This window comes from Rhinopithecus roxellana, chromosome 21 (assembly GCF_007565055.1).
Source record: "Rhinopithecus roxellana isolate Shanxi Qingling chromosome 21, ASM756505v1, whole genome shotgun sequence".
NCBI classification, from domain to species: domain Eukaryota; kingdom Metazoa; phylum Chordata; class Mammalia; order Primates; family Cercopithecidae; genus Rhinopithecus; species Rhinopithecus roxellana.
The window spans coordinates 72713736-72774155 of NC_044569.1; the positions used below are offsets into that span (position 1 = coordinate 72713736).

The 60420-nt window shown below is 38.1% G+C and overlaps 1 protein-coding gene across 2 annotated transcripts; it reads left to right on the forward strand.

Annotated features, from left to right (window-relative positions):
- The first annotated feature begins 4120 nt into the window (after positions 1-4120).
- Positions 4121-59625, forward strand: PSMA8 (proteasome 20S subunit alpha 8). 2 transcript variants are annotated; one of them, XM_010380749.2, is made up of 7 exons: positions 4121-4341; positions 15185-15311; positions 20898-21022; positions 27366-27488; positions 44820-44939; positions 45057-45119; positions 58635-59625. In XM_010380749.2, the coding sequence occupies exons 1-7, from the start codon at positions 4240-4242 to the stop codon at positions 58725-58727; spliced, it is 753 nt and encodes a 250-aa protein (XP_010379051.1). In that variant the 5' UTR covers positions 4121-4239; the 3' UTR covers positions 58728-59625. The 2 variants fall into 2 exon arrangements, with proteins under 2 accessions (XP_010379051.1, XP_030781869.1); XM_030926009.1 differs by lacking the exon at positions 44820-44939 and having other exon boundaries at positions 4128-4341.
- Positions 59626-60420: the final 795 nt, after the last annotated feature.

The following is a 60420-nucleotide window of genomic DNA, read 5'->3' on the forward strand; positions in this document are numbered from 1 at the left end:
AAAAAAAAAAAAAAAGAAAAAAAAAAGTCAGGGTTGCAATCCTAGTTTCGGACAAAAGAGACTTTAAAGATCAAACAAGATAAAGGAGGGCATTACATAATGATAAATGGTTCAATTCAACAAGAAGACCTAACCAGCCTAAATATATATATATATACCTAATACAAGAGCACCCAGATTCATAAAGCAAGTTCTTAGGGACCTTCAGAGACTTTATCTCCCATGCAATAATAGTGGGACAGTTTAACACCTCACTGACAATATTAGATCAGCAATACAGAAAATTTACAAAGATATTCAGTTCCAAAAAATATGGAAAAAATCCAAAATCTGAAACATTTCTGGTCCCAAGCATTTTGGATGAGGAATACTCAACCCATAGAATAAGTTTAATGCTACTGCCTTGATTTATATTAAGGTTTCAGTAGTTTCACCCACCATTGCTTTTGCACTGTCAATGCAAATATCTGCACAGTGAAAAGGGCAAGGACTGTCTTAATATTTTTACTATAGTTTTGTCATTGTGAACCCCTTGAAAGGTTTTTGAGTACCTCCAAAAATGTGTGGGCCACAGTTTGCAAACTATGGCTTTATTCCAATTATGGATTGAGATTATTTAAAACTGGGTATTAGTCCCTGTGAGAATAGGTCTATTTTTTTTGAAGAGGCTAAATTTTATTTAAGAAATTGTGTATACCAATAACTAAAATCATTTTTTAAAGGCACTCTGATGAAACTGCATTTTTCAGCCTTACAGGACACCTGGGACAGTTTTTACTCTAGATTTCAATGTCATCCCACCCTGCTTCTTCCTTCACCAATACTGAAGGAAGTTCATTTTGCTCCCTGCCAGTCACATAGGCAGATAGGAGAGGCAGGTATGGCCTTTGTTTTCAATAGTTCTTGATTCTTTGATGTGAAGTGCAGTAGCACAGTCATTTAAACTCAATCCCACTTCTCTGCATCTTATAAAGTAAAACAGCTAAAAGGAGTAAAATAAGAAGGCAATGCTTGTGGGATGTAGTGTATATTGGCAGCACAGTCCTCATTACTATTTGCATAATTGTTTCTCCTGTTTAATCATTTCTTTTGAAGGCAGTGGATTTTAGTGTTGTTTTTGTTCTCTTCGATTTTTACTTACTGAATTTATCAATCTCAGACATAATGGGTTTGTCACACATGGTTAGAGAAGAAGCAGAGTAAATTGCATGAGTGAGTAGAGGCTGGTCTGTGCAGTGACCACAGGCAAGTGTAGAATAGGTCTATTTTTGGTTCAATCCTGCTTCTGAGCTGTGGCTCTTTGGGTTCTAAACAAAAACTCAGACATTTACCATCACCCCTACACCTTGATAGGCTTTGAACTCCAAACGTCTGTGAAAGGTCTGCTTTACTTCTCACTTAACCTTCTGGATTTACCTACTTTTCTTTATCTTGGTATCACAAACTCTCATTCCTTGTTAGCTCTTTAGAGTCAGCATATACATCAAAAAAAATTTTTTAGACTAGTATTTCTAGTTGTTTTCAATGGGAGATTTGGTCCAAACTATCAAAACTGCAATCACTTGCAGCTTCTAGGCATTAAACTGTTTCTTATGGTTTTTGTTGACTATAAAAATAAACAATGCTTGTGGTAAAAAAAATAATAATAATACAGATATACAGTTTAAAATGGTAACTTCTCTGTCCCTACCATGTCGTCCCATTTTCTAATTCCTGGCCTCCTGCAAAGAAATGCACTTTCATAAATTTGGGGTAAGTACTTTCACTCTTTTCTCTATACATTTATATATATATATATATATATATTTACAAATACACATTTTTTAAAGTATAAATGAGTTCATGCTACCTTTTTACTTTTCCTAATTTCTCTCTTACAGAGTAATCTTTACTTTTCAGTTAACTCAATGATAAATAACAATAATTAACATTTTTTAAGTGGTTACTCTGTGTTAGGCACAGTCATGGGTGCATTAATGGATTATTTCATTTGTTCTTCACTACAGTCTTGTGAAGATAAGTGTTGTCACCATTTTACAGGTCAGAAAACTGAGTTTTAGTGAAGTGAAATATACCTACTCAAAGGTACACAGCTGATATATTTTAGCATGGATGTTAAACCTGAATGTTTTAATTAAACTTTGTCAACATTTTAATGCTATCATATTTCTGAAGTGTATACTATCATGCAGTGTAACATTTACAAAATATCTTCTAATGGTATAAACATGCTCTATACCAAGGTCAGTTTCCTGGTTTTGACATTTTACTGTATCAGATGTAACAAACTGCAGAAACTAAGTGTAGGGTATAAGGGGCCATTCTGTACTGTCCTGTCAAATTTCTGTGAGTCTATAATTACTTAGAAAATAAAAAGTCACTAAAAACTTACATAGGGTATGATTCCATTTAGCTAAAATTTTTGAAATGGCAAAATTATAGAGAGGGACAATAGATTAGTGGTTGCCAGGGATGGTAGAGGGGGAGAGAGATGGGTATGTCTTGTAAGTCAACACCACAGATCTTTGTGGTTGTGAGACAGCTCTGTATCTTGATTATGATAGTCATTATACCAATCTATACATGATAAATTGCATAGGCCTCCCCACCACACACACACAGGTGTGTATATAAAATGGGCAAAATCTGAAAAAACTCTGTGCATTACACTAATGTCAGTTTCCTGATTTTGTTACCATATTATATGTATGTAAAATATTACCATTGGAGGAAATGGGGTGAAGGGTATAGGGGACCTCTTCTTACTATATTTGAAACTTCCTGTCAATTTATAACTATTTCAAAATAAAAAGGAAACATAATTTAACAAGTACACCAAAACACTCCTCAAAAAACCACTTCGGACAAATGTTGGTTTATCATAATAGTATAAAGTAACCAGTTAGAGTGAATTGTTTTCATTAGGAATTACTGGTTTTTTGCACTCAAACCAAACTTGTCAAGACTGTAATACTGAAGAAAAGCAATGGAGGGGCAATAAGCACAAATTGCTTCAAGAGTCAACTAAAGGCCAGGTGTGGTGGCTCACACCTGTAATCCCAGTACTTTGGGAAGCCAAGGCAGGAGGATTGCTTGAGACCAGGAGTTTGAGACCAGCCTGGGCAACATAGGGAAACCACATCTCTATGTGGAAAAAAAAAAAAAAATTAAGTCAATTAAAGTTCTGATTTAAGTATTTGGAATTCAGGTAATCAAATTTTCCTCTTTGGAGGAAATTATTCTTTTTTTGGTTAGGGTTCATTTCACCAACTTTAAGATCCTCCGCAATGGAAAACTGCATATATTAAACAACACATGGAAAGCAATAATAGCTAAACTTACCTGTCTATTACTACCCACCAGGCACCATTTTATGTAATTATGCCCATAAACACATATTAAGCTCAGAATACTCTGCTGCAGATGTTTCAATATTCCCATTTTATTGATAAGGAGAAAGCAAAAGAGTTGCTTCACAGTTAGGAATGTAGCAAGTTGTAAAGAGTTTCTGCTATAGCTCAATTTCCAGACATCTTTTAAGTCTCATACTTTGGGTTTTTACAAAATTTCTCCAATGAAAAGAATATTATCTTAATTATTGTCATTAGCATTAGTTTGATGGACTGCTTACTTCATTTAATGGACCATTTGCTCATCTGCTCTATTTTGCTCACAAGGCAGAAAATATAAGAAGCAACAATATTTTGAAAAGTGTGCTTTCTTTCCTTGGTTCAAATAACAAGGGTTAACCTGAGAGAGAGAAAGAATAGGAAATTTAGAATTTGAAACCAAAGGGAAGGAACTGATATTTAACTTACCACAGTTTCTCCAACATGTTTGCGATAACAAAAATAGCTGATCTTTGAAGTTCTCATCTTTAAGCCCTAATCTTTGATATTATTTTTGTAACTCGAGTGCCATGACACCATCCCTGGGGCAACACGGTAGTGGGGAAACAGAGATATGCGTCAGACATGAAGGGCAGGGGAAGAATGCCGTCAACTCATAGGCACTGCTGGGGTAACACACGCTGGCAAGCGCGAGGACATCCGGAGGCCGCCAAAGGCTCAAGGACTTCCGGGAAGTAGCCGAAGCGTGGGCGCGGGGACTTCTGGGAGGCAGCTAGTGGCGCGTGTGCTAGCGCTTCTGGGCGGTAGCACGCTGTGTCGTTGGCGGCTCCCCGCCTGCCTCAGCAGCAGCAGCGGGAAGCTCAGCGTCAAGCCCTTGTAGTCCTGTGCGATGGCATCTCGATACGACAGGGCGATCACTGTCTTCTCCCCAGACGGACACCTTTTTCAAGTTGAATATGCCCAGGAAGCGGTGAAGAAAGGATCCACCGCGGTGAGGAAGCGACTCCCGGACTATTCCTCCCTCTGACCAGTCAGGCTGTCGTTACTCCACTGCCCCAGCCCACCCCTCCATCCTAGGAGCTCGAGAGAGGAGATTCCCACACTTGTGAAAATTACTTTGTTCTTTTTATTTAGGGAGACAGACTTTTGAGATTTGGGCCAGAAGTGGCAGAGTAAAAGTTGGTAGATTTCCCCGATCTCTGCTGTTCAACTTCCCCTGTTTAATGGTAGCTATAGACGCAAAACTAGGGTGTGTGTGTGTGTGTGTATGGACGTTAATGCTGTGACTGACAATAGGGAAAGAAAAAGCTTCTAATCTGTAACAGCCTATCTGAATGCTCGTGGTCCAGTTCCTCGGTAGTTCAGAGATCCCTGAACTGTTAAAAGTTAACAGTTGCTTCATGTTGGGAACTATTTTTTAATAACAATTAAGATAAAAATAAAAATTGGCCACACCTGCCCCCAAATACGGACTAAATCAATATAAAATTAAAACTCTTGTTGATGAAGAAATGATTAAAAACACAGTTCAAATACACGCGTTAAAAATATCCCAAAATTGCCAGGCGCGGTGGCTCAAGCCTGTAATCCCAGCACTTTGGGAGGCCGAGGAGGGCGGATGACCTGAGGTCGGGAGTTTGAGACCAGCCTGACCTACATGGAGAAACCCCGTCCTCACAAAATTGTCCCAATATTTTGCAGCCTTTTAGAAGCTCAAAAGCCCAAAAACTTCCACTTTTTTGTCCACTTAAAAAAAATGCTGAAGTTCCTTGAGAGATTATACCCTACCTTAGGCTTAGATTTATGTATCCACATTACTGAAAAACTTAACAAATACTCAGGGTAGGAGTAATACTGCTGCCAAGTTTTAACTACATTCAATAATTTTAGTGATTTATAAAAATTAAAGGGGACAAAAGTGCCCTAGTGACACAAGATCTATTATCCCAAATCTTCTAAGTCCTCGCCTATGAATTAAAAGGATCGGATATTTTTATTCTATTTCATGAGCATGTTTGTTGTGTACTTTGGAAATTGAGCCAGTAGCTATGAGAATACACAGTACGTTTCTAAGTCTAGCAGTGTCTGTATTTTCTGACTTTCTTTGTTAAAGAAGGAAATAATTCACTTTCATTATAAATCTAACAGATGTAAGTGGTAAAAAAAAAACAACAACTCTAGAAGAAGAATCGTTTTAAAAGTATTTTTCTATTTAATTGGGCCCACTAGTTTTGCTTCTGTTTTACAAGTAATTTTTTTAGAATTATAAATTTAAGGAAAGCCTGATGTAGCTTAAACCAAAAGGGTACCATTTTGATAAAAACAAAAAGTTATATAATCCCCAGCATAGCATGTAGCATATGGTTAGAAAATAATGCCCAAGTTTTAGAACCTAAAATAAAGGGAGTAATAGGAGAAGACTGGGGTGTAATAAGAAACCACATTGGCTCATTTAACATGTTTTAAGAGTGCTGTAGAACTGATTGATGGTTCCTTTGTAATGAGCGGTAAAAGGGTAAGGATATAAAAATACCTATAGTGGGCATTTTTAAAGATACATTGGAAGAATGAGACACTTTTGTCTCAGAATTCTGAAATTATAATTTGCATGTTTGCATGGAGTTATTCATTGTGTTTCCTTGAGAGTGCTATGACCTTTTACATAGGGTAAAGTTTTTTAATGGCACCTAATTATTAAAACATGTCACAAAATATTCTATCTAGAAGTACAGATTGATATTATGAGTTATAAATAAGCCAAGGTTGACTAGCTTTGACCAGTATGTAGATGTGATATTATTTAGTAATGTAGGAGTTATATGGGCCACAGTAAAGGCTTTGTGTTCTACTTCCTTGTTGATGATTATCTGATAGCAAGAAAGGAGACAAGAGGCTTGTTTTCTTTTTGCTTTAGTTCCCTTTTCTGTAAATGCAAATTTGTTTGAATAACATTTTGGAGAAGTAATACCCTTCTTCTTAGGGAAAAGAAATGAATCCTTCACAATATTCCCATGAAAACGATAAGATTTATTATCATTCCTCATTTTGTCCTTTCTGTGACCCCAAACTGTTACTAGCTCTGTATTTCCTACTTTATCTAATCTCAGCTCCACAATCTAGCCATCAAAGTCTTCCATAATCCTATCCACCCTCTTCATTTAGGAGGCAGCTTCTTGGCTTCACTAATATGTGTTGCTGCCTACAGAAAGGGGAGAGAGGAAAGGGGAAAACACCTTTCTTTCTGCTGCTCTGCATCGTATTTATCCTTTAATAATCTCTGCACATTTGTCCTCTATAATGAAGCCTTCTCTGATCCACTCCAGTCATCTTGGATCTTTGTCTTTTCTGAATTTATAATCTGTACCACAGAATATTGTACAGTATTTACTATTTGACCTGATATTTTCTTTAATTTCAGGTATATTTAATAATCTCACACCAACTGGATAGTAAGATCTCTGAAGATCTAGATAGTATAATTCCTTTTTCTATTTCTACTACACAATATACAGTACAGGGGCTAGGAAGGCAGTAACTAACATTTAAGAAATACTTTCACCAGGCATTTTGTGTATATTATCTAACATTAGGGACAGTGTTTAATCTCCTTTTATTATATGTGAAACTATGATTCAGAAGCATAAATATAGCTTGCTGAAAGTATCCAGCTGGAGAGCGATGGAACCCATATTTATAATTATTTTGTTCTAGTTCCAAAGCCCCTGCTCCTTGCACTGTAGCATGAAATTTGTTCAATAAATGTTTATATATTAATTAGCTTCCATTATCATGAATGTAGAAATCAGATATGTATCATCTAAGGCAATTAACCTCACAAAGCTTCAGTTTCTGTAATAGTAAAATAGGCATCAAAATAGCACTTGCGGCTGGGCGTGGTGGCTGATGACTGTAATCCTAGCACTTTGGGAGGCTGAGGCAAGTGGATCACTGGAGTTCAGGAGTTGGAGACCAGCCTGGCCAACATGGTGAAATCCCATCTCTACTAAAAATACAAAAAATTGGCTGTGCATGGAGGCACGTGCCTGTATTCCCAGCTACTTAGGAGACTGAGGCAGGACTATTACTTGAACCCAGGAAGCGGAGGTTGCATGAGCCGAGATTGTGCCAGTGTACTCCAGCCTGAGTGACAGAGTGAGAATCTGTCTCAAAAACAAACCAAAAAAAAAAATTGCACTTGCTTCATAGAGTTGATGTGAGAGTTGAATGAGGTAATAATGCATGTGAAGCATCTTAAACAGAATCTGGTTCACAGAAAGTACTTAATAAATTGTAGCTATTATTATTTACTATTATTTGTTTTCTCTTTTTTTTTCCGTTTTGTCTGTGGTGCTTCTCACACATTCATTTATTATTTCAAAACATTTTGTGTTGAATACTTACATATGCTAAATGTGATGCTAGGTCACGTACAAGATAGATAGCATCACATATAAGATAGATTCAATCCCTCTCCTCAGAGAGCCTACTGTCTATCAGGAAAGTTAGATAATTACATAAATAGTCCTAACAAAACCTGAATGAGTATTAGTGTATGAGGCATTATGGTGTATGAACCCCAGGTGTTGGAGAGGCCCCTCTGAAGAAATAATACTTAAGTGGACGTCTGAAAGATGAGAGGTTTTCAAGTGAAGAAGTGGAAGGGGAAAGAATGAAGAGTATTTTTGACAAAGGAAATAGCTTGTGGGAAGGCAAGTAGAAAAAGACAACAATATTCTATGAACTGAAAGGCATTCAGAATTGTTGGAGCAATGGAAAAATAGAAATAGATGAAGCTAGAACCTGGTGCCAGATCATGGAATGCCTTTAAACCATGTAAGTGAGGATACACTGAATGAGAGACCTTGAAATGTTCTGATGTGGCTATTGTCAGTTTCCAGATTATTGCTCTTCTGTTATTCTATTAAGAGACTACATTTGTCCAACAACAGAGATACTCACATGACCTAGGTAGAATCATTCATAATTTCTATCTTCCTGGCCACAGTGATGAGCATGTCACTCAAATCTAGCCAATGATAAGTTCACCCTTAACAACTCTTCTGACTAGAGACAGTAGTAGCTTTTATTCTCTAGGAGAACTGATGGGATGTGAGTCCAAGGTTCCTGGTGGCCATGTTTTTACTATACAGAGAAACGCTTTCCACATTAGGAAAGCAAAAAGCCAATATGCAAAGAGTACATATTAAAGTCCCTAGATCCTTTTGTCTCACGTCTAGCTCTGTGCTATGTTGATTTGCTTAGTGACAAATGGTCCCTATATAAGCTTTAAGTAAAGGAATGCCACGTTCAGACTTTTTCTTCTCCTCCTCCTCCCTCCTCCTCCTCCTCCCTCCTCCTCCTCCTCCCTCCTCCTCCTCCTCTTCTTCTTCTTCCTCTTCTTCCTCTTCGTCTTCCTCATTTTATTTTCCAAATATTTCTCAGGCTACCTATGCTATGGTCAGTGAATTGGATGAAATCAAGACTAGAGACAGGGAGACCAGTTAGGATTCTATGGAAATAGTCTAGATGAAAGATAATAACTAACTTTTACTAGACTTGGGGAGAAAGTGAAAATAAGGCAGATTCCAGAAAAACATTAAGCAGTATACTTATTACAATTTGATGGTTATATGGATGGTGTTGACAGAGGTATAGGAGAAGGAGGAATAAAAGTTGATGTCCCTGTTTCTGGAGTTATAAATTGTTGTCTTGTGACCAATAAATTTAATTTGATTTATTTCAATTGTGAGAATATTTTTGTTTTAGTCCTAATACATATTAAATTGTTACAATATCCCATGGCTTGTTAAGAAGGCATATTCCCTATAAAGTTTAACATTTGTTCAGTTTGATGAGGATAGGATATGGAAGGAGGATGGCTGATTTTAAATATAATGGTTAAGATAATATAATGACATTATATTATACATTATATTTATTATACATTATATTTATAATATAATAAATTATATATTATAATATAATAAATGTATTATAAATAATAATAAATAAATTATATATAATATATAATATAATAAATTATATATTATAACATAATAAATTTATTATAATATAATAAATATAATGGATAAATTGATAAGAAATTCGAGAACAATAAAAATGGTACTGCCATTTACTTAGAGAATGTAAAGCACTAAGTTTTGGGGGAAGATAACTGTTTTGGACTTGCTGAGGTTAGGTGCTTATGGAAACTGTAGCAGACAGACTTTAAAATGGCCTCCAGTGATCCCCACCTTCTGGTGCTCATGCCCTTGTATCCTTGTATAACCTTCCTCCCTTAGATGTGGGCTGAACTTAGTGACTTGCTTTTAAGAATGGAATAGGTGAAAGTGACAAATGTCACATCAAGGATTAGGTTGCAAAGAAACGGTGACTTCATTTTATTCATCCTTACTTGCTGTTTTCCTTGCTTACTCTGGTGAAACCCAGTGCCATGTTGAGTTGCCCTCTGCAGGGCCCAATGAGGCAAGGAACTGAAGGAAACATTTGTTCAAAATCTGGTACAGAACTGAGGTCCTTAGTCCAACAGCCCAGGGGAACTGAATCACATGGCCAACAACCATGTGAGTGAGCCTGGAAATGGATCCTTCCCCAGTCAAGCCTAGAGGTGTGTGCAGCACTGGTAGACAACTTGATTGCAGCCTTATGAGAGATCCTGAGCCAGAGGACTTTGCTAAACTGTGTCCTGATTCCTGAACAGAGACTGTGAGGCAGCTGAAAAGTACATGTTTGAAATTTGAGAGGTTGATCTTAGCTGGAAATAATAATTTTGAAGTTCATTTTTTCTCTCACCTATTAAAAACCTATATTGAAGGTCAAGTAAATGCATACTCTTGAGTACCCTTCTGTGTTCAATAAGACTATAGACTATGCAGAGGATAGTCTGCGACTGAACCTTGAGGGACCTTAATGTCCTGTGTAATTACCTTGACTAAACTCTGAGAGAAGAGGGATAGAAACCAGGCTGTTATGGGCTGAGGGATGATGACAATATTTGGCTTAAAGGGCTTGAAAGAAAAAAGGTGGGATTAAAGAGGAATGGTCTTAAAATTTTAAGATAAAAGAGATTAACATAGGTTTCTGTTTGTTGAACTTCTCACTTTCTTCGCATGGTGTTTTCCTGATCTCGCTTGTTTATCTCTGTACTCTTCTAGCTTACTGAGCTTTTAAAAGATTGTTACTTTTTAATTCTTTGTCAAGAAACTCATAGATCTCCAAACTTTGTTTTGTTCCTTTGATAGTATCATGTTTCTCTGATTGTTCATGATTCTTGTGGCCTGGCATGGATGTCTGCACATTTGAAAATGTAAGTTCCTCTTCAGATTAGCTTCAGCAGGAAAAGTTCTTCACCATTTGGCCCATCCAGAGATTTGGGGTGGGCCTGCCACTAGAGTCCTTTGGCAGGCTGGCCTGATGCCTAGGTCAGCAGGCAGGCTGACTTGGCACCACAGGTGTGAGTCTTGTACCAGGGCTCACTGGGGTGGGCCTGGAACCTGAGTCCACAGTAGCAGACCTAGAGCTTGGATCCATGGGGTCCATGGTAAAGTCAGATACTCATGTTACTCTCCTTACCACATGTGGACGGTGTCTCTCTCTGCACTGTGTTGCTGGGCCTTGAAGGACAGGTGATGTGGATAATGTGAAATTGTCTTTCCCACTCCCTTCAAAGTGTCTTTTTATATTTCTGTACTTTGGTCACTCACCTGGATTCTTTTGTTCTTAGGAAGTATTTTCACACATAGTAGTACAAATTGGTATTTCTGCTGGGAGATGGGCATGGGACACTCCTATTCTGCCATCTTGCTGATGTCACTCCCCTAATTTTTGTGATGAATATATTGTTTTGAGATTTTGGCATCAGCTTTCATAAATGAGGAATTATTGATATTTTTATTTATTTAGAAAATGTTGTATTTGCCAGATTTTAACATTGTTAAATAGTTTTACTAAAGAGTTAGGAACATCCCTGCTTTCATCTGCATCATAGAAAAATTTAAATAGCACAGGAATTACTCATAACAAAATTAGCAAGAATTCATCCATGAACTCTCTAGGTCTGACACTTGATTTGAAGACTAGTTCTTTTCTGAAATTAATCACGTTTGTTAGTGAAACAGATTTTTCTGTCTTTTCTTGAATCAATATGGTCAGTTTAAAATTTTTCTACTCTGTAATTTCTTTCAATCAGATTTTCAAATTTATTAACTTAAGGTTATAAATTTTAAATTGTCACTTTTGCACACTTGTATGTGTTTCTTTCACTCTATTCCCTTCCTGATGAGATTAATTGAGAGATATATTTTAATTATTTGTTTAAAATAACCAACTCTTCGTATTATCAGTTTTATTGTTTTCTCCGTAACCATTAATTTTTGCTTTTTTCTTATTTTTCCCCTTAAGCTTAGCTGCAGTATTTTTATCCCTTTTTGTACTTATTGATTTAATTCATTTTAATATTTTTTCTTACTTGATTAAAAAAACAAAATTATAAATTCTCTCCTGAACATAATTTTGACCACACTCAAAATACTTTGATATTAACATATTCATTATCAACATTTTCTAGTCTGTATTGGTACTTTTAATTTCTTTACTAAGTCAAAAATTATTTATGAGAGTTAGAAATTGTTGTCTTGTGACCAATAAATTTAATTTTATTTATTTCAATTGTAAGAATATTTTGAGATTTTTATTTTAGTCCTAATATATATTAAATTGTTACAATATCCCGTGGCTTGTTAAGAAGGCATATTCCCTATAAAGTTTAACACTTACTCATTTGATAAGGATAGGACACGGAGGGAGGATAGCTGATTTGAAATATGATGGTTAAGAAAGTGTTCTTGGATAAATCGGTAAGAAATGAGAGAGAACAATAAGAACAAAAGCCTAGTTCTTTTTTTTTCCTTTTTTCTGTTTCTTTTTTTTTTTTTTCTTTTTGAGAAAGAGGCAGTGGCGTGGTCACGGTTCACTGCCTTGAACTCCTAGGCTCAAGCTATTCTCCCACCTCAGCCTGCTGAGTAGCTGGAACTACAGGTGCACATCACCATGCTCGCCTAATTTTTTTATATTTTGTAGAGATGGAATCCCACTATGTTGTCCAGACTGGTCTGAAACTCCTGGGCTCAAGCAATCCTCCCACCTCAGCCTTCCAAAATGCTGGGATTAGAGGCATGAGCCACCACACTCAGCCAGGCCTAGTGCTATATTTAATCTATTCTGTATTTTCACTTCAATAATGCTAATTTATAACACATTTTATATAGTGATAGTGTATAAAACAGTATTAATATCACACTTGACTACAAAGCAATTATAAACACCAATACCTATGTCAAAATTTTTAGATTACCTCTATAATACAGGACCAAAATTCTAAGCTCTCCTCTAAAAAAAGAGGAGAGAAAAAGGAGCAATAGTCATCCTACTTGTTTTCTTCTTGTTTGAATAGAGGCTTTCTAGGCCGGGTGCAGTGGCTCACACCTGTAATCCCAGCACTTTGGGAGGCTGAGGCGGGTGGATCATGAGGTCAGGAGATGGAGACCATCCTGGCTAACACAGTGAAACCCCGTCTCTACTAAAAATACAAAAAACTAGCCGGGCGTGGCGGCGGGCGCCTGTAGTCCCAGCTACTCGGGAGGCTGGGGCAGCAGAATGGCGTGAACCCAGGAGGCGGAGCTTGCAGTGAGCCCAGATCGTGCCACTGCACTCCAGCCTGGGCGACAGAGTGAGACTCCATCTCAAAAAAAAGAATAGAAGCTTTCTTTATCAGTAGTGAGTAATGTAGGGTAAGGAATTTAGTCTTTCTCTTGGCTGCTTGTGGCCCCTGTCTTAACTTAGATTATTTGGGCAGCTAAAACAAAAGACAATAGGCAGCGTACTTTATAAACAACAGACATTTATTTCTCACAGTTCTAAAGACTGGGAAATCCAAGATCAAGGCTGATTCAGTGTCTGGAGAGTACCCATTTCCTAGTTCATAGTTAGAACTTTCTTGCTGTGCTCTCACATGGTGCAAAGGGCAAACAAGCTCTCTTGGGCCTCTTTAATAAGGGCACGAATCCCAGTCCACTGTCGTGATCTAATCACCTCCCAAAGGCCCTACCTCCTGATAATATCACCTTAGGGGTTAGGATTTCAACATATGAATTTGGGGGGAATATAAGCATTCTAGTAGACTATAGCAACTCAATCCCTATCCCTCCAAACTGTGAAATACATGGGAAAACTTTTACAGAATTTTATCTATTTAACTTCCTTTGCTACTATTAATACTGCCAGCACTGGTACTGCCGCCTTTATAAAGAATCGACATGGATTCCCGGCATCTTCTTTCATTTAGCTTAATTTTGCACTATATAGCTGATCCTCAAATAACATTGCTTTGTTCAACATTCTTTTGTTATAACATTGGTGAGAAAAAAAAATGGATTCCCACCGAAGGCCACTCTGTATGAAGTTTGTTAGTTTTCCCCATGTCTGCATGGGTTTTCTCCATGTACTCCAATTTCCTCCAACATCCCAAAGATGTGTGTGTTAGGTTAATTGATGTGTCTAAATTGTCCCAGTCTGAGTGAGTGTGTGTATGAGCACAGCCGATGATGGAATGGCATCCTGTCTGTGGTTGGTTCCTGCCTTGTACCCTGAACTGCTGCGATAGGCTGCAGCCACCTGTGATCCTGAACTGGGATAAGCAGATTGGAAAATGAATGAATGAATACAAATTATTATAAAATAAAAATTTATAAAGTATATAATAATCATACAGATGCACTACAGTAAACAATGAGGTATGAAAGCACTTAGTGAGCTTGTCATAGACCTTATTGTTTGTTTTTAAACTGAATGGTGGTAGGAGATGCTCCTTAAAATTTTTGCTTTGCAAACGTTTATTCTTTGATTTAACCCACCACCACTGTGACTGCTGTCACTCATGGATTCACCAAAACTTGGATAAATTATTATCATTTTTTTTTCTTTTTTTTGAGCTTGAGTCTCACTCTGTTGCCCAGGCTGGAGTGCAGTGGTGCAATCTCTGCTCACTGCAAGCTCCGCTTCCTGGGTTCAAGCGATTGTTCTGCCTCAGCTTCCCGAGTTGCTGGGACTACAGGCAGCTGCCGCCATGCCCGGCTAATTTTTGTATTTTTAATAGAGACAGGGTTTCACCATGTTGGCCAGGCTGGTCTCAAACTCCAGACCTCAAGTCGTCCCCCTGCCTCAGCCTCCCAAAGTGCTAGGATTATAGGTGTGAGCCACCGCACCCAGCCTTGTCATATTTGTTTTTATTAGTGTTTCTTAAATGTATATACAGCTCACAGTTATTTCAGTGTTTAATATTAGAGGTGTTGTAGGTCTTTGTTTAGAAGTTTGGTGATGTTTTTGTGACCAGAAATATTTCATATGACTCTAACTCCTGTTTATATTAATTAGGCTGTGATAAAATTGGTTTCATTATACATCATTTCCTTATAGTTGCAATTTTCAAGAACCTGTCAAGGACATTAAGTGAGGACTTACTGTATTTAGATAGCACTTTTTCAGGTGTATTGCATGAGATTAGGACACTCATAATTTCGGCATTGGTGGTATTTCCTTTGCAATTTCTACCTATTTGTCTTCTTTGCTTTGAGTCTGGGGAATGGATCTCCAGTAAGCCTATACCTATGCAGCTGTTTTCTAGAAGGTTACTTTTCTTGTTTTTATTGAATACTTAAGGAGAAGTCATTTCCCCTAAGTCATATGTTAGAATAACTTGGTTTTATATTTAAAACTGACATCTGAATATACATATATGCATTTTAATGACTTGACAGGTCGGAATTCGAGGTACCAACATAGTTGTTCTTGGTGTAGAAAAAAAATCTGTTGCCAAGCTTCAAGATGAAAGAACTGTGAGGAAAATTTGTGCCCTTGATGACCATGTCTGCATGGCTTTTGCAGGTACTTATGGACCTACAATAATGATGCATAGTGTCTTACTGTAGTAGGGCAACACAGTTAACCTCAGTGCTGCAGTTGTGCTATATTTATAAAACATGTGGAGCTGTTCTACAAACAATATATCCTATGTTTTAAAGCAAATACTAACTTTGTAAACCAGGATTTTTGGTAAAGTACAAATGTTAAAAGATATATATTACTTTACTTCAAAATTTAGGTAGCTAGTTTTCTTTTCAAAACTTTTTATTTTGAAATAATTACAGATTTAGAAGAAGCTATCCAAAACAAGAAAGTCACCTTTACACAGTTTCCCTAAATGGTAACATCTTTAAAAACAGCAAATTGAGATTTGGTGAGAGTGTATTCAGATTTTGCCAGTTTTACATGCATTCACTTCCATGTTCATGTACACGTGTGCAGTTTTTTTGTATTTGTTTTTGTTTTTGAGGCAGAGTTTCACTCTGATTGCCCAGGCTGGAGTGCAACGGCACGATATCAGCTCACTGCATCCTCCGCCTCCCTTGTTCAAGCGATTCTCCTGCCTCAGGCTCCCAAGTAGCTGGGATTACAGGCATGCATCACCACACCCGGCTAATTTTGTATTTTTAGTGGAGATGGGATTTCTCCAAGTTGGTCAGGCAGGTCTCGAACTCCCAACCTCAGGTGATCCACCTGCCACAGTCTCCCAAAGTGCTGAGATTACAGGCGTGAGCCTGTGTGTGCAGTTTTATTACAGTAACCACATATGTAGATTCATGTAGTCATCACCACAGTCAAGATACATAACTCTTCCATCACCACAAGGCTACCTCATGCTATTTCTTCTCACCATCTCTACTTTCTGGAAACTACTATCTATTCTGTATCTCTATAATTTTGTCATTTTGAGAATGTTATATGGATAAAGTCATATATTATATAACCCTTTCAGATTAATCTTTTTTATTCAGCATAATTCCCTTGCAGTTCATACAAGTTGTTGCATATATCCATTCCGTTTTATTACTGAGTAGTATTCCATAGAATAAAGGCACCAGTGGGTTTGTTAACTCTTCTATTGAGGGAATTTGAGTTATTTCCAATTTTTGACTATTATAAATAAAGCCTCTATGAATATTTGTGTACAGATTTTTGAGTGAGAGTAGGATTTTATTTCTCTGGGACAAATTCCTAAGAGTATAGTTGCTGGATTATATGATAATCCATGCTTAGTTTTATGAAACACTGCCAGTCCAGAGTGGTTATACTATTTTAAATTCCAACTAGCAATGTATGAGTGATTCATTTGCTCTGTGTTATCAGCGTTTGATATTGTTGCTTTTCTTCATTTTTTTATATTCTTATACATGTGTAGTGATATCTAATTGCAAGTTTAATTTTTATTTCCCTCATGGCTAATAATTTTGAACTTACTTTTATGTGCTTATTTGCCTCTATACAGCAAATAAGACATGCCTCTTGACTTTTTTTTTTTTTTTTTTTTTTTTGCTCATTTTCTAATTGGGTTTTTTTTAACTGTAATTTTATATTGAAGTTTAACAACCTCATTCAAGCCATGCATGATGGGGCACATCTGTAATTGCACCTACTTAGGAGGTCAAGGCAGGAGAATTACTTGAGCTTAGAAGTTTGAGTTCAGCCTGGGCAACAGAGCAAGATAATCTCTCTTAAAAAATAAATAAATAAAAATTTCATTCAGAAAAACAAAAATGCCTTTATTGTACTGTCTTTAAAAAGGAGTTATCTTTTGACAAAACAAGTCTTAATAAATATAAAAACACTGAAACATCCAGACATGGTGACTCACGCCTATAATCCCAAGATTTTGGAAGGCTGAGGCAAGCAGATCATTTGAGCCAAAAAGTTCGAGCCAGTCTGAGCAACATGGTGAAACCTCATCTCTAAAAAAATACAAAAATTAGCTGGGCATAGTGGCATGTGCCTATAGTCCCAGCTATTTTGGAGACTGAGCTGGGAAGATCCATTGAACCCAGCAGATTGAGGCTGCAGTGAGCTGTGATCACACCACTGTATTCCAGTCCAGGCAACAGAGTGAGACCCTGTGTATTGGTCCATTCTTGCATTGCTGTAAAGAAACACCTGAAAAACAACAACAACAAAAAAGAAATACCTGAGACTGGGTAACTTATAGAGAAAAGATATTTAATTGACTCACAGTTCCGCAGGCTGTACAGGAAGTATAGCAGCTTCTGCTTCTGGGGAGCCTCAGGAAGCTTTCAATTATGGTAGAAGGCAAAAGGGGAGTGAGACATCTCACATGGCCAGACCAGGAAGAAGAGAGAGAGAAGGGAGAGGTGCCAAATACTTGTAAATGATCAGATCTCGTTAGAACTCTATCACAAGAAGAGCACTGGGGGATAGTGCTAAGCTAGTCATGAGAAACCACCCCCATGAGCCAATCACTTTACACCAGGCCCCATCTCCAACACTGGGGATTACAGTTGAACATGAGATTTCGGTGGGTACAAAGATATAAACCATATCACTCTGTCTCAAAAAAAAAAAAAGATTGAAACCATACAGAGTATTTTTTCTGATCAAAATGGAATGGAACTAGAAATTAATAGCAGAAGGAAGACTTGCAAATCCACAAACAAGTGGAAGTTAAGCAATATATTCCTAAATCACCCATGGAGCAGTGAAAAAAAAATCACAAGGGAAATTAACAGATACCTTGAGAGAAAGGCAAATAAAAGCACAACATATCAAAACTTGTGGAATGTATTGAATGTAGTGCTAATAGAAAAATTTATAGCCATAAACACTTATATTAAAAAAGAAAGATCTCAATTCAACAGCCTGCTTTTATACCTTAAAACTAGGAAAATATAGGGACGGGCGCGGTGGCTCAAGCCTGTAATCCCAGCACTTTGGGAGGCCGAGACGGGCGGATCACGAGGTCAGGAGATGGAGACCATCCTGGCTAACACGGTGAAACCCCGTCTCTACTAAAAAATACAAAAAACTAGCCGGGTGAGGTGGCAGGCACCTGTAGTCCCAGCTACTCGGGAGGCTGAGGCAGGAGAATGGTGTGAACCTGGGAGGCGGAGCTTGCAGTGAGCTGAGATCTGGCCACTGCACTCCAGCCTGGGCGACAGAGAGAGACTCCGTCTCAAAAAAAAAAAAAAAAAAAAAAAAAAAAAAAAAAAAACTAGGAAAATAAGAATAAACTAAGTTTAAAGCTAGTAGAAAGAAGTAATAAATCCCTGATGACTCCTTCCCATAGATTGTATATCATATTGTCTGTTAGCATGTAGTGTTTTCAGTTACTTTCTACTGTTATAAAATACTGTGGTACTAAATTTGAGAAAAAGAAGTATAAGACCAGAACATAGATAAATAACAGAATAGAAAAACAAAAGAGAGAAATAACAAAATCAAGAGTTTGTTCTTTGAAAAGATACACAAAACTGACAACTCTTTAGCTCAACGGTCTAAGAAAAAAAGGGAGAAGACTCAAGTAAAATGAGAAATGAGGGAGGGGACATTAGTGCCAGTTTTACAGTTTTAATTCTTAAAAACAATTTTAAGAGAGTACTGTGAACAATTGTACATGGACAGAATTCCTTGAAACACACAAATTACCTTGCTCAATAAGATGTATTAGTAGAAAATCTGAGCAGACACAATAAGACATTGAATCAGTTATCAAAAACCTCCCAACAAAGAAAAGTCTGGGATCTAACGACTTCACCAGTGAATTCTACCAAACATTTTGATGAAGAATTAATAGCAGTTCTTCTCAAGCTCTTCCAAAAAATTAAGAAGGAAACACTTCAAAGTTTATTCTATGAGGTAAGTATTAACATGATGCCAAAGCCAAAGACATTACAAGAAAAGAAAACTGTAGACAAATATCCCTTATGAGCAGTGAGCAAAGATCCTCAATAAACTACTAGCAAACCAAATTCAGAACAATAAAATAATAATACATCATGACCAATTTGGATCTATTCCTGGAGTGCAAGGATGGTTCAACATACGAAGATCAATGAATGTAATATACCACATTAGCAGAAGGAAAGAAAAAAACTATATAATTATATCAATAACATAGAAAATACATTTGACAAAATTTAACATTCTTTCTTGGTAATGGTGCCCAACAAGCTAGAAATAAAAGGAAGTCACCACAACGTAATTCAGGCTATCTATGTAAAAAATTCACAGCTGACATCATACTCAGTTGTGAAAGATTGAAAGCTTTCCTTCTAGAAACAGAAAGAAGATAAGGATGCCCACTTTTACCACTGCTATTCAACATAGTAATGAAAGTCTTAGCCAGAGCAGTTAGGAAAGAAAAATAAATAAAGGTATCCAAATTGGGAGGGAAGAAAAATCATCTCTATTCACAGAAGACATGATCTTATATAGAAAACTAAAGATTCCACCAAAAATGTTGCAAATAATAAAGAAATTGAGCAAATTTGTAGGACACAAAATCAACACCCCAGAGTAATTTCTTTCTTTTTCTTTTTAATTTGAGATAGGGTATCACTCTGTCACCCAGCCTGAAGCACAGTGGCATCATCATAGCTCACTGCAGCCTTGAACTCCTGGGCTCAAGCAACCCTCCCACCTCAGCTTCCTGAATAGTTGGGACTGCAGGTGTGTGCCATTGCACCTGGCAATTTTTTAATTTTTATTTTTGTAGAGGCAGGATCTCACTATGTTGCCCAGGCTGGTCTCAAACTCTTGGCTTCAAGTGATCCTCCCAGCTCAGCCTCCCAAAGTGTTACAATAAAGGTGGGAGTCACCACACCAAGCCCCAAATCATTTCTATGTACTGACAATGAACTGTCAGGAAAGGAAATTAAAAAAAAAAAATTCCATTTACAATAGTATCAGAAAGAATAAAATACTTATTGGGAATGAATTTAAGGAGGTAAAAGATTTGTACTCTGAAAAATGCAAAACATTGCTGAAAGAAATTGAAAAAGACACAAATGGAAAGATATCCCCCATTAATGGATTGGAAGACTCAGGATTATTAACATGTCAATACTATCCAAAGCAGTTTAGATTCAATGTCATCCCTAACAAGGTTCCAATAATTTTTTTAAATAAAAAAGAATTATAACATTCATATGGAATGACAAAACAATTTTGAAAGAGAAGAGCAAACTTGGAGGTCTCACATGTCTCGTTTTTGAAACCTACTACAAAGATACAGTAGGCAAAACAGTTTCATGACTGGCTTAATGAAAGACATGTAACTAATGGAATTGAATAAGAGAGCGTAGTAATAAATCCTTGCATATATGATACGGTCAAATGACTTTTATCAAGGATACCAAGACTGCTCAGTGGGGAAAAAGACAATCTTTTAAACAAATGGTGTCTTTAAAACATCTTATATAAAAAACAAATAAGAATGGATCAACTTAAATCTTGAAATAAATCAGAATGTAGTACAAATGACACTTTATCTTACAAATGTTTTTAAATGGGCATGTATTGAGAAAAGGATAAGAAAGATTTCATTGTGGCTAAAATCCATTTGACAAGGAAAAATGTAAAAAATATGTTTTTGTAGTTTTTGTGAAGTTTTGACAATTTTTATAGGACTTACTGCTGATGCTAGAGTAGTAATAAACAGAGCCCGTGTGGAGTGCCAGAGCCATAAGCTTACAGTTGAGGACCCAGTCACTGTAGAATATATAACTCGCTTCATAGCAACTTTAAAGCAGGTAAGCTAATATTCTAACATACTTTGTCAAGCTTTCTCCTTTTTCGTCATTATAAGTCCTATCATAGAAGTACTACAGTTATTCCAACCACATGGTCTATTAAATCTATTAAATTTCTTATTTCTCACAATTACTTTATATTCATATTTTTATTCCAGTAAAATTGATTGATTTAATCACTAGAAATCTTGATCAGTATTAATTCTGGGAATTATATTCAAATTTAAAAAAAACAGTAAGTCTGATCTTTTAAGGAGATTTCTACACTTCTAGAGATTAATACAAAGCGTTCTTTAAAGTTTTCCAGAGAAGTACCCTTTTTCTTTCTTTTCTTTTCTTTTCTTTTCTTTCTTTCTTTCTTTTTTTTTTTTTTTTTGAGACAGGGTCTCACTTTGTTACCCAGGCTGGAGTGCAGTGGTGTGATCTTGGCCCACTGCAGCCTCGACCTTTTGGGCTTAAGCAATCCTCCTACCTCAGCCTCCTGAGTAGCTGGGACCGTAGGCATACGCCACCATGCCCAGCTATTTTTGTAGTTATTGTACAGATGGGGTTTTGCTATATTGCCCGGATTGGTCTTGAATTCCTGAGCTCAAGCAGTCCACTCACCTTGACCTCCCAAAGTGCTGGGATTATAGGTACAAGCCATGGTGTCTGGCTTCACCTACAACTTTACTGTGGTTTGAATGTGTCTCCAAAAAAGTTTGGGTTAGAAACTTAATTCCTGATGTCACAATGTTGAGAGGTGGGGACTAATGGGAGGAGTTTAGGGTTTCACCATCATAAATGGATTAATACCAGTTACAAAAGAGCTTAAGGCTGCAAGTTCAAACTCTCTCTCTCTCTCTCATCTCTCTTGCCCTTTCACCTTCCGTGATGGGATGACATGGCATGGCATGAAAGCCCTGGCTAGATGTAGCCTTGTCAGTCTTGGACTACTCAACTTCCAGAACTGTAGGAAGCAATGTCTATTCTTTATGAATTACCTAGTCTCAGGTGTTCTGGAATGCAGCACAAAATGGACTAAAGCAAAACCTAAGCATAACTGATATGATTTCTCCTCAATCCATGCATAAATACATAGCTTAACATTAAGTATAATCATGATGTCTACAACTGTTTTTAATAATTTTAAATATATTTTATATATGAAACATTGTCTTTTTAGTTATTATTCTAACTATGTAATACTGTTTCTAGTTGCTATGTCATAATTTAGTTACATTGTTCCTGGTTTCTTTCATTTTTCTTTTCTCTCTTATTCTCTCTCTGCTACTGTAATGATAATACTCTTTCCCACAGCTTTTGTTTTTATTTTTGAAATTATGTTGTTAAATTTATTTTTTAGTATGGGATTACTAGATTAAAAATTGTAATTGGTTTTAAGATTCTTTTTATATGTAGCTAAATTGCTTCTTATAAAGATTGAAACTATTTTCATTGTGCAGCTAGCAATGCATAAATGTATCCTTGAAGAATCATGAACATTAAATTTTTCATTGTTCTTTTATTTTGCAAATAAGTATCACATAGTACTAACAGTTATTTTAATTTGTGTCTTATAATTAGTGATGAGGTTAAACTTTTTTTCCACCTGTTGGTTTGCTGATTTCATTTCTCCTTTTGTAAGCTATCTTTTGATATGTACTCAAGTGGTTAAGAGTATGCCTTCAGGAGCCAGAATTTTGGAGTTTACATCCTGGATTTGCTACTTTTTAGTTAATGCCTTGGGCAAACTATTTTCCTACTTTACCTTTAATTTTTTTTTATTTGTAAAATGAGCATTACAATAATATGAACTTTGTTGACTTGCATTATGGAGTAAATGATTTAAGACATTTTAGGTATTTAGAACACTTCTTGGCATGAATTTTACCATTTTTATTTTATTTTATTTTTAGTTTTTGAGACAAACTCCTGCTCTGTCGCCCAGGCTGGACTGCAGTGGCCTGATTTCGGCTCCCTGCAACCTCTGCCTCCCAGGTTCAAGCAATGCTCATGCCTCAGCCTCCTGAGTAGCTGGGATTACTGGCACATGCTACCACAACTGCCTAACTTTTGTTTTTTTTGTAGAGACAGGGTTTCACATGTTGGCCAGGCTGGTCTCGAACTCCTGAGCTCAAGTGATCTGCCTGCCTCAGCCTCCCAAAGTTCTGGGATTACAGGCGTGAGCTACAGCGCCCGGCCAAATTTTACTGTTTGTTTTTATAGAGATTTTTAATAAACTCATTATGTATCCTATATATGTAAGTTTTAACTGATTAGCTTATTAAAAAATTGCCCTGTTTTGGTTTCTTGAAATTTGTTAATGCAGGTTGCAAGAAAGTCCAATATTACATTATTCTACTTATTTTATTTGCTTTGATTTTCCTAACCATTAAAAAGACATTCACCAAATACAAGGAACGGAACATTGTATACACAAAATTCCCGATTGTAGTTTTTAGGTTTTCTTCCAGAAATATCAAGGCTGTGCAGAGTGTATTTACGGAAACATAGTCATATGAATGGAATTACCACCAAGAAGGCCTGGGGCTCTCCAGCAGAAGATCGATATATCATATGCACCTTTTGTAGTTTTGGGTTTTTTGTTTGTTTATTTGTTTTTTGTTTGTTTTGAGATGGAGTCTCACTCTGTCACCAGGCTGGAGTGCAGTGGTGCAGTCTTCTCAGCTCACTGCAACCTCCGACTCCCTGGTTCAAGCAATTCTCCTGCCTCAGCCTCCTGAGTAGCTGGGATTACAGGCACGTGCCACTATGCCAAGCTAATTTTTGTATTTTCAGTAGACACGGGGTTTCACCATGTTGGCCAGGATAGTCTCGTTCTCCTGACCTTGTGATCCACCCGCCTCAGCCTCCTGAAGTGTTGGGAATACAGGTGTGAGCCACCGTGCCCGGCCTACTTTTTCATCTTAAGAAAATGATTCATTAGGCTAGGCATGGTGGCTTATGCCTGTAATCCCAGCACTTTAGGAGGCCGAGGTGGGCAGATCACTTGAGCCCAGAGCCCAGGAGTTCAAGACCAGCCTGGGCAACATGGTGAAACCTCATCGCTACAAAAAATAGCTCTATAAAAAATAGCTGGATGTGGTAGTGCACACCTGTAACCCCAGCTACTTGGGAGGCTGAGGCAGGAGAATCGCTTGAACCCAGGAGGCAGAGGTTGCAGTGAGCCAAGATCATACCACTGTACTCCAGCCCGGGTGACAGAGTGAGACTCTGTCAAAAGAAAAGAAAAGAAAAGGGTTCATTAAGGAAATAAAAGAGTCTTCCCTCTAAGGTATATTTACAACAGCTACTTTATACCTAGGTGTGAACTAGGACATTAGGAGGTAGTCAAAGCAATTTTGGGCAAAAAGAATAAAACTGGTGGCATCACACTACCTGAAATCAAAATATATTCAGAGATACAGTAACCAACATAGCATGGTGCTTTTGTAAAAAGCAGATACATCAGCCAATGAAACAGAATAGAGAACCCAGAAATAAATCTACATACATTCAACTGATTTTTCGGTAGAGATGCCAGAAACGTACATTGGAGAATGGACAACCGCTTCAATAAACGGAGCTGGGAAAACTGGATGTGCAGAAAAAATGAAATGAAACCTCTGTCTCTCTCTCACCATATACCAAAGTCTACTTAAAATGGACTAAAGACTTTAATGTGTGATCCAAAACTACAAATCTATTAGAAGAAAATATAGAGGAAATGCTTTAGGACCTTGGGCTAGGCAAAGATTTTTATGGATAAGACTTTAAAAGCACAGGCACCAAAGACAAAATTATTTGCAAAATATTCATTTGACAAGGGATTAATATCTAGAATGTACAAGGAACTAAAAACAACCAAACAAACCCAAATAATCTTCCTGAAAAAAAATGGGCAAATGAACTGAATAGACGTTTCTCAGAAGAAGAAATACAAATGGCCAACATGTATATGAAAGAATATTCAACATCACTAATCATCAGATAAATGCTCATCAAAACCACAGTGATGCCATCTCACCTCAGTTAGAATGGCTATTACCAAAAAGACAAAAAATAAATGCTGGCAAGAATACAGAGAAAGGGGAACTCCTATACACTGTTGGTAGAAATGTAAATTAATACAGACATTATGGAAAATAGTATGGAGGCTCCTCAGAAAACTATTAGTAGAAGTAGAACTATCCTATAATCCCACAATCCCACTACTGGGTATTCATCCAAAGGTAAAGGAATCAGTATATCCAAGAGATGTACACACCTCTGTGTTTATCACAGCAGTATTCACAACAGACAAGATATAGAACCAGCCTAAACATTCATCAACAGATAAATGGATAAAGAAAATGTGGTATAGAAACACAATTGAATACTACTTAGCCATAAAAAAGAATGAAATTCTGTATTCATTATAATGTGAATGAGCCTAGAGGACATTGTGTTATGTAAAATAAGTCATGCAGAGGGAGACAAATACTGCATGTCCTTATTCATATGTGGACACTAAAAAAGTTGTGTTTGTAGAAATAGAGAATAGCATACTGTGTGTGTGTATATATATAAATATATATAAAATATATACATCTATAACATATAATATATAAATAAAATATACACACACAGTATGCTATATAGAGTGTATATATATATCTATATATATATTTAAAATATACACACACACAGAGTATGCTACTCTATGTAGATTTTGTTTTTGTTTTTTTGAGACAGGATCTCACTCTGTCGCCCAGGCTGGAGTGCAGTGGCATGATCTCGTCTCACTGAAGCCTCAACCTCCCAGGCTCAAGTGATCCTCCCACCTCAGCCTCCTGAGTAGCTGGTATCACAGATACACACTACCATGCCTGGCTAATTTTTTATTTTTGTAGAGACAGGGTTTCCCTATGTTGCCCAGGCTAGTCACGAACTGTTAGGCCCAAGCGATCTGCCTACCTTGGCCTCCCAAAGTGCTGCAGGCGTAAGCCACTGCATCCAACCTAAAAATAAATATATATATTGTAAAATACATATAATAAAATTGGAAAATAAGAAAATAGATATGATACATAGGCAAGACCACGAAGAAGGCTGATGTTAAGCTATTTCAAGCCACAGTTACATACAGTTATATACAGCCACAGAATTATTTATAGTTATGTAAAGTTGCCTAAAAATTTAATCCTTAGACCAGGCGCGGTGGCTCATACCTGTAATCCCAGCACTTTGGGAGGCCAAGGCAGGCGGATCCCCCGAGGTTAGGAGTTCGAGACCAGCCTGGCCAACATGGTGAAACCCTGTCTCTAAAAAAAAAAAAAAAAAAAAAATTAGTCCTTAGCTTTCTGTCAGGAATGCTTCTTTGCATGACTTTTGGAGCACAAGTCTCAGTGTGAATTCTACTCCTTAGAGCACAAATTCCAGGAAGTTCCCTGCCACTAAAGTGAAAAGACATACAATTGGTTTCCAGTGACCCATTGTCTGTAAGGAAATAGCATGCTCTTCTTCAGGATAAACAAAGGTTTTCTTGTCTTGGGAATAAAAGAAATGTTTTACTTGGGTTTTTAATTAGAGATAACCTAGGATATAATGAACAGAATGTCCTTGATAAAAATAGTGTCAAGTAAGAATACTTGATTATAATAGTAACATTTATAGTGTCCCTCAAGGTAAGCCGAGGACATGTTTCCACAGCACAGCTTATTGAAATCAACTTTACTAAGAACCAAAATGTATGGCACAGGTCTCTGCTATATTAGAGATTACAGTCTAGTGATGTTACCAAATATATACAAAGCAACAAGAAAGTGATTTTAAGAATATATATAGGCCGGGCCTGGTGGCTCATGTCTGTAATCCCAGCACTTTGGGAGACCAAGGCGGGTGGATCACGACGTCAGGAGATCAAGACCATCCTGGCTAACATGGTGAAACCCCATCTCTACTAAAAATACAAAAAAAAATTACCCTGGTGTGGTGGCGGGAGCCTGTAGTCCCAGCTACTCAGGAGACTGAGGCAGGAGAATGGCGTGAACCTGGGAGCGGAGGTTGCAGTGAGCTGAGATCACGCCACTGCACTCCAGCCTGGGGAACAGAGCAAGACTCCGTCTCAAAAAAAAAAAAAAAAAAAAAAAAAAGAATATATGTAAATAAACTTATGATTTTCTTGTGTAGACTGTATAGCATAATTTTTTAAAATTTCATCATGAATTAAGATTGCTCCAGAAAGGGTCAGGAAAAAGATCATTAGTATATGTAGAATAAGAATTAGGGAAGTGGATCATTTGGGCAGCAATGCTTTATTATTAGAATTTTTATTTTATAAGTAATAGTTTTATTCTAAAACTACATTTTATTTTTCTAGAAATATACCCAAAGCAATGGACGAAGACCTTTTGGTATTTCTGCCTTAATTGTAGGTTTTGATGATGATGGTATCCCAAGATTATATCAAACAGATCCTTCTGGTACTTATCATGCTTGGAAGGTGAGTCATGAATTTATTAATACTTTTTTTAGAAGTTTAGTAAATACTCAATGTAAATGCTTTATTGCTTTGAGAGACATGACAAAATTATTTTGCATTAAATATTGATGTTGGTACAAACTTTATAAATGTAACTATTCAGCTCATCAGAAACTACAATGATTTTGGTTGGATAAAGAAACACGTTAATTTTGTGAGCGCAAGGTCTTTTGAAAAGATGTGACCAAAGTAAGTGTTTATAAGTGGTCAAGTAAGAGAAATATCCAGTTCCTATTTATTATTATTCCAAATTAATGTTGTACCATATAGATGCTTGCTTCAAGCAGAAATAATCTTTCTGCTTTTAACAAATAATTAGATGGACATTTAAATTCCTACTGAAATATTTAATGCATCTTCTCCATTCTAGGAGAGTCAGAGCACCTAAACTATGAATCTATACTCATGTGCTAGTATGTAGCAATGATCTCTGCATAATTCCTAGCATATAGTTTGTTTTCTGGATAAGTTGTTATTCTTGTTTTGACACACAACTACAGTAATGACTTTGTTTAATGGTGCACTCAAATCTAATACAAAAGTATAGGGCTCAGCCAGGCATGGTAGTACACACCCATGGTTCCAGAAACTTGGGAGGCTGACACAGCGGGATTGCTTGAGTCCAGAATTTTGAGGTTACAGTGCGCTATAATTGTGTCTCTGCACTCCAGCCCGGGCAGCAGAGCAAGACCCTGTCTGAAAAACACCAAACAAACAAACCGCCGTCCCGCCCCCGGCAAAAAACACTGCTAGAGACCAGAGAAACCTAGCTTCCAGGAGTGAATTTTTGTACATTCCTATATATAAGAATAAGACTATACTACAGAATCCAATATAACTGATTTTGACTTTATTAAAAATTAAATACCCATATTTTAAATAATTTTCTACAAAGTTGATTTTACTCATATTAAGAGCCAAATAAATTAGTGGAGAAATATTGCCATGGTCTTTATGCTTATGTTAAATAAAGAATTTGATTTGTGCTGACCATACTAATAAAATACTATTTTATAAACTGTTAACCAGGAAGTAAAGCAGTGAATTATTCTTACAACAAATATCAGAATACTTATGTCAGTGGCACATATCCTTTTAATCTGCCTGAGTAATCTAATTAGTAATCAGAAGGTATAGATTTACATGATGCAAATATCCTGTCAACTAGAGATCTCTTACCTATACTAGATTTCTTGTCTCCTAAATGTGTGCCCTAAACAAACCAAGTTACTACACTCAATCTTTAAATATTTTGAAGCCTGCCATCTTCTGTTTGCATTTATCATTACATCATTACCCTTTATTTCTGTAACATAACACAACATTTTCCAGGTTTACATAATTTTTCTGTTTTAATTTGATTGCTTCTTGGGGACGTACAGAGAAGAATTTTATTTTATCTCAATCAGTTAGGAAAATTATGGAATTTTTTAGTTGTTGAGAATTTTGTTGATCATCTTGGTCTGAAACTCTGCTCTGCTCTGGTGTCTTCAGTTCTCATGGTGGGACAGGAGAATATGAGCACTGTGCACTCGCTCGCATACATGTGGATACCCCACTGTCTACATTTTATGAAGTGTACTTTCTTATGGGATTTTGGTTGAAGGAAATATTATGCAGCTTTTAAAAAAATCATCTTTAACAAAAAACATTTGAAAACCTTTTTTATTTTATGTATTTGGCAACTGAGATTTAGGGGTTACGTGATTTTTGTTGCTGTTGTTAAGTTTACCTTCCCAGCCTGGTGTGGTAGCTCACTTCTGTAATCCCAGCACTTTGGGCGACCAAGGCGAAAGGATTACTTGAATGCAGGAGTTTGAGACCACCCTGGACAATGTAATAAGACCCCACTTCTATGAAAACAATTTTAAAAATTAGCCAGGCATTGGTGGTGCACACCTGTGGTCCCAACTACTTTGGAGGCTAACGTGGAAAGATCACTTCAGTCCAGGAGTTTGAAGCTCCAGTGAGCTAGGATCATACCACTGCATTCCAACCTGAGTGGCAGAGCGAGACCCTGTCTCAAAACAAAAAAGTTCACATTCCTAGTTAATAGCAATATTGAATTAGAACTCAGGGTGTTCTATTTATTTCATTCTATGTTGTTTACGTTACATCATGCTACTTCTGATTTAGCATTTTTAGGCCAAATTTTTTAGGTCAAATTATTTTCTGTGCATGTTACATAAATTCTAATATCTGTTCTTGGAAGGTAGAATACAATCTTCTGACTTGATTCCACTTCTGGGAACAGTGACATTTTAACTATGAGATCAAGTTTTTCTTTTTTTGTTTTGTTTGTGTCTATGTTTTATTTTTTATGTCTGTTTGTTTTTTACTCTGACATACTATACCAAGTAACCTGATAAAATGTTGCAATAGACTGTTGAGAACTATGGTACTGACAGTATTTTGCAATGCTATTTTGTAGGCTTATGAGGTACAGGTAGAGAAAAAGATAGAATGGGTAGGAGAAATAGGAAGTTATGGCCGGGCATGGTGGCTCAAGCCTGTAATCCCAGCGCTTTGGGAGGCCGAGACGGGCGGATCACGAGGTCAGGAGATCGAGACCATCCTGGCTAACACGGTGAAACCCCGTCTCTACTAAAAAATACAAAAAACTAGCCGGGCGAGGTGGCGGGCGCCTGTAGTCCCAGCTACTCGGGAGGCTGAGGCAGGAGAATGGCGTAAACCTGGGAGGCGGAGCTTGCAGTGAGCTGAGCTCCGGCCACTGCACTCCAGCCTGGGCGACAGAGTGAGACTCCGTCTCAAAAAAAAAAAAGAAATAGGAAGTTATAAATGTAAACTGTGCCCACATGACCTGTTGCAGAAATGAGAATAGAAATAGCCAATACCAGCACTTGGGTTTTTTGAGGTTCTGTACCTGGCATGTAACACAAATTTTATTTATGAAGACTGGGCCTTTAATGATCCTGCCCTAATGGGTAATAGTGCCTTCCATTAACTTTTTTCACTTTACAGGGGAATGCTAAGAGAAGCCTCCAGAAAATCCTTTGAATTTTAGATACCTCCTCCCTGGTCTTATTGTATAATGGTAACTTTATTCCCATTGATAATGAAAACAAATTATACTGTCGTTACAGTAACCCCTTATTTGCCTGTTGGTTCAATAACATGAGGAGTCCAAAACGGCCAAGTGGCAATCTTAGCTCATAGTTCAGTGAAATTATTATGTCCTCTGATAGAAACATCCCCCCCCACTTATCTCCCTTTCTTTTCCTTGGGAACTAGAACCTTGAAATTAGGAGAACCAAGTGGGGACAAAAGACAAAGACTTACAAGTGGGCCATTAAGGGTATTCATGAGGGCCGGGCGCAGTGGCGCACGCCTCTAATCCCAGCACTTTGGGAGGCCGAGGCGGGCGGATCACGAGGTCAGGAGATCGAGACCATCCTGGCTAACACGGTGAAACCCTGTCTGTACTAAAAATACAAAAAATTAGCTGGGTGTGGTGGCGGGCGCCTGTAGTCCCAGCTACTTGGGAGGCTGAGGCAGGAGAATGGCGTGAACCCAGGAGGCAGAGCTTGCAGTGAGTCGAGATCATGCCACTGCACTCCAGCCTGGGCAACAGAGCGAGACTCTGTCTCAAAAAAAAGAAAAAAATAAAAAAAAGTATTCATGAGACACATCTATTCCTTAGTTCCTAGATTTGTGGGCATGTGAAAAATGAATTACTAGTTTATGGCTCAGGGTACATATAGGATCTTATAGAACAGAACCCTTGCCCTGTAAGATAAGATGTCGCACAGCTGCTGCTGTAACTGAGTCTTCATAGCCTATTCTAGAATTCTATCAGGCTGGCTAATTCAAGGTGATGAGAGAACATAGTAAACCAATGAATCTCATGAACATAAGCCAATTCCCCTACTTCCTCACAATCAGTTCCTTGCTCAGAGGCTGTATTTTCTAGGATACTGTGATGGTGGAGAAAGCTATTCAGGTCAGCTAAAGTGGTGCATGGCAGTAGTCCTAGCTACTTGAGAAGCTGAGGCAGGATAATAGCTTGAGCCCAGGAGTTCCAGGCTGTAGTACACTATGATCATGCCAGCGAATAGCCACTGCACTGCAGCCTGGACAACATAGACTATTTCTAAAAAAATGAAAGGAAGTATTCAGTTAAGTCCACAGGTGGGAGAGCTGACAGAAGCACTTGGCACAAGGAGGGGAAACATATCCTGAGTAAGTTTCTCTTTCATTGAGGGCAAGCTGCTGCCCTTTCCCTGGCAGAAAAGTCCAACAAACTCAGTCAGCTCTGTTGACAGGTTGCCATGAAGCTCCTCCAGTATCCAGATAAAAAAACAAGGGTACAGTAAGGAAACACTCATTTTTAGATTTTTTTGTTTATACATTTTTATATTGAAGAAGATATTTTAAAATTGTTGACAGATAAAAATTGTATATATTTATGGTTGTAAATGTGATGCCTCGATATGTGTATACATTGTGGCATGATTTCAACCAAGGTAATGAGTATACCCATCATCTCACATACTTATTTTTGTGATGAGAATATTTAAAATCTAGTCTCTTTAAGCAATTTTCAATATACAGTCCATTATTACTAACTATAATCACCCTGCTGTGCAGTAGATCTCCAGAATATATTTCTCCTAACTGAAACTTTGTACCCTTGAACTAACAACTTCCTATCCCCTTTCCCTCCTCCACCCTCCCCTGTTAACCACCATTCTATTCTCTGCTTCTATGAGTTCAGTTTTTTTAGGTTCTACATATAAGTGAGATCATAAAGTATTTGTCTTTCTGTGCTTGGCTTAAAAGAAATTTTTTAAATGGAGTAACAGCTTCTGGTGCTTGGCCAATTACATTAAATTAAATTAATTAAAAACTGTCCTACTGTAAGCATCTGCAATGCTAGAATGATTACTAACATTTTTAATGCATAGCTAAAGACAAAAACAAAATCCTAAAGGTCCAGAAATAAGGAACTGAATACCAGAGTAATAAGCATGTGAGTTGATAACTCTGTACACAGGGATATTATAGTGCAGGATTCCCAAAGATTATTCATCATCAAAAGTACAAAATATATAAACAGCCCATCATTTAACAAGTATTCAGTCTATAAACACTGAATTTTTGTTACATATTAAATACTGTTCTAGGTTATGGGAATATAGAGGTGAACTCAACAGATGAAAATTCCTGCCCCTATGAAAAAGGGAGGAGGACAGACACTATAAAAATCTGACAATATAAAAGGTGGTGTATATATATATGCTGTGAGTAAAATAAGACAACAAGTTTAGGAGGATAGAGAGTGACTGGTATGTACAAGGTGGTCAGGGAAGGTCCCTTTGCAAACGAGACATTTTGAACAGAGACCTAAAGAAAGTGAAGGAGCAAGCCAGCCAGTTATTTGCTTTAGTGTTCCAAACACAGAAACAAAAGGGCAAAATCCCAAGGCAGTAGCATGTTCCGTATTTATACAAAATAGCAACTAGGCTACTATAGCGAGATTTCTATGCTAGAGCATGCAGGCTGAGCATCTATAATCCAAAAATTAGAAATCTGAAATGCTTCAAAATCTCGAACTTTTTGAGCACCAACGTGACGATGCTACAGCAAGTCAACAACAAATACAGTGGTAAGAAATGAAGTATTCAGAGGTAGGGGGCTAGATCTTATAGGACTAGAAAGCCCTGGATAGGTCTCACAATATTAAAAAAAAAAAGTGATGTAGAAAGCCATTTGAAGTTTTTACATATTGGAATAACACAATCTGATTTATATTTTTAATGTGTCTCTCTAGCTGCTATATTGAGAATAGATGTAGGGAACTTAGGGTAGAAGCAGGGAGATAAGTTATAGGCTATGTTCAATAATCCCAGGCAAGAACTGATTTAGTTTAGAGGCATTGGGCCAGGGAAAGGTTGGGAAGGACCAAGCATAGTCTACAAAGGAGAAGAACTCAGAGACCAGTGTTCTGGATCCCAAGTGAAAACAGTATTTGAAGAAAGAGTTATCAATTTACTCAATTCCATCAAGTAAAAAGAGGACTGTGAATTGAATGAATTTAGCAATGTGCAGGTCATTGGTGACCTTGACAAGAACAGCTTGGATGGAGTGATGGTGATGAAAGCATGACTGGAGTGGATTTGGAAGAAAAAGGCTCATACCTGTAATTCCAGCACTTTGGGAGGCCAAGGTGGGAGGATAACTTGAGGCCAGGAGCTCAAGACCAGCCTGGGCAACATAGTGAGAGCTCGTCTCTACAAAATTAAAAATAAATAAATAATAAAAGAAAAGGGGAGAGGGAAGATCAAGAATCATTAAGGAGTGCTAAAACCATCAAGTGAAAGATGGCTGGGAAAAGGATATTCACGTGGTGCCACATATTACTTGTTGATCACAAAGTTGTGGCAGATACCACCATCACCATCAAACTTAGCATCTCCTATAATAGGATAAACTGGCATTGTATGCCTCCTGCTCTGATGCAATGGAAAAGAAATAACATGACCTTAATAGTATTATCGCCATTGGATTTAACCTAAACCTATTGAGGGAACAGTCTGCTAAATCTCAGTTGTAAAGCATTCTACAAGATATTTCAAAAATGTTAATGTTAATGAAAAACAAAATAAAGGCATGGAAACTTTTCTAGTTTAAAGGACACTAAAGAATTAATGCAATCCATGATTTTTGACTGTATACTGGATGTGGGAAAAACAGATGCAAAGGACATTTTGAGGACAACCAGAGACACTTAAATATGGACTGTACATCAGATAATGTTGTGTCTGTTTTAAATTTTTGGGGTGTAATGATTATAATGTAATTATATAAGAGAACAACTTTGTGGGGTTTTGTGGCAGGGGGGAGTTGTTGGGGTTTTTTTTTTTTTGGAGATGGAATCTCTCTGTCACCCAGGCTGGAGTGCAATGGTACCATCTCAGCTCACTGCACCCTCCACCTCCCAGGTTCAAGCGATTCTCCTGCCTCAGCCTCCCAAGTAGCTGGGATTACAGGTGCCTGCCACCATGCCGAGTTAATTTTTAGGAGAGACAGGGTTTCACGCTGTTGGCCAGGCTGGTCTGGAACTCCTGACCTCAAGCAATCCACCCACCTTGGCCTCCCAAAGTGCTGGAATTACAAGGGTGAGCCACCGTGCCTGACCAAGAACAACCTTGTTTTAATGAGATAGATGCTGAAATATTTAAGGATGAAATATAATGACATCTGCAACTTCAGCATTGAAGTGTGTGTGTGTGCATGTGCACGCATGCACGCATGCACTCATGCCTGTATCTGAATTGAGAGAAGTAAAGCAAATATCTCAAAATGTTAATAGTTCATGAATCCAAGCAAAGAGTGTGGTGTTAGTTGTTTGTTGTACTTTACATTTTTTGTAAGTTTAAATTTTTCCAAAATAAAAAATTGAAGAAAAGGAAATAGGAAGTAAAAATAGTGCTTTTAAGAAGTTTGGCTATAAAGGGGAGCAGACAAACGAACAGTAGCTAGAGGAGAATATAGGTTCAAGGGAAGCTTTTTCCCCCAACATTGACAGAGCTATAGGATTCCTTCATTCAACAACAGTATTAAGCTCTTACTGTGTACTAGGCACTCTTCTGGACACTGGGGATAGCGGTGATAAAAAAAATTCTCTACATTTTAGAGATTAGAGAAAGATAAGCAAAACATATGGTTTTTAGATGGAATTAGAATCTACCCAGATGATTCATTTGACCTGCCTGATTTGGTACCCATTGTTTAAATCTGAAAAACTACAGCCAGGTGTGTGGCTCACCCCTGTAATCCCAGCACTTTTGGAGGCCGGGGGCGGGGGGTGTGGATCATCTGAGGTCAGGAGTTCGAGACCAGCCTGGCCAACATGGTGAAACCCCATCTCTACTAAAAAAAAAAAAAAAATACAAAAAATTAACCGGGCCTGGTGGTGCATGCGTGTAATCCCAGCTACTTGGGAGGCTGAGACAGGAGAATTGCTTGAACTCGGGAGGCAGAGGTTGCAGTAAGCCAAATTCGTGCCTTTGCACTCCAGCCTGGGCAACAGAGTAAGACTCTGTCTCAAAAAAAAAGAAAAGAAAAAAGAAAAGAAAAGAAAAACTGCAATGTTATGAACTTTCAAGCAGGTCTGTGTGGAATCCTTATTGTGTATGAGTTGCTTGGCTTTATACGCTTAAAGGATTTGGCCAAATATGATATAAAGTAAAAACTGGCGATTTCAAAATGTGATCTGCAAACCCCTGACCCATTAGGTAAAAACTATTTTCCTAATTATACTGAGACAGTATTTTCCATGTTCACTGCATGGACACATACCCTGATGACATAAAAGTCATCATGGATAAAATTGCTGGTATCTTGGTACCCAACTGTGTTAGCTCTCATTTTTTTCTTTACCACCATACATTTGCAGTTAAAAACTCAATAAATTTGACTTTCACATGAATTCTATTTGATGAAACCGTAAGGATTGTTAGTTTTATCAAATCTTGACTCAGGTGTGTATCTTTTAACATTCTGTGTGATGAAATGGAAGTACTCATAAACATGTTTGCGGCAGGTACAGTAAATGTCTTGAGGAAAAGCAGTTTTGTGATTGTTTGAATTGCAAGCTAAAACAGCCCATCTTTTATGGAACTTTATTTTTACTTGACAAAACAATAAATAACCATGGTTATTAGGACTTGGAGATTTGGCAGGACATGTTCTCAAGGATGAGCAAACTGAGCCTGTTACTTTAAGGAAACAACTACCAGTTGTTGCCAATGATAAAATTCAAGTTTTCAAACAAAAATTATAATTTTGGAAAACATGTATTTGCCACAATGAGTCTGACAGTTTCTTTGTGAAAAATTAATAAGCATGATTATTTAATGTTTTAGAAATCACATGGGTCAACATTGAGAAGATCTGCATAATTCAGTAAACTAGTTTTCCAAATGAGCAAGCATGATATTACAAAATCTTGCAAGATAAAATACCTATTCAAAGCAAACATTATGTAGGTTTTACCAGTCCCTATTGACTATTAGAAGTTAAAACTGAGAAATTTTAAAATACTAATTTATTGTAAAATAATAAAAAACCAAGAGACTTTAATAAAACAGTAAAAAAGTTTATGTGGTTGCAGATTTTAATTTGCAATTAACTACCACCTGTTGCATGGAATATCCACACTTTTCTGAGAAGGGCATTACAATATTCCTCCCTTTTCTAACTACATATTTGTATAAGGTTATACTTCAGCCATAATAACATATTGTAATATGTTGAATGCAAAACAGATAAAAGAATTCAGCTTTCGTGAAGCCAGAGAGTAAATATATTTACAAGACAAATATATTGTAGACAGTAAGTATATTTGTACCACTCTTCTCAAAAAAATAGTTTTGTTTTAGGAAATATGATTTTTTCATAAAAACATGTTTATATTAACATGTGTTGTAGATGGAATTGGGTCCCCCAAAATGCATACATTGAACCCCTAACCCCAAAAAATTGGGCCTTCAGGGAGATAATTAAAGTTAAATGAGGTCGTAAGGATAGGACCCTAATCCCATGGAATTGATGTCCTTATAAGAAGAGACAGAGACAACAGAGAGCTCTCTCTTTTGCATGAACATGTATGTGTGTACACAAGAAGAAAGGCCTTGTGAGGACACAATGAGGAAGCAGCCATCTGCAAGCTAGGAAGAGAGCCCTCACCACAAACCAAAATTGCTAGCACCTTGACCTTGGACTTCTAGCCTCTAGAACTTTGAGAAGGTAAATTTCTGTGGTTTAAGCCACCTGGTCTGTGGTATTTTGTTGTGACATACCAAGCAGACTAATATAACGTGTAATGGGCTTATTTTTAAATGAATTAATTTGGCCGGGCGCGGTGGCTCAAGCCTGTAATCCCAGCACTTTGGGAGGCCGAGATGGGCGGATCACAAGGTCAGGAGATCGAGACCATCCTGGCTAACCCGGTGAAACCCCATCTCTACTAAAAAATACAAAAAAAAAAAAACAAAACCTAGCCAGGCAAGGTGGCAGGCGCTTGTAGTCCCAGCTACTCAGGAGGCTGAGGCAGGAGAATGGCGTAAACCCGGGAGGCAGAGCTTGCAGTGAGCTGAGATCCGGCCACTGCACTCCAGCCTGGGCGACAGAGCGAGACTCCGTCTCAAAAAAAAAAAAAAAAAAAAAAAGAATTAATTTTTTAAAAATTTTTCTTAGTTTTAGTTGCTAATTATTGGGTCTGGGATCTGATTTTATACTACTTACACACTGATAAAATTAGCCTGCTGCTGTTTCATGGATACTGGCAGAAGACAGAAGACCCTCTGGGTCAGAAACAAGAGACCTTATTACTCATGGCACATCAAACAGCATGAGTATCAGCATATTTGCATAGATTCCCTTTATCCCCAAGACCCACAGAGTTGATGTAATATGGCCTGGTTGAATGCTGTGCACAAAGTTGGTCTGCTTCATAGCTAAGGAACATCAAGCATGGAGAGTCTCCTGGTTTTATAACAAGCAATAAGCTAGCCTGCCCTTTATCTGAGGAAAGACATCTTTGTCTCAAGATTACCAGCTGCATAGACAACCCTGAAAAACAGAGCCTTGTCTGGGAGCCCAAGGCACATGATATCTCTCAACAATAATACAGTAAATACCAAGAAGTATAACACAAACAAAAGCACTTTGGAGTTCCCAATAATTTTTAAGAGTATAAATTGCTAATCTGTAGCAGGGATCAGAAAATTTCTTATGGGGCCAGATGGTAAATATTTTAGCCATGTAGGCATTGCAATCTCTGTTGCAACTACTAAACTTTCCCATAGTAGCATAAACTAGAAATAGACCAGAAATAGATTTACATAAATAAATGGGCATTGTGATATACAAATAATGCTTCGTTTACAAAACCAGGGAACTGACTTGCAGGCTATAATTTTCTGACCCCTAGACTATATATAGCGTTGGTTTATATGTATGTAGCAATGTGATACAAACCTTATAGAGGAGGTTTCCTGACACAGGGTTAAGCTGCGTATGGAAATAATTGATCTTAGAGACCAGTTGAGAAGCCATAAGCCACTTGCGATAGCCAATCCATTATTATGTAATAATACATCAATTTTAAAAGTACTCTTACATTCTCTTAAAAAAGAAAAGCCTCTGTTGGTCACACTTTGCTTCCAACTACCACCCCATTTTGCAGCAAATAGCATGCGTTTCATGATGATGCCAGTTTCTCATGCCTGCGAAGTGCCATTGGTGGCACAGAGGAAGCAGATGGATATGATGGGTCTTCTTAGTGATAGCTAAGAAACCCTGAACTTGGGGTATCTACCGCTTTTGTAATAGGCAGTGAACAAACCTCTTTTTCTGCAGAAAGACGTGACCTTATTCCTCAAGGTTGTTGGCTACTAATACAGTCCTGAGGAATAGCGCTGTCAAGAGTGGTCAAGGCCAAGTGTTCTTGGCACAGCCAGAAAGAATGTGCGCTCTAATTGTCAACAGTGTGATTCTGTTACAATTTAAGTCAGATCAGGTCACCCCTCTGTTCAAAATCCCCTCTTGCCTCCCAAGTAAGTCAGAGTAAAAACCAAAGCCCTTACAGTGGTCTAACCTTATCTGGCCCCCACCTTAACGCTCCAACCCAAAGCTTATTAACTCCTCCATTGCTTTCCTACTCAGTCACACTGGCCTCTTTACTGTTCTTCAAAGGCCAGACGTGAACCTTCCTCAGGGCTTTTATCTTTTGTTCTTCTTATTGTTTCCTCTGCCCAGAGCTTGCATGATATCTGCATGGCTACCATCCTCACCCTCTGAGTGAAGCCCCTCCTAACTGGCCTTTCTTCCTATCTTGGCTTTACTTCTCTCCTAACAACTAACGTACTGTTTATTTTACATATTTCCTTGTTTACCTTGTTTATTATCTATCGCTCCCCCTCTAAGCTTTAAGGTCTATGAGTGCGGGGATTTTTGTCTACTTTTTTTTTTTTTGAGACAGAGTTTCGCTCTTCTTGCCCAGACTGGAGTGCAATGGCATGATCTGGGCTCACCGCAACCTCCACCTCCCGGGTTCAAGTGATTCCCCTGCCTCAGCCTCCCGAGTAGCTGGGATTACAGGCATACACCACCACGCCCAGCTAATTTTGTATTTTTAGTAGAGATGGAGTTTCTTCATGTTGGTCAGGCTGGTCTCAAACTCCTGACCTCAGGTGATACACCCGCCTTGGCCTCCCAAAGTGCTGGGATTACAAGTGTGAGCCACCGTGCCCGGCCTTTTGTCCACTTTTTATACTGTTGACACACAAGTGCTTAGAATTGAACCTTGTATACAAGGTGGCCATACGTATGTAACAAATAAATGAATACTAGATAATAACATAATGCTGTCTACTTGATTCTCAGCTAGAAATGTTCTGTTCGTTTGAACTTTTGAGGCATTAGTAATTCTTATAGCTTTTTAGAATTGTTTCATTTCTTCTGTTGACAAACAGTTTAGTAAGAGAAGTGTGTGTTTTAAGCATTCAAGGTTCATTTTACAGCAAACACTAATCCTATATTTTAGAGTGAAAACATAATATTTATAGCATTCAGATCATGAAATGGTGCCTCTAAATGCCTACTTTGACTATAATCCTATTTTACTGATTTTTCAAAATAATATTTTATGGACATTTAGTGGCAGGAATTGAATATGTTCTTGCTTATTAGTTCTAAGATACTGGTATTTAAGTGTGTATCTAAGAAGTTGTACACATTTTTAAAAACATTCTTCCATTCACTTACAATATAGCTTGTAGATTTGTAGGAATGCCAGCCTGGCCATTAGCACTCATACTTTATATTTAAAACTTTGTTTCAGTTTACTATGTATTTCTTGAAAAGCTTGCATTTTTTAAGTTTTTAAATAAAATTAGCTCTTAAAGAACATTGATGAAAGCTGGCATCTAATATGCTGTGCATTGAAGTGGTTACTTAATTTAAAAGCTATTCTATACTATTTTAAGAAGACCCACATGCATAGACTTAAGCCCCACCCTGACTAATGATGTTGATGATTAAGGGGCATGTTTTGCTCTTGTCAGTATGGGCCATAATGTTTCAAAATGGCAAGAATGTTAACTATGTTGTATACTTCCAAGCAATGTTTCTCAAAGTGCATTTCTTTTAATGTCAACTGGTATTAGGTAAACAAGCTCTCTAGCTAAGTAATTTTTTTAGCTATTTAAAGAAATTCAGTAAGTTTTGTTACCAAAGTACATCTGGATCTGCTAAAAAGCATTTAAATATTCTAGAAGCAGGTAAAATAGTAGTCCCCAAGATTACTTGAATGTAGAGCCCTGTGATCATAGATCCTTTCTCTACTCTGATGTTTTGTGGGATTCACTTTGGAAAATGCTGCCATAAAAACTTAGAACCTCAGGGTTGAAAAGACTTTAAAGACTGTTTAATATAATCCTCCAATTTATTGTTTCTGACAACACTTGACCAGTTTTGCCTTCTGTTTATATTTCAAAAATAATGGAAATTGTGATGTATTTATTGTTAGTAGAGTTTTTTGTTCATTTCCCCATCTCTTTTTCTTAAGTGTGGGAGAGCGCACTGAAGATTTACTCTGGAAGTTAGCAAGCCTTCAGATGAGAAAAGCTGATTTGCACTTGTCAGCAGAGACCTTGTCCTTCCTTAGGGTCACATAGCCTCATGGGAAGATTATTATTTTTTAGGATGTATATTAGGAAGTGCCATTTTTATAAGCATTTGTTGAAGGGAAGGGATCAGGATTGGACAGAGGGAGACATTGGACTGCATTGTAGTCGCAGTAAAGGCTTCAGTTGACACCGTGGAGTGCTCTGGATCTGTAGTGGCTCATCAGAGCTGTTCTAAGTTGGGGTGAAGGGACTGCACATTGATACTCTTCATCACTCAGTCAGTGTAGGCTGGCCCTGTAAGAGCACATGACCTTCCCTGAGGGAGCTCTTGTTAACCAGGGAACCTTCCCAAGAGAGGAAAGAGCTGAGGGCTGTCTGCCATTACCACTTCCAGTAGCCACAGGAATAAGGTTTTTGTTTCTGGAGGTGTATGGGGCAGTGTGTCACAGGATGCACTTCCGAGATCTGTCAGTGAGATTGTTTTTGTCTCCTAACAACAAAGACCTGATGATTCTTAACATATAGGATTGATTTTTCTCACATAATGAAAAGTCTGAAAGTAGGCAGATGCTGGTATTTGTCTCTTTTAGTCTTAGTCTTTTTCCATGCTCTCAGGATGGCGGCTAGACCTCTAGCCAATATGTCTGCATTCTAGGCAGCAAAGGTTCCTAGGAGCTTCACCCAGTGACTTCCACTTCTGTATACCTATTTGTAAGAGAAGCTAGGAAGTGACATATTTCAGCAGTCACATTGCCTAGAGTTCTGTCACAAAGGAAGAATGGATATTAGGTTGTCAGCTAATAGTCTTTGCTGTAGAAAATCATCATTAATCTGAGGAGGCAGGTAGGAAAAGCATTGCAAAACTACCAGAGTCATTATTGAAGTGGATTGGGGTGGGTGATGGGGCAAGGGAGGGTGGGGATCTGAGTGTGGCAAGAACAGGCTAGATTTTAGAAAACAAGTCAGGTGGGTAAGAGTTAAAGATTTTGACATTAAGAATTGGAAAAAGTGGATAGGAAAGTCGCCAGAAATGTGCAGGGTAACCTTAAAGGCCCAATGAAGTTTTTGGATAAACCACTACCTGAAGCCACTAACTGTGTACTTCCTCTCTGGGTGGTAACTAGTTACCAAAAAACAAACAAAAAAACCTAGTAGCAAATAGACTTCAAAGTCACACCAGGCTGAAGGCTTTACCTTTGATCTTGGTGAAATTTCAAGGCCACAAAATTTAATTTAGAAGTTTCAACAACTACTTATATTAATCCTCTGAAATATAACGGCATAGAGAAAGTTATATGAAGTAAAAAGAATCTTTTGCTAACCAGAATAGTATATTGTTATATAATGTAATATAAATGGTGGGTTTTCATATTTATGTCCTAAAATCTCCTTTGAGATTTCTTTCCCATAATCATAATACTAAACAGTTGGCCAGGCACGGTGGCTCACACCTGTAATCTCAGCACTTTGGGAGGCTGAAGCAGGCAGATCACCTGAAGTTGGGAGTTCGAGACCGGCTGGCCAACATGGTGAAATCCCATCTCTACTAAAAATTAAAAAATTAGCCAGGCATGGTGGCAGACACCTATAATCCCAGCTACTTGAGAGGCTGAGGCAGGAGAATTGCTTGAGCCCAGGAGGCAGAGGTTGCAGTGAACCAAGATCACGCCATTGCACTCCAGCCTGGGTGACAGAGCGAGACTCTGTCTCAAAAAAGAAAACAATAATAATAATAATAATAATAATAATAATAATAATAACACTAAACAGTTGTAACTGAGACATTCCCCTATTTAATGCCAGTGAAAGGATAGGCCTTTCTGTTTGTTCCTTTTACTCTGTAATCATCCTAGGAAAGAGGCATGTGGCAGCATAGTGTATCAAGTTAAAAGCTTGGCTTGTTGATTCAGACCACAGTTTGAAAGCTTAGCTCTTCTGCTTACTCTCTGTATGATCTTGGTCAAGATTACTTGAGTCAGTAATTCACAAACAGCTGATTTTGTCCACCTAAGAGACATTTGACAATGTCTTTGACAAGAGATATGTTTGGTTGTCACAACTGGGGTGGGAGTTGCTGCTGGCATTTAGTTTGTGGAGCCAGCTAAAAATCTCACAATACACAGGACAGTCCTCACAACAGAGAATTAACTGGCCCAAAATGTGAACAGTGCTGATATTGAGAAACCGTATTTTAACCTTTCCAAGCCTCCATTTCTACATCCAAGAATTGGGGTTAGTAACAGTACCTATTTAATCATTTTCGTGATGGTTAAATGAGATAATCCATGTAAAGTGCCTGACTTAGTGCCTGACACATAAGTGTTCTGTTAATATAAAATTTAAAATCTTATTATCATCATTATTATCACGAGTACTAATCTGGATATTTAGGCTGAATTAAAACAATATGCAGCCTTCTACCTATAGCCATGCAGCCAGGAAAATCCATTTGCATTTTTCCTTCATCTGATGAAAATGTGTAAAGGACAAAGAAAAGAGGAATAGAATAGATACCCTTCTTGCTTAAGAGTCAAAGAAGATAATGAATCAATTAGGTTACCACTATACTTATTCTAAAATCTACAAAAATGGTGCTCAGCCCAACTTAGGTAAATAGCTTTCTTCGTGTTGATGTCATTTTTTTCCCTCTCTTTGCTTTCTTCTTTTTGTACCATGTTGTAAAGTTATAGCTCCTTGCCTCTCCACATCTTTTCAAGTTTCTACTTTTTAAAATCCTTTCTGAGCCAGGCACAGTGGCTCATGCCTGTAATCCCAGCACTTTGGGAGGCCAAACTGGGAGGATCACATGAGTCCAGGAGTTTGAGACCAGCCTGGTCTACATAGTGAGACCCTGTCTCTAAAAAAAATTCTTTTTTAAATTAGCCAAGTGTGGTGCCACATACCAATAGTCCCAGTTACTTGAGAGTCTGAGGTAGGAAGATACCTTGAGCCCAGAAGGCCAAGGCTACAGTGAGCAGTGATCATATCACTGTACTCCAGCCTGGGCCACAAAGTGAGACCCTGTTTCAAAAAAATATATAAATAAAATAATTTCTGGTTATGAAGGATTTGGGAGACATTATATTGATAGAAAGCATTAGCCAAGACAAAGCACTGGTATATTTAAAAGAAAAAGTTGGTCAGATATTGTGGCTCACGCCTGTAATCCCAACACTTTGGGAGGCTGAGACAGGAGGCTCACTTGAGGCCAGGAGTTTGAGAACAGCCTGGGCAACATAGCAAGACTACCAAAAAAAATAATCAGCTGAATGTGGTGATGCATACCTATAGTTCCAGTTGCTCAGGAGGTTCAGGTGGGAAAATCACTTAAGCCCAGAAGATCAAAGCTGCAGTGAGCTATAATTATGCAACTACTACACTCCGGCCTGGGCAACAGAGTGAGATCCCATCTCTAAAACAAACCAAAAAAAGGAAAATAAAAACCATGCTGCCATTACAGACTATTCTGATAATAACCAAAGGAACTACTGAAATGTTTGCTATGTTTTCAGATCTATAATTTTCATTTGGTAATTTTATTAAGGTATACTGGAGTAAACTCTAAACCTCTAAACTTAGTAACCATAAATTCATTCATACTGCAATGATATTTATAAATTAACTTTTATTTTTCAAGGCTAATGCAATAGGCCGAAGTGCTAAAACTGTTCGAGAATTTCTAGAAAAGAATTACACAGAAGATGCCATAGCAAGTGACAATGAAGCTATCAAGTTAGCAATAAAAGCTTTGCTAGAAGTAAGTGATCTAATAAAGCATATTCAGGAAATCATGAGTTTTTTTTCTCATCCATTTTTGTTTATTAAACACAAAATTTGCTGAAATAATTCTAATAGCATACTTGTTCTACATTAGGTTGTACAGTCTGGTGGAAAAAACATTGAACTTGCTATAATAAGAAGAAATCAACCTTTGAAGGTAAGTCATTAACCAAAGAGGAAAAAGTGTCTCTAGTATAAAGTATTTTGACAAAAGTTAAAAGGTAGTTGGCCTCTAGGCTTCCGATATAATGTTGTCCTTCATTAATGTCAAATAACCTCCACTCATTTCTGACTGTCTACTGGTTTTCTGTTTGTTTGTTTTTCTGTGGTTTTTTTTTTTTTTTTTTTAATGGAGACAAGGTTTCGCCACATTGCCCAGGCCGGTCTCTAACTCCTAGAATCAAGTGATCAGCACGCCTTGGCCTCCCAAAGTGCTGGGATTACAAGTGTGAGCCACTGCACTCGTCCTGTCTACTGATTTTTATGTATTTCCATTACTTTACATTTGAAAGTGCCTTGAGCGTCTTGTGAGACTTAAACTTTAATACCTAGCATGATAACCTTTCCATATTTCTTTGTGCCAAGTCTAATGTTATCGTATGTATAATATCTGTCAGCCATTGTGGGTGAAAACTGCTGGACTACAAAATAAAATGCTCAGGATATTGTGATAGAGGACCCACTGGCTAAAGAGCATTTGAAATGTAGTTCACTATTGTTCATTAGGTAGAACCAACCATGCAATATAGTTTGCCAACTAGCTCTCTTTAGCTGAGATTGTACAAAAGCACTCAAAATTTGGGAAACTATATTAGAAATATACTTAAAGGGGCCAGGCGCGGTGGCTCAAACCTGTAATCCCAGCGCTTTGGGAGGCTGAGACGGGCAGATCACGAGGTCAGGAGTTCGAGACCATCCTGGCTAACACGGTGAAACCCCGTCTCTACTAAAAAATACAAAAAGCTAGCTGGGCGAGGTGGCTGGCGCCTGTAGTCCCAGCTACTTGGGAGGCTGAGGCAGGAGAATGGCGTAAACCCGGGAGGCAGAGCTTGCAGTGAGCTGAGATCCAGCCACTGCACTCCAGCCCTGGCGACAGAGCAAGACTCCGTCTCAAAAAAAAAAAAAAAAAAAAAAGAAATATACTTAAAGGATTGGTTTATACTCAGACATGGCAGTGTGGCAGTGTATGCCTGTAATCCCACTACTTGGGAGACTGAGGTGGGAGGATCACTTGAAGTCAGGAGTTCAAGACCAGCCTTGGCAACATAACAAGACCCCCATCTCTATGGGAAAAAAATAATAATAATAATTATATTAAAAAAAAAAAGGATTGTTGCCGGACGCAGTGGCTCACACCTGTAATCCCAGCATTTTGGGAGGCTGAGGTGGATGGATCACTTGAGGTCGGGAGTTCAAAACTAACCTGACAAACATGGTGAAACCCCGTCTCTACTAAAAATACAAAAAATTAGCTAGGCGTGGTGACAGACGCCTGTAATCCCAGCTGCTTGGGAGGCTGAGGTGGGAAAATCACTTGAACTCAGGAGGCAGAAGTTGCAGTGAGCTGAGATTATACCAGTGATCTGGGCAACAGACTGAGATTCCATCACAAAAAAAAATTTTTTTAAAGATTGTTTTGCATGTATCTTTTCTTTGGTTTTAAGGAAAATATTTCAAGTAGTATTAAAATTAGTACCATCTGGAGCAGTGGGTTTTTTGTTTGTTTCTGTTTTTGTTTTTGTCATCATGGTTGCTTTGACATCAATTTCCTACCCTTTATTATTCAGCTAACAGATGGGATATGAGGATAAGACAACAGCAAAGTTTCAATAAATAAGAGAAATGGGGACAGGATGGTGGAGCATGCCCCTGCAGAGCCCCACATGAATCACAGGGTGCTGAGCACAGAGTGTGGAAATGGGTATTATCCAGGTTTTTGTCACCCCTGCTGCTAAGAGCCCAGGGACAGATGCAGCAACACCATAGGGGCACAGAAACCACTGAGGCCAGAGTTTGCCTGTTCCGCTCCATAATATACCTATGTGTGTACACATAGACATACACACACACACACACACACACACACACACAGAGTTATACACGTATTGTTGCTTATGAGCGGTAGAATGGTATGCTGACAGCAGCGTTATACTGTCTTCCACATGATACTTTAGGATAGGCTATTAGGGAACAGAACACATGCTTTGGAGTTGGTAGACTAGGATTAAGTTCTAGCAGATACATTTGTTTAACAATATGACCTTGAGCAAGTTGCTCTGATCTTCAGCTTTCAGTTTTCTTCCCTATAAAATCAGTCTAATGATAACTTCATCAAAGGGCTGTTGTCATAAGTAAATGAAATGGTGTGAAATAGTAGTACCCTTTATAGTAGGTGCTCATTAAATGGTGTTTTACAGATTGGAGGTTTGTGGCAACCCTGTGTTGAACAAGTCTGTCAATGCCATTTGTCCAACAGCATGTGCTTACTTTGTGTCTCTGTCACATTTCTGGTAATTCTCAGAATGTCTCAGACTTTTTAATTATTACTATTATATATATAATGTAGTAACAATGTAATTATTATATAATGGTGATCCATGATCACTGATCTTTGATATTACTGTGTTAATTGTTTTGCAGTAACATGAACTGCACCCACGTAAAACAGTGAGTGAACTTAATCAATAAATATTGCATGTGTTCTGACTGCTCCACTGACCAGCCATTTACCCGTGTCTCTCCCTCTCCTCAGCCCTCCTATTAACTGAGGCATAACAATGTTGAAAATAGACCAGTTAATAACCCTATAAGGGCCTCTAAGTGTTCAACTGAAAGGAAGAGTCTCATGTCTGTCATATGAGTTTTAAATTAAAAAACTAGACTTGTTAAGCTTAGTGAGGAAGGCATGTCGAAAGCCAAGACAGGTAGAAAGCTAGGCCTCTTGTGCAAGTTATTCAAATTGTGAATGCAAATGAAAAGTACTTAAGAAAATTAAAAGTACTTAAAGAAAATTTAAAGTGCTACTGCAAGTGAACACATGAATGATAAGAAACTGAAACAACCAGGCCAGGCGTGGTGGCACACACCTGGTCAACATGGCAAAACCTGTCTCTACTAAAAATACAAAATTTAACCATGTGTAGTGGCACGCACCTGTAATCCCAGCTACTCTGCAGGCTGAGGCAGAAGAATCGCTTGAACCTGGGAGGCAGAGGTTGCAGTGAGCTGAGATGGCACCACTGCACTCCAGCCTGGGCAACAGAGTGAGACTCCATCTAAAAAAAAAAAAAAAAAAAAAAAAAAAAAAAAAAAAACGCCTTGTTACTGATATGGAGGTTTTAGTGGCCTGGCTGAAGATCAAACCAGCCACAACATTCCTCTAAGCCAAAGCCTAATCCAGAGCAAAGTCCTAACTTTCTTCAATTCTATCAAGGCTGAGAGGGGTGAGGAAGCTGCAGAAGAAAAGGATGGAGCTAATAGAGATTGGTTCATGAGGTTTAATGAAAGAAGCCACCTTCATAACATAAAGGTGCAAGGTGAAGCAGCAAGTACTGATGGAGAATCTAGCTAAGACATTTATCTTCAGTGAAGGTGGTTATACTAAACAACAGATTTTCAATGTAGATGAAACACCTTTCTGCTGGAAGAAGATACCATCTTTGATAGCTAGAGAGGAGAAATCACCTCACTGCCTGGCTTCAAGGGACAGACTGTCTTGTTAGGGGATAATGCAGCTGGTAACTTTAAGTGGAAGCCAGGGCTCATTTACAATCAATGGACGGCAGCACATCTATTTACAGCATAGCATACTGAATATTTTAAGCCCACTATTGAGACCTAACACTCAAAAAAAAAGGTTCCTTTCAAAATGTTACTGCTTATTCACAGTCCACCTAGTCACCCAGTAGCTCTGATGAACATGTACAAGGAAATTAATGTTTTAGTGCCTACAAACACATCCTTTCTGCAGCATGTAGATCAAGGAGTAATTTTGACTTTCAAGTCTTATTATTTAAGGAATATGGCCAGGCATAGTGGCTCACACGTGTAATCTCAACACTTTGGGAGGCCAAGGCAGAAGGATTGATTGCTAGAGGCTAGAGGTTTGAGATCAGCCCGGGCAACATAGTTAGACTATGTCTCTACCAACATTGGCTGGGCACGGTAGCTCATGCCTATAATCCCAGCACTTTGGGAGGCTGAGACGGGCAGATCACTTGAGATCAGGAGTTCAAGACCAGCCTGGCCAACATGGTGAAACCCCGGCTCTACCACAAATACAAAAATTAGCTGGATGTGGTGGGGGGAATCTGTAATCCCAGCTACTCAGGAGACTGAGGCAGGAGAATTGCTTGAACTCAGGAGGTAGAGTTGCAGTGAGCCAAGATTGTGCCACTGCACTTCAGCCTGGGTGACAGAGCAAGACTCTGTCTAAAAAAAAACAACAGAAAAAGTCCTGGCACAGTGGCTCATGCCTGTAATCCCAGCACTTTGGGAGACTGAGGTGGGTGGATTGCTTGAGGTCAGGAGTTCAAGACCAGCCTGACCAACATGGTGAAACCCTATCTCTACTAAAAATACAAAAATTAGCCAGTCATGGTGGTGGGCATCTGTAATCCCAGCTACTCAGGAGGCTAAGGCAGGATAATCGCTTGAACCCGGGAGGCAGAGGTTGCAGTGAGCCAAGATTGTACCGTTGTACTCCAGCCAGGGTGACAGAGCAAGAAAAAAAAAACTAAAAAAAAACAAACAAAAAAAATTAAAGAAACAAAAATATCAACATTAACAGGAGTTTAGAATAAGTTGATTCCAACCCTTATGGATGACTTTCAGGAGTTCAAGACTTTAGTAGAGGAAGTCACTGGAGATGTGGTACAAATAGCTAGAGAACTAAAATTAGAAGTGAAGCCTGAATATGCAACTGAATTGGTGCAATCTTGTGATAAAACAGATGATAAGTTGCTTCTTAAAGATGAGAAAAGAATGTGGTTTCTTGGATGAAATCTACTCCTGGTTATGATGCTATAAACATTATTGAAATAACAACAAAAAATTTAGAGTATTATATAAACTCAATTGCTAAAACAGTAACAGGGTTTGAGAAGATTGACTCCAGTTTTGAAAAGTTCAGTTGTGAGTAAAATGCTGTCAAACAGCATCTCATGCTACAAGGACATTTTTTATGAAAGGAAGAGTCTATCGATGTGGCAAACTTCATTGTTGTCTTATTTTAGGAAATTGCCACAGCCACTTCAACCTTCAGCAACCACTAACTACCTTGATGAGTCAGCACCGTCATCATCAAGACGAGACCCCACCAGCAAAAAGATTACTTGCTGGAGCCTTACATGATTTTTAGCATTTTTTAGCAATAAAGTATTTTTAAATTAAGATATGTTGATTTTTTTGGACATAATGCTATTGCACACTTAATAGACTACGGTATAGTGCAAACATAACTTTAATATGCACTGGGAAACCAAAACATTCATGTGACTCAATATTTGCCTTACTGCTGTGGTCCTAAACCAAACCCACAATTTTTCCAAGGTATGCCTGTATGTGTATTCATAAACAGAGAATATCAATGTGTAGTCAGTTTTAGTCATTTATTCTGGCTTAAAGCAGCTACTGTGTCTTTTTACCTTAGATTAAAAATTTTTAAAGAATGTAAAGAATGTTATGTAAAGCTTGTCATTTTCTACAACTATTAAACAAAAAATTTACCTTCCACTGTAATCTTAGGCCACCAAAATATGAAGAGAAGTGAGTTTGTCAGTAGTAATATTAAGCACTTTCTCCTTCCTCTATTCCTTCTCACCTGGTTTTTGAAAATCTGTTAGAAGTTGTTTTTGGCGGCCGGGCACAGTGGCTCATGCCTGTAATCCCAGTACTTTGGGGGTCCAAGGCGGGTGGATCACCTGAGGTCAGGAGTTCGAGACCAGCCTGGCCATCATGGTAAAACCCTATCTCTACTAAAAATACAAAAAATTAGCCACGTGTGGTCATGGGTGCCTGTAATTTCAGCTATTCAGGAGGCTGAGGCAAGAGAATCGCTTGAACCAGGAGACAGATGTTGCAGTGAGCTGAGATCGTGCCATTGCACTCCGGCCTGGGCAACAAGAGCAAAACTCCATCTAAAAAAAAAAAAAAAAAAAAAAACAGTTGTTTTAGGCAGACATTTGAGAATAGTTTCTACTGAAAATTGAAAATTCTCATTGGAAAAAAATGAGTTCCCATTGACCTGAGGAGAAATTAAAGTAAGCAGAGGTTAATGTGTTAGAACAAACGCTTTTGTCTACAAGTTAAAACAAAATAAAACAAAAAACTCCAACTCATAGTGACTTAAACAACAAGAAATCGTTTTATCTCACAGATGAAAGTATACACCTGCTCCAGACACAGTGTGTTTAACAACACGATGATGTCCTCATGGATCTAGATTTGTCCTGTCCCTCCACTCTGCAATTTTGAATATTGGCTTCATCCTAAAGTTAGTTTGTTCTACTAAGGTTGATTCCTCTCATGACCACCAGAGGCAATCAGAATGATTTATTTTCCTGTTAACCTCTTATAGGAGAGGGAGAACTTCCCTAACTTTGGAGTGTAAGTCCCTCCCTTCAATCTGATTGGAAGACTAAAGACATCCTCAGAACAGTCTCCAAAAGATTCTGTTTGCTGGTTGGCTAATGCTAAGCAATGGTATAGAATGGATGTTTGGGTAATCAACCATAATGTATTCTCTAGGAAGTTTTTCAATGTCTTCAGAGTCTGAAATTGCTTAACTGAAAATTATTTTAAAATAGACTTGCATCTGGTTTTAAACCAATTTTGCCAAATTTCGATGTATATAGAAATCATCTCAATTATGTTTCTTTACAGAGTTTTAATTTGTGGATCTTGAATAACTGTGATAGACTCCACATGAAAATATTATAAATCCTATTGCATTCTTGATTTTGATAAATCTTTGTGTGGGATACAGTTCAGTGAAGTGATCAAAAGTAGAGCTCTGGCTGGGCATAGTGGCTCATGCCTATAAGCCCAGCACTTTGGGAGACCGAGATGGGTGGATCTCGAGGTCAATAGTTCAAGATCAGCCTGGCCAACATAGTGAAACCCTGTCTCTGCTAAAAATACACACACACACACAAATTAGCTGAGTGTGTTGGCAGGCACCTGTAGTCCCAGCTACTTGGGAGGCTGAGGCAGGAGAATCGCTTGAACCTGGGAGGCAGAGGTTGCAGTGAGCCAAGATCACACCACTGCACTGCAGCCTGGGCAACACAGTGAGACTCTGTCACAAAAAAAAAAAAAAAAAAAAAAGTGAGGCTCTAGAGCTACCCTAGTTCAAATTCTAGCTCTACCATTTCCCAGAATAAACAAATTGCTTCTCTGTTTCTGTTTTCTTATCTCTGGATTAATAGCCTTTCCAATATGGTTATGATGAGTACTGTATTATTAAATTAGAAAAACACATAAGATACAAGAAATGTACTGAGTAGTATAAACCTTTATTTTTTGATGCCTCTACCCCTTCTTCTTAAGCTGATTTTAGAGGTGGACTGGTTTTCTAGTTATTCTCTGACCTGTCCTTGGCAATTCCAGTTGTATCTAAGTTACTAAGAAGTAAATAGTATTTACTAAATATGAAAAACATGAAATCTCTTAATTTTACAAATGTACTTCTTACATCACTGACTATGAGCTGAAATTTTAACACTTTGACAGGAAATAGTTTGACTGAAGGTATATAAGTAGACTTCTACAACTTCAGTTTCTGGCATTATGCTGGATTAGATAATATAAAAACTCTTCTGCTGTAAAACACGAGGACAATCCTAGATGAAATATAACTAGTTTTTTAAAGACATAACTGAGCTTCTGCCAAGAACTAAAAGAAAATCCCCAGGGACCAAAAATGAAAAGTACACTGAAAGCCAGAGGTAAACATTTGAACTAAACTGCCCTGGAGAAGGATACTTGTCTTCCCTAGCCTAGGAAGTTGGATATAAACACCTACTTGGGGCCAGGAATCAGTAGAAAGGTAGAACTTTAAACATTATCTCATTTGATGCCAGGATTCTTCCATGAAAGGATGGACCAGGCTGGGCAGGGTGGTTCATGCCTATAATCCCACTTTGGGAGGCCAAGGCAGGCAGATCACCTGAGGTCAGCAGTTTGAGATTAGCCTGGCCAATGTGGTAAAAACCCATCTCTACTAAAAATACAAAAAATTAGCCGGGTGTGATGGTGTGCACCTGTAGTCCCAGCTACTCAGGGGGCTGAGGCAGGAGAATCGCTTGAGCTAGGGTGGCAGAAGTCACAGTGAGCTGAGATCATGCCACTGCACTCCGGCCTGGGTGACAGAGTAAGACGCTGCTTCAAAAAAAGTGAGATCTGAGCAGTGGCTCACACCTGTAATGCCAGCATTTTGGGAGACTGAGGCAGGAGGATAAGTCCTTATTTATCGATAATAACATTGAATGTAAGTGAACTAAACTCTCCAATCAAAAGATATAGAAGGACTGAATGGATTAATAAAAAAAAAGACCCAATGATCTGTTGACTATGAAAAACATACTTCACCTATAAAGATAACCATAGACTGAAAATAAAGAGATGGAAAAAGATATTTCATACCAATGGAAACCAAACAAGAGCCAGAGTCACTATACTTATATCAGACAAAATAGATTTCAAGACAAAAACTGTAAGAAGAGACAAAGAAGGTCACTATATAATGATAAAGGGGTCAGTTCAGCAAGAAGATGTAACAGTCTTAAATATATGTGCACCCAACACTGTAGAACCTAGATATATAAAGTAAACATTATTAGAGCTAAAAAGACAGATAGATTCCAATACAATAATAGCTAGAGACTTCGACACCCCATTTTCAGCATTGGACAGGTCTTCCAGACAGAAAATCAGCACAGAAACATCAGCCTTAAATTGCACTGTAGATCAAATGTATCTAATAGATACTCACAGAACATTTCATCCAAAAGCTGCAGAATATGCATTCTTCTCCTCAGCACATGGATCATTTTCAAGGACAGACCACATTTAGGTCACAAAATAAGCCTTAAAATATTCAAAAAATTGAAATAATATCAAGCATCTTCTCTGACCACAGTGGGGAAAAAAACTAGAAATCAGTAACTAGAGGAATTTTGGAAACTATACAAATACATGGAAATTAAACAATATGCTCCTGAATGACCAGTGAGTCAATGAAGAAATTAAGAAGAAAATTGAAAATTTTCTCGAAACAAATGATAATGAAAACCTAACACATTAAAATATGTGGAATACAGTGAAAGCATTACTAAGAAGGAGGTTTATAGCTATAAGTGCACACATCAATAAAGAAAGGACACCAAAAAAAAAAAAAAAAAAAAAGGTGTTCCATGTTCATGGATTGGAAGAATCAGTGTTTTTTTTTTTTTTTTGAGACGGAGTCTCGCTGTGTCGCCCAGGCTGGAGTGCAGTGGCGCGATCTCAGCTCACTGCAAGCTCCGCCTCCTGGGTTCCCGCCATTCTCCCGCCTCAGCCTCCGAGTAGCTGGGACTACAGGCGCCCGCCACCGCGCCCGGCTAGTTTGTTGTATTTTTAGTAGAGACGGGGTTTCACCGTGTTAGCCAGGAGGGTCTCGATCTCCTGACCTCGTGATCCACCCGCCTCGGCCTCCCAAAGTGCTGGGATTACAGGCTTGAGCCACCGCGCCCGGCCAGAATCAGTGTTTTTAAAATGTCCATACTACCCAAAGTAATCTACAGATTCAATGCAATCCCTACCAAAATACCAATGATATTCTTCACAGAAATATAAAAAAAAATGAAATCTATATAGAACCTCAAAAGACCCAGAAGAGCCAAAGCTCAAAGCTGCCCTAAGCAAAAAACACAAAACTGAAGGAATCATATTGCCTGACTTCAAATTATGCTACAGAACTATGGTATCCAGAACAGCATGGTTCTGGCATAAAGACAGACACATAGATTAATTAAACAAAATAGAGATCCCAGAAACAAATCTACTTATCTATAGTGAACTCATTTTCGACAGAGGTGCTAAGAACATACACTGGGAAAAAGTCTCTTCAATAAAGGGTGCTGGGAAAACTGGATATCCATATGCAGAAGAATAAAACTAGACCCTTCTCTCTCACCATATACAAAAATCAAATAAGAATGGATTAAAGACTTAAGCTTGTGACCTCAATCTATAAAACTACTACAAGAAAACATTGGAGAAAATCCCCAGGACATTGGTCTGGGCAAAAAATTCTTGGGTAGTACCCTACAAACACAGGCAACCAAAGCAAAAATGGACAAATAGGATCACATCAAGTTAAAGAACTTCTGCACAGCAAAGCAAACAATCAACAAAGTGAGGTGATAGCCCACAGAATGGGAGAAAATATTTGCAAATTTACCCTTCTGACAAGGCTTTAATAACCAGAATGTATAAGGAGCTCAAACAACTCTATAAGAGAAAAAACAATAATCTGATCAAAAAAATGGGCAAAATATTTGAATAGACTTTTCTCAAAAGAAGACATGCAAATGGCGAACAAGCATATAAAAAGGTCCTTGGGCTGAGCTCTTGCTTGTAATCCCAGCACTTTGGGAGGCCAAGGCGGGAGGATCCCTTGAGCCTAGGAGTTTCAGACCAGCCTGGACAACACAGTGAGACCTTGTCTCTATAAATATAATAATTAAAAAATTAGCCTGGTATGGTGGCATGCTCCTGTGCTCCCAGCTACTTGGGACGCTGAGGTGGGAGGATCACTTGAACCTGGGAGGTCGAGGCTGCAGTGAGCCACAGTTGTGTCACCGTACTCCATCCTGGGCAACAGAGCAAGACCCCATCTCCAAAAAAAAAAAGGTGATCAACATCATTGATCATCAGAGAAATGCAAATCAAAACTACAATAAAATATCATCTCACCCAAGTTAAAATGGCTTATATCTACTAGACAAGCTACAGCAAATGCTGGCAAGGATGTGGAGAAAAGGGAACCCTCATACACTGTTGGTGGGAATGTAAATTAGTACAACCACTATGAAGAATAATAGTTTGGAGATTCCTCAAAAAACATAAAAGTACCATATGGTCCAGCAATCCACTACTAGCTATATACCCAAAAAAAGGAAATCAGTATATTGAAGAAATAGCTGCACTCCCATGTTAATTGCAGAACTGTTCACAATAGCCAAGATTTGGAAGCAACCTTAGGGTCCATCAACAGATGAATGTATGAAGACAATGTGGTACTTATACACAATGAAGTACTGTTCTGCCACAAAAAATTAATGAGATCCTGTCATTTGCAGTAACATGGATGGAAGTGGAGATCATCATGTTAAATAAGGCAGGCACAGAAAGATAGACATTGCATGTTTTCACTCATTTGTGGAATCTAAATATCAAAACAATTTAACTCATGGAGATACAGAGTAGAAGGATGGTTACTAGAGGCTGGAAAGGGTAGTGGGGGGCAGGGGCAGGTGGGGATGGTTAATAGGTACAAAAAAAATAGAATTTATAAGACCTAGTATTTGATAGCACAACAGGGTAACTATAGTCAATAACAATTTAATTGTACATTTGAAGATAACTAAAAGAGTATAATCGGATTGTTTGTAACACAAAGGATAAATACTTGAGGGGATAGATACCCCATTCTCCATGATGTAGTTATTATGCATCGCATGCCTGTATCAAAATATCTCATGTACCCCATAATATATATACCTACTATATATTCACAAAAATGAAAAATAATTTTTTGAAAAGACTTTTTCAGGCTGGGTGCAGTGGCTCATGCCTGTAATCCCAGCACTTTGGGAGGCCGAGACAGGCAAATCGATTGAGCCAGGAGTTTGAGACCAGCCTGGGCAACATGGCGAAACCCTGTCTCTATGAAAAATACAAAAGTTAGCCGGGCGTGGTGGTTCACACCTGTAGCCCCAGCTACTCCGGCTGCTGAGGCGATAGGATCGCTTGAGCCCGGGCGGCAGAGGTTGCAGTGAGCTGTGATCATGCCGCTGTACTTCAGCATTAGGCAGCAGAGCAAGACCCTGTCTCAAAAAGGAAAAATAAAATGAAAGATGCTTTTTCAAAGGAGGAAATTATTTCTTCCCCAAGTAATACCACATCACTTTATTCAGGTTTTTATTGTAATGATCTATTTATATGCCAGTTTTTTCCCACTAAACTGTGAAATCCTTAATAGCAGGTAAGAATTATATTCTTCCACTTTACTTTCAGAACCCATGGAACTCCCAGTAATTGCTTGATGGGTAAATTCATTTTATAAACGTTCATTTCATAAAACGTTTAATTAACATATTTTATGTAGATTATTGACAAATACAGATTTTCTGACACACATCTTTATAGGTGAGATGGAAAGAGTTCTGGAGTTGAAATAAGAATCAGAGACCTAATCTTTAATCCTTCTTTAATCTTTGGTCAAATATAATTTAGCTTTGTGAATCTACATTTTCTTATATGTAAATTCTAGTGATGGACTAATTACTAAAATCCTTCACATCTCCAACATCTTTGAAAACTTGCCTTTCCATAAAGTTGATCGTTTATCAATTTAATAGATACCTCTTTTTGGTATTAAGATCATTACATTTAGATTTTTGTATTCACTGAAGTTAATAATTGCCGTCTTGGCCAGGCGTGGTGGCTCAGGCCTGTAATGCCAGCACTTTGGGAGGCTGAGGCGGGCAGATCATTTGAGGTCAGGAGTTCAAGACCAGCCTGGTCAACATGGCAAAACCCTGTCTGTACTGAAAATGCAAATCTATCTACTAAAAGTATAAAAATTAGCCAAGAGTGGTGACACATGCCTGTAGTCCCAGCTACTCAGGAGACTGAGGTGGGAGAATCACTTGAACCCGACAGGCAGAGGTTGCAATCGCATCACTGCAGTCCAGCCTGGGCAACAGGGAGAGACCCTGTCTGAAAAAAAAAAGACAAAGAAATTGGCAACCTGGTGTCGAACCCCTGACCTCAAGTGATCCGCCCAACTTGGCCTCCCAAAGTGCTGGGATTACAGGCATGAGCCACCAGGCCTGGTCAATAATTGCTGTCTTATAGCCGCAAGCATGTAACCTTGGATCTACTTGTGAACAGTACAACAGAAAATCAAACTACACTGCAAATTCTTACAAAAATAAAACCTTTTTTGCTTTCTACTTACAGGACATAAAGTAGCGTAAATTATCTTTTCCCATCTCATTTGGTATTCTATAAACTGATCAAATCATTAAACCCTATCAGAGAATCACACAGTAGGGTGCGGTTGGGAGAGTTAAATAATGAGTCTTTGTTCATGAATAAAATTAAGCCTCGCATTAAAATGTTTTTGGAGCTACATGCACATATAGGAATATAATGCAATATCGCTTTTTGCCCCACTTTCTTTTTTAGCACAGTGATAGTAGAAATGTCAGAGATCTGGCTTTGCCCGTAATTGTTATTGCTCTTAGACCTTTTGAAATGCTTCATTGTATATTTGAAGTTACAAAATATAAAGTTATACATAGAAAATATAAATTTATTAAATATTGGAATTCTTCATATTGTAAATATTTAGATATTATTTGTATAATTGACATTTGATCTTTAAATTTTTTTCTCTTTTCAGATGTTTAGTGCAAAAGAAGTTGAATTATACGTAACTGAAATAGAAAGGGAAAAGGAAGAAGCAGAGAAGAAAAAATCAAAGAAATCTGTCTAATTCTTAGGATGACCCCTGGGAGTTCTTAATGTTTTGTTTTATTTTACTGCCTGAGGTTGTTTAGTGAAATTTTAGAGGAAAACAGTTACTTTGAAGCATTACATGTAGTACTCATGTGATGTTTTGAAAATGCAGATCTGTGGCTATCTTCATTCTACTACATAGTCAAACATAGGTTTATGTGAAGATTTTCTTTGAAAGGGAATTTCAGTAATTGTTGAGAGCAGTCATAATTCCACATAAGCCTGAGACTCTATAATTTGTCCAGTGTCTTACTTATCTTTATATATGCAAATATAATTTTAAAAATTTTTTAATTAAAAAAATTTAATAATTTGGTGATGTTTGAGTATTGACTACCAGTTAAGGACACAGCTATTCCAAATAAACTAAATATAATATGGAGTTGCATTTCTCAAAGAATGACAAAAGCATCCTTATACTGATGAGTTCTTAAAATGTTGTCAGAGCCTTCTTCATTTTACAGTATTTCGTTATTTTTATTTTACCTTTTTCATTTTACAAGTTGCAATATACTGTTTTGTTCATGGAACAAATGTAGGCCGAATTCAAACATGCAATTAAAGCATGGGAAAAGCTTCCAAGGGCATCTTAACAGGATGCTACATGAAAATAAGGAAATAATACATATAACTTTTAGTTTAGATTTTTATTTTATCTCAAGTATGTCCAGTGTGTTTGGTTTGTTACATGTTCCATGATATCTCTGAGTGTGTATTTTGTATTGGTATTATGGTAGGCTTATTGGGGGAACAAGAAAAATATAAAAAGTGATCTCTGCCCACAGAGAGGATTTAATCCAGATGGTCCACAAAAGGAATGTGCTTAATTCCTATAGTGAGTTTATATTTTTGAAAATAAAGGCTAGTAAATAATCTTTCTGTTGTTTTAATTAATTGTTTATTTATTTCAGAGGTGAGATCTCACTATATTGCCCAGGCTGGTCTCAAACTCCTGGCTTCAAGCAATCCTCCTACCTCCATCACCCAAGGTGCTGGGATTACAGGCTGAGCCACTGCACCCGGTCTTAACGTTATTTTTTGAAAACAAGGAAAAAGGTTGAGATTTTGCAGAGGAATGAAAATAGTAGGGGAAGGCCAGGCGTGGTGGCTTATACCTGTAATCCCAGCACTTTGGGAGGCTGAGGTGGACGTATCACTGGAGGTCAGGAGTTCAGAACCAGCCTGGCCAACATGGCAAAACGCTGGGTGGGGTGGGGTTGGTTTTGGGATAAAACTGTTCCACCTCAGATCATTAGGCATTAGATTCTCATAAGGAGCCCGCAATCCCTTGCATGTGCAGTTCACAACAGGGTTCACACTCCGATGAGAATTTTGTTTGTTTGATTGTTTGTTTGTTTGAGACAAGTCTTGCTCTGTCACCCAGACTGGAGTCAGTGGCGCAATCTCAGCTCCCTGCAACCTCCGCCTCTTGGGTTCAAGTGATTCTCCTGCCTCAGCCTCTTAAGCAGCTGGAACTACAGGTATGTGCTATCACGACCAGCTAATCTTTGCATTTTTAGTAGAGGTGGGGATTTTGCCATGTTGGCCAGGCTGGTCTTGAACTCCTGGCCTCAGGTGATCCACCCGCCTCAGCCTCCCAAAGTGCTGGGATTACAGATGGGAGTCACTGTGCCCGACCTCCTATAAGAATTGTTACTGCTGCCACTGAT

Coding starts and splice junctions, on each gene's coding strand:
- PSMA8 (XM_010380749.2), top strand. CDS start 4,240: ATGGCATCTCGATACGACAGGGCGATCACTGTCTTCTCCCCAGACGGA. Junction 44,940..45,056: donor CAATAAAAGCTTTGCTAGAA/GTAAGTGATCTA, acceptor GTTCTACATTAG/GTTGTACAGTCTGGTGGAAA. Junction 45,120..58,634: donor GAAGAAATCAACCTTTGAAG/GTAAGTCATTAA, acceptor TTCTCTTTTCAG/ATGTTTAGTGCAAAAGAAGT.